Below are 60,948 nucleotides of genomic sequence, written 5' to 3'. Positions count from 1 at the left end.
ATCAACTACAGTATGCAGGAGTGACTCTGTGAGGACATTTGTGAAGAATGATGAGGTGTTTGTCTGATGTCTGCGCATTGTTTGACCAGCTGTCTTCCAGTGAAGGGAAGAGGCAGAACCAGTGCTGCAAGACAAACTTATAAGCAAACTCTCAGAATGCTAAGAACTCCTCTGTGTTTTGCCTGTAGCTGTTTTAAAAAAAAATGCTCAATGATAATTTAATGAGCTGAGACTCGTGTCGGTGCTGTGTGATTTTTTTTTTTAACGATAAACTTGAAATAAAAAACACCTGCCAGTGGGTTCTCTGGGATCTTGGTGTATGACAGAGAGAGAGAGATAGAGAGAGAGAGAGAGAGAGAGAGAGAGAGAGAGAGAGAGAGAGAAAGAGAGGATGTAGCCTGTACGTGAGAAAGACTGCCACTACACTTCTGGTTCCCTGGGAGACTGGCATGGTCAGCAGCCCCCTCCCCCTTCCTCCCTCATCCTCCCCTCATCCTCTTGCCGTTTCTCCCCTTGTTTGTGAAGGAGGCGTGTGAGCAAGGAAGAGGCAGGGCATGTTAGCTGAGGCTGGGGGAGTGGAACTCAGACAGCAGGCAAAGCATACAAGCAGACACACACATTCACATACACACACACACACACACACACACATGCTCAGTCAGCGTAAGTGACACAAGTGCTGGCTCCGTTCAGCACTGAGTTGACTGACTCACAGCTATCCATTAGCCAGCATGCCGCAGAGAAAGAGGAGTTTCACTTTTGGAGCCTATGGAGGGTAAGAATGAAAATCCTAATAATTTGTAGAACTAAACCTCCTCATAACAGACTGTTCACATATCTATGATAGGGAGTACCTGTGTTTGTTTATCTGTGTCTGTCTCCTCGTTTGATGACTGTGCAGATTTTGTGTCTGTGTTTGTGTCTGCATGTTTGTGTCATCTGCACTGGAATGCCATATTTATTAAGATCTTATTCTGCATTTTTGTTGCTTTTCATTATGCTGTAAATGATACCTGATAATGCTGATGTTGCTGCGTGATGATGAATCATTAAGGGTTACATTTTGTTATTCTGAGGTACCAAGAAGTAGAAGCTTAAACAAAATTACAGGGAGGTATTAATGGGTTAATAACATGGGACACTAGAAACATTTACATGTATGTTTTTCTCATATATATACGAAAAACACACAAAAATGCCATTTCATGGTTTGTTTAGGTGTGTGTTTGTGTGAGTGCACATGCATGTGTGTGTATGCTATGCATTGATGTGCATTCTGATTGTGATTTTAAATGCTCCCTTGTGATAAAATTCATTATTTGAACAAAAGAAAGTGCTGTGTCAGTGTGTGGGCACTCATGTCCCCAGTATATTTGTATACTTTATAGATTGACAGGAGACGTACAGTCAACAGAGTTTTAATGGTCAAAAGGTGAACAGGTGTTTTAATGCATCTGCATGCCTTTCTGCCTTTACTCTAGGATGCCGTTTTCCCTGTTTTTTCACAACTTTAAGGGAGTTTTAAGAGTTTAAGAGTAGAGGATGTTGTATTGCTGTACCATACTTCAAAACTAGCGACGACAGCTAGGCTGAACTTTGCCGCAATATTTACATAGTGCCCACATTTGGAATTGCAGGTCTAGTTATGCTATCAGACAAATAAATCATTCTGGCTTCAAACTAAACTTAAATTGTAATACGAACAACGGTAAAACTATGAAAAACTAAATATTACTGTTAACTAACATGCTCACAATGACAAGCAAACACAGTAGTCACTGAAGTTATTACTCAATCTGAGGAGACCATAAATATCTGTATCAAATTTCATGGTGTAGCAAGAGGTGTAGCAAGAGGCAAAGTCAGATGGGAACAATTCATGTTTACAAAATTCGCTGTTGAACCATGCACTGTAGATGTTGAGATATTTCACTGGTTCCGGGCCATTAAGATATCTGCATCACATTTCATGGCAATCCATCCAATAGTTGCTGTAATATTTTACTCTGCTTTTTCCATTCCTAGAACAACACAGCTACCGTTGCTAAAAGTTAACATCTCACACAATCAAAAACCAAGATTTTCATAACTTAACTATTAGGTCCAATGCATATTTAGCTATTATTTTCATGCCAATGTGTGTTGGCTGCTGACCACATGGAGTCAGAAAGACTCCAATATGGTACAAAGTGCATACAGAAGCAAGAGAACTTCATTAACTCTTTATTTCATAGGTCTGCAATTACCTGATAATTTAATTGAAAGTTTCCTGCAAAGAATATGTAACGTGGTTCTAATTACAGGGGGTTTAATTGCTACACTTATTAATACATTTCAATTAATTGCTCCTGTAACCTCGAGAGTCTCTTTGAACAGCAGGTTAGCTAAATGTGGCAAAAATGTGAAATTAAGCATATAATATTGATATATAATCACATTTATTAACATTAACATATAATTCAACATGAAGAATAAACATTCCAATAATAAATCAATTATTAACAAATACTTAAAATGTTGATTAATGTAGCTTTTCATTCAAAGAACTTCTTATTTTCCATGCACCAAAAAAAAGGAAAAAGGTAATTTAAATACAAGCCAAAACTTTCGAGCATTTCTATTAATCGTAACAAATGGGCCGCCATATTTAGATCAATCATCCATCGCTTTTTTTATCCATTTATTGGAGCCATTGAACAACTGAGAGTTGAAGACTTTTGGGGGAAGCAGATCAGCTCTATATACAACTTCTGTTTACTATTTAGCAGCACCCTTGAATGCCATTGCACATTTCGATAGGTCACTCTAATTGCTCACATCAGTGGGTGATCTCTAATACACTCTGCCCCCCGCATCCCATTGGCATTCACTGAAGGGAACGCAGCCCCTCTGTTCTCTGCAGACTGGTCTTTGACGCAGCATGCTCTATAATTTTGACATCAACTAATAGTGGAGTGTTAGGTTTTTGTTTTACATTCGATAGATTGTGGCCCTTCCTTTTTCTTATAACAATGGCAGACTACTTTTGCTTTTACTGGATACTATAATTTGGTAGCAGAATTGTTCCCATGCTTAGTTTGAGGTCCAACATGATGTTGCAACTCTTAGCTTTCATATCCTCTTATTGTCAAGTCTCCAAGTATTCCTTCTATTGGTAAGTTTTATATTTCTTTCTGATCTTAGGCGCCTGTTGTTTGTTACATGAGACTGCAACTACTACAGTACATGTGCTGTATCTCCGTTTGTCTGTTTTCCTCATAAACTCTTATGAAATAAACATAGAGCTATAACCTTGGTTCTAAATGAACTGTACAATCTCCCAGTTGCCTCTGGGACACGGCCTTCAGGCAACATGAACAATGATGCTGTATGTTGTAATGTCTGGACGAAAGAGTGGGAGAATGTTCAAAAACAACCAAGAAGAAAGGCCCATATTGTTTGGAAATCTGAGTAAGCCAGAATTGTAGTTGGTATTCTCTGGTCAGCTGATCTGAAAATGTCATTTCAATGAGTCTTTTTGGAAAAGGTGTTTCGTAGTGTTAAACGGAGTACCTGGTTTATAATAACATGTCAACATGTTTAAGCTCTCAACTTTACAAAGAATCACCAGTAAATTATTTTCACATTGTTTGTTTAGTTCCTGGCTCCAAATAAAAGGCATATGAGCTGTGAATTTTTAAGATTTAAAGGTGTACTTTGATGAAAACCTTTGTTTATTTTTACACCTAGCACTGTTTGGAAAAAGAAAGGTTTCTGTCTCAGTTAAATTTTTGATGAGCTAGTGTCAGAGACTTATTGTACTGAATATTGTATCACAGACAACAAGAAGACAGCACAGAGAGGGTCTTTTTGTTTGACAGAAGCAAATGTTTGCATGACAAAAGATGATTAGCCTGCAAGACAGGCTTACTTGTGAACAGGAAGCCATTCAAGTACCTTTCCAAGGGCAGTGGCAAAACAAACAGGAGATGTAGGGCAACTAGAGGGCTCTTCATTGCCTACTCAGTCAGTCCACCTTGCATATTTACTTTGACATTCACATTCATATTCACAAGCCATCCGTGGAAGAGAATGGGGAGGGGCAGGCGCTGTGTGAGCTGCAGTAATTATCTAATGCTCACCAGGTTATTTATTTGTGCTCTGATAAGAATTTAAACATGAAGGACTTTTTGTTATGGTTTCGTTGTTTCTCTGTGCCCCCATTAGACCAGATTGGCCCGTTTCAAACAGGTGTGCTGCAGTCATTGAAACAGTAACAATAATAAATAACTGAATGCAAAACAAAACCAAAAATAGAGCGATAGATGCTGTTGCACAATAAAGATGTTTATCGGTATACGCACCTACAGAGCAATGGTGGAAGAAGTTCCCAGGTGGTTTACTCATGATTAAAAGCACCAATGCAACAATGCAAACATATTATATTACAATTAAAAGTCCTGCAGTCAAAATCCCACTTACATCATCAAAAAATATACATAATTCAAGCACACAAAATAGTCATTATTCAATAAAACTGTTAAGACGTGCATCTCCTGCGGGCTGTGTGGACTCTGATGTGTTAAGATGGGTGCCAAAAGGTTCCGCGATGCACACACACTGCTGACGCTTCCTGTGTGACCAGGGGCTTAAGGTGGACATCTCAAAAACCAAGAGTCTGATATTCGGCTCCAACCATGCTCTAAGGACAGGACCTGTGTGTCTCTTTGCAAGGGTTAGCTGTGGAGCAGGTTAAAGTGTCCAACTTGTTTTGAGTCACATTTGGGGGAATACTTTGATGGTCAATTCACATTATTAATGAATAATGGCATTTCCATCACCAGAAGGTGCGAATACTTTTTTTAACAGAGATAACAATTGAACAAGTAACACAATCTTTAGTCTTATCCCACCTCAGTTACTGCCCAGCAATCTGGTCTAGTGCTTCAAAACAAGAGCTTAATGAGCTCCATCCAGTTCTCTCAAAACAGAGCTGCCCGCCTTGCTCTTCACTGCTCAATGAGGGACAGTGTGGAAGGGATGTATGACAGGCTGTCATCGATGAGGGGGGAAGACCTACAGCCTGGTCGAGTATATAAGAAAACATTTATGCCTTAAGAAAAACTTCATACTTATATTCACAATGATTATGGCATTATTATGACACCAGACATGACACTTTGTTATTTTTATCTAAATCCAATGATTTTAAAGAAAACTGTAGGCCGATGTCAAAGTGGAACAAACTACCCAACACATTTAACCCAGATTACCAGTGAAATAAGATTAAAAAAGAAATTAAAAACAGCAATTATTCAGAAGGTTGTATGTGTAGGTTGATTATATTTTTTGTTGCTAACTTAGGTAATGCTTCACTGTGCACTAGTAGTATTATATATATATTAGCTTACTGACTCCATTATTTGCTCTAATCATTTTCTGAGAACTATTTCTTTTCTCTTATTCGTATTTCATTTTGTTTTGATGATATTGCCGTAATGTGTCCATAATGTGATGTTTGAATGTCTTCCTGCAGACCCTAGGAAGAATAGTTGTTACCATGGTAATAACTTGTGGGGATCCTGAATAAATAAAGTAAACTATAAAAAGTTTACTATAAAATCTAGTGAAATCTCACGAGTAACTGAAGCTGTTATATATCATGTAGAAGAATAAACAGTACAATATTTCCCTCTCAAACATAGAACAGTAGCAGTATAGAGTTTAATTGAAACCTCAAAATTTTACATAATTACAGTACTTGGGTGTGAATATTCTTAGTTACTTTCCACAGAGTCCTTACAGTGCATATTTTCAACCTGTTTCAACCTCTAAAGCATCTAATCGGTTCACCTTCTTTTCTTCCATCCCTCCATCTCTATACTAGCTATTTCCCAAAAATGTTTACATCTTCACATTAGCTGCCAGATCACAAACAAGCAGGTCGCAATGAGTCACTAAACTCACAATGTGAACAATTCCTGAATATACATTACAGACAAAGCCCTCCACAGGGTGGCTGGTGAAAATCTTTTAATGTGATGCAGCTGAACAATTTGCAGCAGATCATCTGTTGGATGAAAGTAATAACAGGAACCAGGGAATGAAACTCCAAAGACTTTCACAATTAGAAGCTACAAATCTGTTATCTGAACAAGTATTTTGAAAGTGGCGCCTCCATGGCCACACATGTTCAGTTTACCGCGATGTTCACATGAGGGCAGGCACCGTAATATCTTAAAATCAAATGAGATAGTCACACCCCACCACATGCTGCTAAACAGTGTGTGATAACATTACAGCTCAAAATGACAAAAATCTTAACAAAGTCTACACATAAACAAAGAAAAAAAAAGAAAAATGAAAAAATGAAACTATGTTAGTTATGCGCTGTCATAAGACAAAACACGAAAAACATGTCATGTGTCTCTTTTTTTTTATCGATGTGATTGACATTGAAGTGCCTACTAACACTCAGCATAACTGTGGTACCAGTGTGTGTGTGTGTGTGTGTGTGTGTTTCACATACACTGTGTGCTACTGTACTGTAGCTAAATGAGAACATTCAGCCACTTCACGCCCACATCTCAGTCAATGGGCTCATTCAGTCTGTGCCGGGGAGAGATACAGTATACAGTCTAGATTTGGTCACTTTCTGTATTGTTTGTCAATGTGTGTCTCTTTGTGTATCTATTTTTGACCGTTTCTATTCTCACACGGTGTGAATGACGAACTGCAGAGTCAAAAAAAAGAAAACGTCCGTGTGTAGGTGGTAATGTGAGAAAGGCCTAATTCAGGACAAACTGAATAGGCTCACATGTTTTCATGTCACAACTACACAACATGTCCTAACTAAAAATTTGCATGATTGAGCTTTAGCGCTTTAGTCTAAATTTAGCTTTCTCAGTCAGGCTGCTTGTCCACAAGATGAACTTTGGGAACTTAAGTGTGGCTTGATGTTATAGTATATTTTTGCTTACAACTATAGCTGAGTAAATCAAAGCTATATTCATTAATGGAAATGTTTTCAGTTTGGAGCACAGCCTGTGTGACCTTTTCACTCCTGTTTTGGGTCTGGAGTATTAAGCTTTAACCCTTACATACTGTTCAGGGTCTAATTTCACCCATTTTTTTACATAGGAGAGAAGGAAAAAAAAACATTAAAAACTTTTCTTTAAGCCAGAAATTTGGCAACGTGTCTTCATGTGACTCAGCATATACAAAAATGGAAATATTTTACAACTTTCTAAAAATTTCTTAGTGCAGTGATACACAAAATTACACACACAATTATGTATAGAGAGTAATTATGAGGGGATATTGAGAAAAGCCTGAATATGAACAGTATGTAAGGGTTAAAGTGAACTGTGACATCAGGTTTTCACCAGCGTGTTCTGAACTTCTGCTGTGTGAGCTGTAAAAAGTTACGTTACGGATTTATTGTCACTGTAGGGAAGAGGAATCAAACACATTCATATGATTGTAATGACCTTTTCCTTTTTTTGACATATATAAAACATCTTCTCCATAATGATTATTAGTGTTAGAGGGTTATTTTCCAGTGTCTTTACATTATTTCAGTGTTTTATGGATGAGAAATGATCCAGTACAAAAGTGATCGCCAGACCTCTTAAAATGATTTGGTTAGACATGTGTTTGTCTCCATGAGGATTATCCTAAATATTGAGTTCTTCTTATATTACAGATATAGAATTAGCCCTCAAGAACATGTCGCCGCAGCAGATTGGTTGCTGGACAACAAACTTGTTTGCTTTAAGCTGGATTTCCTCCGAGTTGACTCTTCAGGCTTGTCTGGTGACCTACTTGCCATAAGCAGTGTTGCTGACTTGATATATAACGCAGGCCTCAGCTAATTTTTGAGGTAAAACATTTTCAAAAGTTTAGCAGGGAAGAAGAAAATTAAGAGCTGCACTTACAGTCAGATTAAGTTGAATGAACCAATTGTCAAGTGTCACGGCTGCTGACACCATGTTGGCGCACGGTTTCTGAGACCTGCCTTGAGTTCGCTTATCCCTCGCTGATGTCTGTTTCCATGGAAACCAGCTTGTGGTTTATACCACGATGAGAGCGTGGAGGAAGCATGAAAAACAATTTGCCAGCATTTGGCTAGCACTTGCTGAGCCTGAGCTGTAATTCCTCTCTGTGCCATGTTGCATTCCCAAATGCATTGGTCTTTTTTTGTTAGTTTTTTAAAATAAAAACTAAGCAACACGCACTGCTTTCACTGTGAGATTTGAATGTGCAAATATGACTCATAGCCCACAATTGCATTAGCACAGGCAAATATTTTATAGCCTACTTTTGTCCACTCCAACCGTTGTTCTCTCGGAGAGGGACAGAATAGTCTTTGTCCTCCTATTAGGCTAAAGAGTTTCGCGTCTTGCTTGTCAGCTCTTCTGCTTCTTCGTTATCTGTTTGCTGTCCTACTCAGTCCAGGTTATCTTTTCTTTTCTCATGAAATGTATCTCTCAAGGATGAGTTTTGTACTTCTTTGATGGGGAAATTGCTATCTGATTGATTGTTAGTTGAATTTGATTAATTATTTCGATTAATTATATTTTCCGTAAAGAGAAAACAAACATCTTGATCTGATCTCTTTTTTAATATCTTCTTACATCAATTCTTTAATAAATCATCATTCTGCATTTCAAGCAAATCCCCAGCTGACACACTTCTTCACAAGATTTTCGGATACATTGGGGAATGTAAAGTGACTGACAGGAATGAAGACAAGCAGCTTTTCCTCCAGCTTCTTCTTTAGCTTATGGCATGGTGTCAGACAAGCAAAATATTTGTATGTAGGCACATGTTTTCATGAGCTTAACACAAGAAGAGAACATGTTCATTTTCATAATATAAACAAGCCTTTGACAGATTTATCCCTCCTCTGTCCCAGTATGTTGATGAGAGACCTCAGCGCTTGGGTGTCATATTCTGTTTTGTAGCTAAGGGAATTTTATTGCAAATTTCCTGTATTGGTTTTGGTATTTCAGTTTGGAGCCTTTATCCAATAATCTGGACACACCCTGGTTGATTTCATTTTATGGGAACTCCATGAAACCTGAGTATGGGTGAGCAACACAGGATGAGGTTTAGAAAATGTTATTCTTAGTGATGCAGCACATATGAAAACAGCTTTCCACTCATCACACTCCGCTTCGCAACAGCACAGCCGACAGCCCATAAGTATTTGGGCGCTCTCCCAAGGACCAGTATGCATTCCACTTAAGATGGATCACTGATTTATCAGCACACACGTGTCTGTGAGGCTCTGTGAAATCAACACTGATGGTAGATTTGAGCTAGAACAGCGCCACACCAAAAAAAACATGTCATAGTAGTGTAGTGTCATAACATGTCACATGAAGACCTGGCATTGAAAATGAGTGATCTTCTGCACTTGGAGGATTCAGACAACCTACTGTAATAACATGAGTTTGCTGATTCTTGACTCCACAGTACAGTGAGCAAACAAACTTCCCTGGGTATGTTTCCTCTCACTAACACAGTTTTCTCAGAAATAGGAAGCTTCAAGCTTTCATTTATCTTTTGAGATTTTCTAACAACAAAAGAAGAAGTGCAAACTTTTCGACTTTTGGTCTTAACGTTACCCCTATTTCTCGGAATCAATGAAACTTTTATGAATGAAAACAGCAGTTCCTCCTATAGCCTGACTCTTGAGCATGTTTGTCTTTTATACCCATGTTTCTGATTCAGATAGAGTTACTTCTCTTTCCAGAATCGTTAGTTAGATCCTTTGGGTTTTGCTGTGTCATGCAAACTAATCCAGTCCAGGAAAAGATGAGAAGAGGTCTGAACTCTGGTGGCTCTACTGGGAGACACGTGGTGGGCAGCAATTAGAGACCCAGCTGTAGCTTTAAGGATGAAGCCGATCATACAGTCATAGGGGACAGAGTCAACAGAAAGAAGAGAAACCCAACATAAAATCAACCTTACAGCTTGGGGACATTTGATTTGTGTATTTCCTTTTCTCTTGTTGGATGCTGTATCATCCTGAGAATTTCTGAGGGGTCGATAAACAGCACTGGAGGCAGCTGCGGGAGACCTGACAAACATACTAAACATTCCATTTTCCCTCTGTCACCACTACCAGCTATCACAAGAGACAGGCCTGCAGTCATGAGTAATTCACTGGGCCATAGTGCACAATGTTATCAGTAAATGGCATCCTCCTTGTTGCCAGTATTCTCACATAATGTGCTGCATCCCAAGAGAAGGTGTGTGTTTATGATTGTGATATATTCTGATTAGAAGCAGTCTGTGGAGAAAAAAAAGCTCTATGAGGATAGATATCATGATATATTGAGTTTCCGTTGATGAGTAAAGTGTGAGCCAAGTTTTTCACCTGTGAGGTTGCTGTTTCTTCTTTACTCACAGTGCCATCTATTGGCAAAGAGCGGACTTTCATCTGAGTTCTCGTCTGAGGAGTACTAAGCACTGTATCCGCTTGTTATTGTTTCCAGTTATTACTGCTCAAATCTGTTTATCCAGAGAGACTTAAAGACAGATGATAGTTTATTCTTGACTGGCAGTGAGTAATGAGCCTCGTAGTGTGGATTCAAACCAGGACAAGATTCATTTTGTCTCAGGAAACACTAGGGTAGTAATCATCCTTTCATCTTTTGGACTGCTACTTCAACAGATGGCAGGAGTTATTTCAGGGTAACCCTGCCCACGACATATCCAACCTCTTTCAGTTCAGTGGAGATTTTGCAAGTGGAAAGGACTGTCCTCTATTCATCTGCACTTTTCCCCACACTTTGACAAATTAGTCAGCTTAAATTTGCGAGATATTATTACTGAGAGTAAGATTCAGTCATATGGCACCTGATGGTCATGTATTACAATTTTTTAGGAATTTCTTGTATTATATGAATATTTATAATATGATATTGTATTTTTTGTAATCTTAGGACTTAGCTGATGTTATATCCCCTGCTTTCATAAACTTTGAAGCTGATTTTTGACAATTTTCTCCTAAATGTAGTTGTTTCTGACAGATATGAGCAATATCCAAAGACAATTGGAGTATTATAAAATTACTGTTAACTTGTAGGTATAAAAATATTAAATTAGTGCTGTTTTTAATTACTATATTGTTGTGTATTTTTTTCAGAGTGGATAAAACTTTCTCCAAGGCAAGAAGCATTTGGTGAGTTGTTCTGCTTTTATTTCTCTTTTTTTCTCATTAAAGCTGGTAAATGATGACATGACATCACTTTAAGGGAAATTAAAATGAATTATCTGATAAATTGGTCATTTTGGCAGTTTTTCCATCACATTATGTAAAGCTTGTAACTCTCTGGAGTGCTGTTCAATGCCACTGAGTCAGGCTGGCCTTGTAGGTTTTTAAATGTGTGAATCAGTCCACTGAGTAGAGCGTAAGTAAGATGAATGAAGCAGTAAAAGGTAGAGCAGATGGGCTGCAGTGGAGAAACAGATACTCGGTCTGGTCTTATTGCCTGCCTCTCTGCAGTGCTGGCAAGGTGGGAGTGCTGCTGTGTGTGTGTGGCACGTGTAGGCAGGCAGGGAGAAGAGCATACACACCTCCTGCCACTGCGGATAGACAACTCCATTTCTGAAATCCTTAGTTATGGTGGCACGCGTGTCTGGCCCTCAACACCCTCTGTCTGACTGCAGCAGGTTAAACAGTGCCTCGCCGCAGTATCATCACTCCTTCCCTCTGGAATACAAATACAGGAGGATCTCTCTTAACAGCTAGGCCTGCATTACTCAGCCTATTTGCAGAGACTGCAGTGTGGCCATTCGGTTAGCACTGCATGAGACTCACAGAGGGACTGCACCACACGGCACAGAAGAGGAGGAGAGGAACTGGAGCAAAATAAAAATGAAGAGGAGAATCAATTAACAAGACGAGACAAAAGACTTGTGGACGTGAAGAGGAGGAAGAAGGAAAAAGGAAGTGAGTGGATGAGGTGACGTGACAGGAAGAAAAAGAAGAGAACAGTAAAATGTCATGTCTGCAGCTCTTTCCACAACAACAAAGAAACATTAAGAGCTCAGCAGACTTGGTCCTGTCAGCCATATTCGTTTGGCAGAGTTATGGAGGAATTCAACAAACTCTGCTTGATACATTTGGAGGATCCTTTCCACTGTGTTAATAGGACTTGAATTATTATACATAACCATCAGTGTTCATGCCCAGCAGGACACATCCATTTCTGCACAACAAAACCTGTCGTGCAACGATGAAGTAACAGTGAAACTGGCATCAGATATTCCACAAACAGCTGCTTTTAGGGAAGATGCTGTGTAAAGCCTAAGGACAAAGGTTAGATAAAAGATAGAAAAAAACCTTGAACAAACTGGGGGAGCCAAAGTCAAAATCTTCCTCCAGGTAATGTATGTTGCACAGGATGTGACTGGAAATTAGAGCAGTGAGCTGAATCCTCTGGCAACAAAACTTTAATAGCATAACCCTGCAAAATGCCATGCTCACCTTTCCGAATTGGAAGGCCAAGAAAATTCTGGTGAGTTTCTTTTTAACCTGCCTGGAGATTGTTTTGATAATAACTGCATGACTGAATACCCAATCAACTGGTAAATAAGATTTCATCTTACCTGAGTGATGCATGTGTTCCTCTAAAGCATTTGTGCCATGTCAGTCTTCAAAAAACTAATCAGTGAAATTGACGTGTGTCTTTATGAAGTCAGTAACATACTAATAATCACCTAGATATTTCATCAGCCCGCTGTTAGATTGATATTCTCCCTTATCATATAGAGGTAATATGTTCCCAGAACATTGGGTTTGTACTCAGTAAGTGATGATGCCTAATCTGTTATGTATTTAATGTCAGGAAATGTTTGGTTTTGATCCATTTGACTCTTATAGTTGATTAAACGTTAAATGACCATCTTCCATCTGGTCATTGTGGGTCATACACAATAAACAGATGATCCTCAAGCCCCGTCTCTAGTCTCTCCGGGGGAGGCCTGTAATTGGTTGTAATCCTGTCTTGCTAAGCTCCCCTGATGGGAGGAAATGGGAGAGGAGGGTTAGTGTGGATAATGGCTATACTGAGATGTTGTATAAGAGCCTTTCTCTTTCTCTCTTACACACACACACACACACACACACATATACATACATACATCCAGACACAAAGTGCACTCTGCCTCTCTGTCCCTTGAGCATGATGGATTATTGGAGCAGGCGGTCCATTGTATAACTCCCTACCCATTCTTTAAAACAACTTGGCCACTGATCCCACTGTCTTATCCATGCCTCAGCTCACCTGACCTTCGTGCAGGACAGATCTGCACTTTTTAACCACCCATGGGGGTTACCTTTGCTAGCAAGGAAGATTTCAAGCTTGACGTTAAAGAACCTGTATTTCTGTATTTTAAATGCAGTAAAAAACAAAAACTCTGATAACCTTTTCTCTAAGATATTAGACATTTGTCGCTTTCTAAATATGCAGTGTATCCTCGAGCTGTGATGACCACTGTGTTGTCCTCTGTGTGCTGTGTTTGCTGCACCACTGGGAACACAGAGGACTTTTTAATTTGGTTATGTTGCTTTAATTCTTTTTTAAAAACTTTTATACACTTATGAAACGGCCCCGCACACATCTTCCACACTTGCACATCACACTACTGATTATACTGACATCTGCAACCCATATTATAAATATTTAGCTCATTTGGTTTAATTTGAGCCAATTAATGATCTTTTGTTACTCCTGTAACATTGTGTCTCTCCAAAGAGCTGAGTCATAACACACCAAAGACTTAAATCTGAGCAGCATAGTACAGTAATGGTATGGTTGAGTAGGTTTTAGTTGCCCTGACCTCTGCCCTCCAGTGGTAAAAAGTTGAGAACACGTATAGTGCAAATTCATTCTGCAAAAGCAACATTTATTAATACAAATAATCATAACACTAATAATAATAACAACAGTGTCCCCAAGTCGCATAACATGGCATTGTCAGAGTCTCTAGAAATGTTTCCTCAAGTGGCAGATATCTATTTTTTTTCCTCTCAGTGGGAAATGGCATCCCAAAAAACAGATTATTTTAACACTTCCGAATGACCTTGCTATTTATTCCACATTGTGTGATGTGATTCCTCATTCTATATTTTATGATACTTTATAAATTCTGGGTCTTTTTCATTGTTCTTGTCCTCTTTCCGCCCATAAACACTTAAGAGGTGTCACAGCAAACACTCCTCTGTTTGTGTTCACTGATTTCCCATGAGATGTCACTCTGCATCATCCTCCGTCTGCCTTCCTCGCACATGCGCTCACCGCAGCATCGGTGCACTGCGAAGCCAGGCCGGGTGTCAGTTTGCTTGTGCACGCTCATCTGTGTATGTCAAGCTGAGTTGTATGGAACGGCGGACATAGTGGGAGAGCGAACTGTCAAGCCCGATCAGACTAGACTGTCTTTCTGTGAGTCTCCTGCTGTCTGACCAAATATAGCACCAAAGTGACAAGCTCGCCTCTGGTTCTACCCGACTCCATAATCCAAATCCTAGCATGTCATCCACCACCCAGCACCAGCACAAGATGTCTTAAGAAAAAAAAAAAAAAACACACACACACACACACACACACACACACACACACACACACACACACACACACACACACACACACACACACACACACACACACACACACACACACACACACACACATAAAGCTCAGATGACAACAAGCTGTTGAAGGTTAAGACGGGCACCAGGAAGCTTAGACAGGACATTTCCCTTTCACTTTATTTGATCCTTGGGGGCTTTTCAGTGGCAAACTTGTTCTATCAGCTTTTTTAGAGTTCAGGTCTTTTCAGTTCAACTGTGGTGTCTTCTGTTTTAGAAGACAAGGATTCAGGTGTTGGAGTCTTTCTATCACGTGTTTGTAGATGGGGTTTATCCCTGAGTGTATATGAAGAGGTGGTATTATCCTCCGTGCTGCCTGTTTATTGACAATTCTCATGCAGAGGGTGCTGTAGTAAGCCAGCGGAAATAAGAGGCCCACTCCAGGACTTTCTATTTCCCTGCTTTCCTCTTGTTTTTTCTCTCTCACAGGGGAGAAAATTCATGCAAGATCAAAATATTTGCACAAATCAGCTGAGATCTTTTTGCTGTGGTTGTTCTTGTTTTGATTGACAGGAAGCATGTGCACTTGCTACATCAATCTGAGTGAGGTATAATACAACTGAATACAGTAGTAGCTCTTATATCATACACAAAAGAGCACAAAATGATACCGAGATGACCTTCTGCTGTTGAAAAGGCACATCTGCATGACCGTGATTCCCCCTGAGGGGTGTGTTTCCAAGGAAATCTGGACAGTGACATTGTGAGAGATAAGCAAGCTGTAAATCAGTACCTATTGGTAGAATGAACATGCTTTATTCAAAAACACCTGCTGTACCTGGCCTTTGAATGCATACTGAATGTGACCAGCTGTTGGGGGAGGTGTGGGCTCAAGACAATCCATCAAGGTGTCTCCTCACACATCAGATCCCACCGAGATTTTATTATTTATAATTTCTAGCATGTAGCAATAAATCATACACCATTTTGTTCAACTATTTTTCTATTCTTGCCATGAATACAGTAGTATAGCATTAAAAATGTGTTTCTGTTCTACTTTCTTGATAAGAACCAAACAGGATTTCGATATCTGACTGTTTGTATAAAAGGTCTTTCAGAAGTACAGTTCCCAGGGGAACAAACTAATTCTCAGGCTTATTGAATTTGGTCCAATATTTGCTTTAGTCAGATTGCTGCAGATATAACTCTTACAGTTAGAGGACAAGTGGACCTCTGGAGATTGTGCATTTTCCAAAACAGAGTTGGGGAAAGTCACGAAGTATGTCTTTGTTACTTCCTTCTTTTATGTAAAGCTGACTTTGAAGCTGAATATCATGTAAAATTAGATTACAAATTACACATATTTATATTGCTGGACTCCCACCACAATTAAACTTTTTTTTATTATCATCGTATCTGGAAAGATTGCCTCTTAGGTTCAAAGTGCAGCCAAATACACAGAAGACACAAGTAACAGCTCAGAGAAATGGTTTCACACAAGGGACAATCATCTTCCCATTTGTTTGAGTGCTTGTCTGAGTGCTTCAGTCAGTGTGAGCGGGTTGGGAAGGATGGCCTTGAAAACAGGGCAATTCCAGGGTCTATTTGTGTGGTAATTCATAGCACGTGTTCCTTATACCCCTGGCTGTTGGAGGACTGATGGTGGGCAAGGCAGCAGGTGTTGCTATTTCATGATGAATTTGGAAAAATCTACAAGGGTGGCCGGCTCCTAATATCAGAGCACTTCAGTGTCATCATCGTAATATATGATGACACGGGGGAAACAAGATCACTGGGCAGCACAGCTGAATGTGTTGGTGTCTGAATACTACTGATTTTGGTGATATCCTCAGTGTTCCTGATTGACTTGTGCCACAAATGTAACATTATTTTGGCTTTTAGTGAGCTGGTTCAATACAACCATTAGATGGATTGTCATGAAATCATTTTTCCCTGCAGGATGAACTAATGACCTCAGTCATCTACTGACTTTTAATCCTCAATACCTGCAAAATAATGACATTACAGCCTCAGCTGTACTTTGTTTTTAGAGCTAATAACCAAATATTAGCATGCTCACCTGCTAAAGTAAGATGATGACCATCACACCTGCTAAACAGAATGAGGTTAGTATTTACGTCAAAGCACCACCATGCCTTAACACAACATCACAGAGCTGCTAAGATGGCTGCAGACTCAGTAAATTATGTCTACTATGCTAGTTATCACAGGCCTGAATCTTTGACTCTTGCAGGCATGGTAGTGGCTTTGTGCACAAAGCCCAGTAAAGATCAGGGCAGGAAAAGGAAATGAAACATGAACATGCTTACCTTACATATCTGTTTTAAGGTACTGCGAGCCATTACCCAGTTCAGAACCAGGCATTTAAAAAAATTCAGCATGATTATTGAACCAGTCACAATCACTGTCACAGTGGGGTTCAGGTGTACCGCAGAGAAATCCTGGTGGGGATGTAAAGTTTCTTCAAAATTTGGGAAGCAGTTGGCGCTCCTACTTTGCCTTGCAAACAAACCAGGGCCTTGATTAAACACAGCTGATTTGTTTAGAGTGACTGGAGGTGGGTTTTAGCAAATCTAAAACCAGCATGAGAACGTGCAGACCTCCTACATCTACAATTTTGCTGCAGGAAGAGTAAGATTGACTTGTGTCTTTCTTCACAGATTATAACACAAGGTAGTTACTATCAAGATATTTCTATTACTCTATCCATAAATGCAAATACAGCAAAATGCTAAGTGAAAACAACGAGAAAGGCACAGTTTGTGATATTTGGGGAAAACTTCTGTATTTGTAAGAAGTGACAGAGGAAGTACCTCAGATAACCTTGGATTAATATAATATTTCTACAATTATGACTTCTTTCTTGTAGCAAAATTTGCTGCAATAATGCATTTGTGTTCCGTCATTAGATATATTATGATTTCAATGCTGCTTTGTAGCCGACTTTTGCGGCTCAGTGCTGTTTTCACTTCCCCACCCCCCATCCCGTTCTCCCCCTTGAGGTCGACCAACGCTAATTAAATCTCAACCTGTGAGAGACACTCAATGGTTATGCATAAATAACCATTCATTCATATTTCAGAGCAGCAGCCACACTGCCTTCTATAGACGTCTGACGTGTTGCTGGTGTATAATGTGTCTGTGACGAGGAGACCTAAACCTTTAACTGTCTTTGTAGGTCACTGGCTGTGACCAGCCAGCTACACACACATTATACAGATTACATAGCTTGTCTCTTGTCAAGCATAGCAATATGAGTTTGAATCAAACGTATTAATGAACCTTTACAAACATACAGACATAGTTGCTGATTCTTGATTGGGCTCTACCCTTTTTGGGGGGAATTATAGGATCAAGCAAGCTTCAGCCATTATTTGAGCTGGTGTCTCAAAGGATATTGTGATCCAATTCACTTGACTTGGCTGAGAAATTGCTAAAAAGAAGAGAGTGGGGAAAAACTGAAAGTGAGAGAGGCTGAGAGAGGGTGGGAGGAGATTTCAGGACACAATTCCCTGAGGATCAGGGAAGGGGGCAGGGGAGGGGAGTGACCACAGGCCATTTCACCAGGCTAATGGGATGGGAATCCCTGGCAGTGGGGCCAGTCGGAAGGGATTTAGTGTGTGATTTTGCAGAGGACCTTGGAGCTGGGTGGATACTATCAATTTAAAACCGAATATCTTCCTCTGTATCAGATAAAAATACATTTCTGTGTGGCTCAGGATTTTCTTTTTTGTTGTGCGATTATTATTTTGCCATACAAGAGTATTGAGTTCTCAGTGAGGCCCCATGCTGTCATTCTAAATGCATTCGGCTTTGATAGGTTCCAGCTGCAATGATCCGTGTTAAAACGCCACTCGGTGCTAATCAGATTTTAAGCATGACATTTAAGCAAAATCTGCCTGCTTTTTTTTATCTGGTAATGTGTTTTTATCTATAAGCACCACTGACAAAGTCCTTACAGACAACGTTTTCAATTTTTAACCGAAAACCTCATTTCTGGATGCTGAAGTTTTCCAAAAGTAAAAAATATTATATAAAATCTGCTCAGGTGTTTATGAAAGAGAAATAGAGATTATCATCCCACAACAGCAGGACATCTCAACAAATTACTGCTAATCTGGACATTGTTAAAATGTTGCTCAATGATATAATGCAGTTTTTTTTTTTTTTACTAGTAAGCTTTGGGCAGTGAGAGGATTATTTCTTTTGTTTATAACAATACACAGCTGTTAAGTATGAGGACTGTGCTGTAATCCCTTGTTATCTCTTCAAGTGTAACACTTTCAGCACACATAAAACACTATTCACACACACATACACGGATACTCACCTATACTTTGCTCTTAGGGTCCATACTTGGTCATTGAGAAGTTTTCTAAAGAAAGGAATGATGACTTTAGATTTTCATTACATTAGCGTATTATTTACTGTGAACTTAGCAGGAAAAGGCACTGTTGGTGACATTAGTCACAGGTCTGCTGGGAACTGCGGATGGCAGCTTAGTGGAGGAAACACACATGTTCAGTGGGGATTGAATGAGACTCATTACAGTAATTAAAAACCTTTCCGCACATGCCATCTCATCCTGCACAATGAGCATTAAGGAGGCTGCAATGCCTGCTCACGTTTGGGAGCTTCATGTTGGACATAATCACCTTGTAGCTAAGTCATATCATTATGAACATGAATGTGTATGTGGGTGTGTTTTTTCCACATGTGGCTAATGTGGTTGCCACAGCAACAGCCCTAGCTGGCTTAGGAGGCACTGTGGGTACCCCCTTTACCCTAATAGGGGGAAGGGGGGGCGTGAACTACTTCACCCCTCACATCATTATTACTTCTTTCCAGACCAAAGGTTTTAATTTCAAATAAATTAAGAAACCTAAAGTAAGATTTATATGTTCACAAACATCTTTATTATTATAACAATAAAAAAAAGTGGTTCATATCAATAGCCTATGTCATGCATGCTCATATCAATCTTGAAACCTTTATACAATCTTTTAATAAAAAGTTCTAAATCAAAGGTAATTAGGCCTACTTGAACTAGACACCAATTCTGAGTGAATGCTGACTATTCCATATAGGCCTAGTCATATGTCTCAGAAATAAATTGCGTTTAGAACATGAGGCCAAACGAAAATAGAAAAATTGGCACATGCAGTCAGCTTAGCTGGTGCATGAAACCCTCAGCATATGTTGTATTAAACTTTATTAACGTGGGTCAACAGATTTTCTTGCTATGTTGCTAAGGAGCCCTTCTTGGCTCAAGATGATGCAAACTGCACATGCCTGACTATGTGTTTACATGAGGTGCTTTTGAGCAGGAGACATGCAGGCGTATCATTTCTGACAGGCTACATTCTTTTTAGGAAATATAAAAGACTGAAATGAAAGTCAGACCAATTTAAGCACAAAATCTTTATTTTAAAAACAAGTCTCTGAGGGCTTTGAGGGGGATAAAGAAGGTGGTGGTGGTTTAGAGTTGTACCAGATTATGCGAGTGCGCTGGAGAGCAGACAAAGGGGTGGAGATGGAGGAAGTGACAACTGAAGTGTGTGTGAGTGAGTGGGAGGAGAGAGAGAGAGAGAGGGAGGAGAATCAGCGGCAGAGAGCAGAGAGGATGCTCGGTCTGCCGGGGGTGTGCGACAGTCTTTAAGGGGTGAGAGTGAGTTGAGGCCGGCAGGTGAACAACTGATGTAAATCAGCAAGTGAGCTGAGTGGAGCTGGAGAGAGAGAGACGAGTCAACAAAGAGAGAGAGAGAGAGAGAGAGAGAGAGAGAGAGAGAGAGAGAGAGAGAGAGAGAGAGAGAGAGAGAGAGAGATAGAGAGAGAGAGAGAGAGAGAGAGAGAGAGAGAGAGAGAGAGAGAGAGAGAGAGAGAAAACTGTGTGTGTAGAGAGGGAGAGAGGGGGAGTGAGAGTGAGACGCTTAACTGGAGGAGAAGCATAGACAGTGAGTCATCTGCCCGGGTGCTGGTCGCTGTCAGGACTTCCCAGGGAGCGCCCAGCTTACAGCTGCCACCGTGTGAGTAAGTTTGCTCCGCTCTGCGCAGGACATCAGGTCGTCCTGATGACATACTGTGACTTCTTCACACGGCTGATTTCTCCGGTGCACCGCACCAGCTGGGCTTTGTTATGTAATTTGTTGTGGTGTTGGGATGAAGCGTGGCTTAGTGCTGCAAACTGATCTGCAGGAGGACTTACGTTGTAACGCTACACAGAGTGGGGCAGGTGTGTGTGAACGGCTTTGTAATGCGTGCGGAACAACATACTTGTTTTTTATGGAGGTGTTCGTAATACACTGGACGGAGCGTTTTGTCTGTAACTTGTACCCTTATGTGTATTTTCATTGATACTTATGCTAGTGTAAACTATAAATGGGTTGTCTTGTCACCAATGAATGACAAGCATGTATTGGCACATATTTAGACGTTAGAAGTTGTGGTCAGGTCAACATATGAGTGTTAACCCTTATCTGAAAAAAAAAAGATATATATAGTATCTAACTTTCACACCCACTGTTAGATATGAAACCAAATGTGTGAAGAAATGTGTGTGTGTGTGTGTGTGTGTGTGTGTGTGTGTGTGTGTGTGTGTGTGTGTGTGTGTGTGTGTGTGTGTGTGTGTGTGTGTGTGTGTGTGTGTGTGTGTGTGTGTGCCCGCCCTGCATCTATATCTATTGTGCATCAATTCTAATTAAGAGTTCAGGACAGCTGATGCCATAACATATCCTGCTCTCTCATGGCAGAGCTGCTGGAGCTGCTCGACTCACCTCGTTCATGTTTATTGAGCTCAGTCTCGCTAAGAAAAAAAGCTCCTGCTCAGTTTTGTTCTCATATTCATTTGAATGATTCAGGACTTTCCTTGATTGTCGATTCACTCGTTGTGTAATAGCAGGAGATGCTGTATGTTAATCATTCATGTTGTCTTTTCTTCACATAGATTTGAATCGCAGTATGCTTTGTGAATGTGAAATAAGATTTCCAGCTTGGTCACTGTTCCTCTTGAGGAGCTGTTCGTCTTATCTAGATCCTCCGTGCCAGATCCACAGAGCTCCATAGATTCTCTAATTTAACTAAATACTGTCAGCTCACCCTGCTGCACTATCTACTTGAAAAATGATACGTTTTTGAGTTGTCCATTTTATCTTATGAGGTATTGAATGCATTGAATATGTCTCTGCATGTGGAGCTTTTAGAGTAGACAGCACCTTGTAGATACAAATAAATGATATACTGCATATTTCATTGTGGCTCACAGACACCAACATACATTTTTCACCCTGCAGTATCACAGCCTCGTGACCATTTTCAAGTCCACTTTCAAACCGATCGACCACTTTGTGTGTTTGAAATAGATTGAATTAATCAAACAAATTGAAAGCTTACTGTGCAAACCAACCAGCTGTCCGTGTCAATAGGGCACCATATTCAGCAGGGGTATTGATCAGTGTTCCTGTGGGAATAAAGCCGTCATGGTAGAGATATTGAGTTTAAGGGATGCGTGACAGTAGTATTGCTCACTTTTGCATTAGCAATGTGTTACTCTCCTGGGTTAGAGAAGAGAGATGCTCTGTTTGACTCAATGTGAAACTATGAGTATTGTGTCCCTCGATCCCTGAAGTGTTTGAGAATAGCAGCTTATGCACTAAAAGAAGCGAAGGAACTGCACAGGGGAATGTGATTTGATATCTTTGGGGAATGATGGTTGTTTTTAGTTGTAACAGTAAACAAAATCATGCATGAACTTATTACAAAATGTCAGACACATTTAGTTTGCTCCATCTAAAGGGGAATCCTGCATCTAGACTTAACATTAATAAATGCAGGGATTAGGAAACAGGTTAGAGAAAACAGATTGTTCTCAGTGAGAGAGGATCACTACAGTTCTTGAATTGATTCATAGAGGCCTTAATCTAAAATGCAATTCATATTCTCTTCTTTTTACATTGTGATTGGATATCTTACTTTTTCTTGTAACGCATGTCAGATTTAATGAAAACATTCTGCCTTCACAACATGAATAATAGAAATGTTACCGTTTAAAAAAGCTTACTGTATGCGTCACATTAGAGACACATAAACAACAAAGGCTGGATCTATAACACAGAAGATAAGTGAAAAAAATCATTTTAATAACAAGAAAACCTCCCTCTCTGTGCTTTAAGCCAGTGCACTGGCCACCAGACCACCAATCCATAAAAAAGCTTTCTGTTGTTAAATAAGACCAAAACATTTCCCGAGGCAACCTTACCTTTTGTTGTCCTCTTGCTCGATCTCAGACTGAGTGACCTTTTCTGACTAAGTGTTCTCTTACATTTGTCTGACTGTAGGAAACAAGATGGGAGTGACCCCCGAATTTCTTCCACACTAGAGCCCCAGCTGTTCCAGCCTACGCTCCCATACAGCACCTCGCCATTCCACAAGGTAGGAGGAGAATGGGACCCCCTGACCTTATCTGATAGACCTCTGTGTGACCTTTCCTTCTGTGATCTTTGTTAGGTGTCTCATCTCTCTACACCTGCTTCTATCTGAACACACTTGCTCGGTGCTCTGTCTATATTTAATCTCCCATGACAGAATTTGTTACTTTGATTTTCTTGTCTCTTTTTGTTTAACTTGTGTAATTAGAGTGCACAGAACTTGGTGTCATGGGATCATTATGTTTGCCTGATTCAATTATGAGACATCTATTTTCAGCGGGAAATTGTCAGTTTGTCAAACCAAACCAAGCCTAACAAGTCTGATTTCATAGTCTGATTTCAAAGCAGATAAAACACAGCCTGTCTGAGCAATTGTTATTTTCAAAACAAAAGTTGAACTTCTTTTCTTTTTTATAGAGTTGTTTTTATACTGTACTAAGTTACAAGCCAATTTTACTTCAGCATTAGTTAAAAGTGGTCAACAATGTTTGCAGGCTTTGAATTTTGGTAAGCTAAAATTATTTCAGCTCTCCCAAAAGCCTTGGTGTCTGAAAAAAAGCTGCTCTTCCAGTATGTGTGTAGTTTACTGCATGACCAGAGAGAATGAGTTATATTTGACCTTAGACTTGCACTGAAGACAAAGAGGTGACACATCAGGAAAGAAGCTCTGTAACTTTTTCTCGGAATAACAGGGTCTGTGTACTAAATCAATTCTTAATGACTACAAGACTTTCAACATTTATGAATTCACTTGAAGCTTCATCTATTATTCTTTGTTTCAGAGAAAATGAAATGAAGAAAGACTGCTGTGCAGAATATAAATTGCTGAGAGTGAAAATTATTTAGGAGGAAATCATTTCAATACATCTATTTAGACAGTCACAGTACCTTTCAGATTCATCCCATGATTGCTGTCAGATTCTTCATGCCTACCTCTTGGCACGTCTTTTCATTATAAATGAGTGATTGATGTAAAAAACCTGCCAGGGATATTTTGGGAACTTAGAAAGTGAACGTAGCTGAGCTGTGCAGTGATTAAAAGTGGATACAATCAAGCTCATGTCGCATTGGTTTCATAAGGTCCCTCACACTTTGGATGGGGCTTACACTTGCAGCAATCTGACTTGATCTGAGAAGAGCGGAGGGAAGGGGAAGAGAAAGGGATTAAAGGAGATTTTGGATTGGGTTGTTAAACAGTCATTCCTGATCCCTACTGCACACACCATCTGTAGGTGCCTGAGACTCACTGCTTACAAGTAATCAGACATAGAAAAGGGATTTTTAGAGAAGTTCTGTGTCTCCACAGATTTGCAAGCCAAACAAAAAGGCACTGTTGAAGGTATATTTCACTTGACTTAAATAATAGTGCATTATGGGTTTGTCATCGGACATCCTCCACTCAGCACTTAAAATAGTCATATTTAAACTGTAACACCCTTTTATGCAACTTCCTTGGTAATGTGGTGATATGGTAATGTGATGTACTGTATCACTTTAATCAGAGTCCCGTGAAAGCCAGGTCAATCTGCAATTAACCCCACCAGGTCTTATGGTCACTGCTTAATTCATACTGCACTGTTTGCTGCATAGTTCCTCATTAAAAACGAATTAAAAACAAAGCATCTATATCTATTTCTAAGATGCTATAGTCCTACACTTAACCAAATAGGTTTAATAACACACTCTAAGCAACCACTTTACAGTCATGGAAAGCTGGGATATGGTCCAGGGTTTGTAGACAGTGTAGTGTTGCCTCACTAATAGATTTTAATGGATGTCAACATGTTTTTTTATGTCTTGTTTGCTATCAGACCTGTAGATGAACTACAACCTGCTTTTCTCAGAATTATTACCAATGAGGCTGAATTCCTTTAATCCTCAAAAAATTTGGATGACAGTTGAGACCCTAAAACAACCTTAAATTAGCTGGAACCAAAATGCAGAACCAAGAACCAGGCGTACATCAAAGAAAAAGACAAAATAAGTCCCTGGATCCAGCTGATATTCTTCAGTCTTGTGGAGCTGGCACAAGTTTTAATGAGCTCTGCGAGGATGGCAGAGTTGCACCTGACAAGCCTGGAGGAGAGAGGAAGTCTTGTGCATTTAATTTGCTTCTTGTCATAATGACAATCCTATTAGCTCTCATAATGAAAGGTCCCAGCTCTAACACCTGCACTCTATGCTAGCCTGACTCCCTGCAGATCCCACCATTTCTTCCTCTCTGGTCTGCAAAGGGTTTTTTCTGCTAAAATTAGATTTTTTTTTCCTTTAAAGGTTTCTGTTCATTTCTGTTTCCACTGCGGTTTGCATGTTTATCTAGAGTCCTTTTTTAGTATGTCTCTTATATTCTATCCATCTCCTTATTTCTCATTCAATTTCTCATCCTGTATTTTGGGACTGCCCATGCAGCTTTGTGAGCAGGAGATTGTTGAAAGACTTTTTTATGAGAGTATAAAAGTTAGCCTCCACCTGTCATCTGAAGTAAAGATAGCGTGTTGGTGATAAAGACAGAAGTTGATGATAGATGGTTTGGATTTTTTTTCTGCAATGCTACAGAGAGAGAGTGATAAAGAAAGATCAGCAGACGACTAGACACCTGTAGCTTGAGTCAGATGATTACTACTGCGTTTGAATGCAACCTGAGATGTAGTCTTGCCGATAATCTTCTATGCTTTGAGCACACACACTGGGAGAGCCTACGGATCTCCAACATTGTCTGATGCAACACATTGTCACTCGTGGTGGCTGTTAACAGGGATGCAGCTTTACCTCGGGTGTCACAGTGGGACAGTCATCTTTCTGCCATTTGACAAAAGTCACAGCAGGTGCAAAGTGAGTTTAATCCAAACCTGTTGAAGTCAGTAAAGTTGAAACCTCTTGTGAAGCTGCTGGACACCGGTTTTGAGGAAAGTTAAAAATGGCAGTCATGGCAACCACTGCAGTGCTTCAAGGGTGACAAAGACACACTGGAAGAAATCAGCCATGTCAGTGGCTTTACTTAAGGAACATACTGAATACACAGCATCACTGGTTGGCAAACTACAGTGAATTTGGCAGCATTTTCAGCAGAGACTTTGATACCTGCCGATCCAAATCAAGATTAGAGTTGTTATTCTGAAACACGGCAGTTCATATTGCTCATTTATTGAATTGATGAGCTCAATAAAATTTTAGATGCTCTATTATCAGGTGTTTATTTTGGTGTAATGAAATGTAACAGTATAAGATATAGTCAGACCTACCCATGCACTGTACACATGTCATGACATACAGATTTATGGCTTTTGTGGTTTTTGTTTAAGTCTACAGATAATGTGTAGCTCAACACTGCAGCTGTTCTGGTTCTAATCTCTGGTTAATGTTGTAGAAGCAGGGGTTATTTACTTTCAGGGTTTGCTTCAGACTATTGTTTGCACATGGTGGAGGACTTTACTCGTACTAGCACCGACAGCTAAAACACAATTGCTCTGTACACAAACTGTTTGACAATGTCAGGCTATACCTGCTGAGCCTACCAACCTTCACTTGACTTCTTCAGTGTGACACTTCCATGGACTAATTTAGCCTTTTCTGCAGAAGTTGGGAGAGTCGTCATGGTCAACTGAACTACTGAATAACAAACTGTGTTTTATATGTGAAAATTTGAAGGACAATACTCCAGCAGCTGTGGCTGGACTCTTAAGAATTCAGTCAGTGCAACAAGGAGAAGCCTGTTAGTCACAAATAACGTTAGTAATGTTATTAGTGTGACAAACCGCAAGAGAGAGGCATGAGAGCATACCCTACAATCAGGTAAAAGGTTGATGAAGATAAATATTTGTCTGAACTTTGGCAGTGTGTCTCGTCGTAGGACAGAACATTTAAGCTTTACCAACTTTACATCTTTACACCTGCTGTATAGCACTGAGTAATGACATAGCAGTTTTCCTGAATGCAAATGTTCAATATTTGAGAAAACCTTTTAAAGTAATCCTTGATCACATGTTTCTGAAGTTTGCTACATTAAAAGTCACGTTACTTTGGTTTGGGGCAGGAGAGACCCAAGCTGTAATTCTCTAAAACAATTTCTGTCGTTGGAGTTTAACTACAGTTGTTTTTAAGAGGTTAGATGACATATGTCACTCTGCAGGATAACATACTGTACATTTCTCTGTAAGTCAATGGCTTTTTGGCAAAAAAAAGAAATATATATTTATTCATGCATAGACCATATAACACATGAAACATTAATCATTTCTTTATTTGTTGTACTAACAACACACTATAGACATTTCTGTGTTTTTTCATCCTGTGCAAGCCTGTTTTGTAGCAAAGAGGAAGTGTTACCTCCCCAGTACTTATTGGGTTTCCACGAGATCAGAACATAAGAGAGCAATTATTCAAAAAGGAAGTAAAACCGTAATGTCAACAAAACTCAAGGGTTAAATATCTGTGTTTTCCGGTTACTGGATGAAGTGTGAAGGTTCCTCTCTACACCATAAGTGCTGAACAGGGTGGAACTGTAGCAATCGGACTCAGTGCTGTAGAAATAAATTAACCTCAAGATCAATGAACTCAAAACATTTTCATCTCACTCTCCTCTCTCCAGACCACAGATTTATTTGAAATGATTGAAAAGATGCAGGTAAGGTGATACATTTTATTTTTGTCTCAGCTTTTCTAAGCTCTACTCACCAAGCAACTAACCAGTCGGTGTGTCTCTCTTCCTAATCCTGCAGCTGTTTGGCCCTCTCCTCGGCTACAATACTTATCTTTCTGTACATGAGAAGGATATTGAATTGGATGGTTTCAGAGGAGAGTTGTCAGAGTGTTATATGTGCCTCTCAGCGTCTCTGTTAACATTCTGGTTGTAACACTGACTGACAGCACTGTGAGCTTATTATCTCACCTCAAAAACTGTCTCCTGGTTTCTGAAGGCTTCAGAGGGATGTTTGTTTTAATCATGCAATCCGACACACATGATGACCTAAGAAGTTCATGATAAACTTAGACAAATTATATGTTATATGTTTTTTTGGCATATGTGCAAGCAATTAGTGCATTAGTAATCAAGTACACAGTGGTGATTTTTTTTTGTTTCACTGTAGTTCAGAAATATTAAATTAATTACTCTCATAGCTTTCAATGGCCATAATATATTTTATGTCTGGCAGTATTTGTTAGCATAACTGAATATTTTGAAAAGAAATATGCCTCTTTAGCTGGAGGTGTATTTTTTTCCCGGTCGGACAGTATATTGATAGGATGTATCATCTTTCTCAACGCCAGGTACCATCACCAAGCCCTGATTTAGTATCACTGCATCAGTTTCTCTCTTGCTCACTCTCTTTCACACGCACACACTCACATATTCACACAGAGCTCGGATCCAAAGGGTATTTCAGTGTAGGACTGTCACTTAGCTTTGCATCTTTTTAATCCCTGGGGTCTTATTACCATACTTCTACTGTGTGATAACAGACTTTTCAGTCACTCCCCAATGCCTACTCTTTAGCATACTTTAATTGTCTCTTGGTGTCCGCTCTCTGACTACGTAATGTGTCTCCTTTTGTACTTTTCCATCTGTCCCTCTTTGACTTTGCTGTGTTGCCTGCTCTGTACCTCCTGGGAAAACTGTGTCATTATGTAATGAGGTTGATAAATTTCTCCCAGTTTGGTTGTTGCTGTTCATTTAAAACACAAGTATTACACTGCTATATGTCGCTTTTTTGTATTTTCTAATCAATAACAAGTGTTTGAATTTACGCATTTGTACTGACTCAGGTTTTTTGAAAGCAAGACCATCTGCTGTGTTGATAACTGAGCAAATGCCTTCTCTCTCTCTCTCTCTCTCTCTCTCTCTCTCTGGTTTTCTTATCGCACACTCTCCTCTCGAAGGGCAACAGGATGGATGAGCAGAGATGCACCTTTCCTCCCCCACTCAAGGTATGACTCCATGTGGATATCCAGTATTATTCACGTGATGTGGTCATTCTCTCATGACTGCACCACCATATCTTGCTCTCCCAGAAAGGCTGATTGCTTCAGCACACAGGAGCACAGTATTATTCATAACGCAGTAAAATGCTCTCAAGTCGTGCCATTGTTTTTACACCAGCAGCGTTAGTTAGGATTCAAAATCATATACCCGCTGATTGTGTGCCCTGCAGACTGAAAGGCTGAAATCTAACAAAGAATGATGACAATATCAGTAATGCAACATCTCAGAAGACTTTTAATGTATGATGCATCGACAATTTATTCTTGTGTAATTGAAAAGGTGATTGTCATTGCATAACAGTTATGTAATTACTCTGAAACAGTAACCCTTGGGATTATAGAGTTGGACTGTGTGGTTATTTTTATTCTTTGATGAGGAAAGAAAGCATTTTTTTATCCTTTTTTTCCAGACTGAGGAGGACTATATTCCCTACCCAAGTGTCCATGAGGTAGGATGATGTCTATATTTGCTGCAGTAGCACTTTTCATTATTAGTGCTTGTTAATTGCTAAGAAATAAGTTTAATTTCATTATTGTCCATGTGGGAAACAGCAGATTTCCATGTATTTATTTCTGTACCTTATTCTCTGGTATACTTCTGAAACAACTTTTTTAAAATTTCCATTCTGTTTATTTTGGAACAGGTGTTAGGGAGAAAAAGCCCCTTTCCTCTCATTCTCCTGCCACAGTTTGGAGGCTACTGGATTGAGGGAACCAATCATGAGCTGAGTGACACAGTGGACGCAGAGCAGCTGCAGCCTTTGTCCCCAAACACACGCACCAAGCTGGAATGTAACACAACAGCTACACTCTTCCGAAAACACTTCCTGGGCAAGGTGAGCCACTTTGAGCACCACAGAAAGAGATCACGTTTGCCATCATTTGCATTTTTTCTATATTAAATACTTTTTATTGTCTCCTTGAAAAAAAATAATGAATAAACTAAAAACTATATATATTTGTGACAGCAAGCTCCATAATGACCTTTCAATAAAAAAACAAAAAGATGCCAGACGCCTGACAATAACAGAGGAAAACAAAAAGAGACAAGTGCGGGTTCATCCAAGTAGGAATTTAATAATTAAAAAATAAAACGTATTATATATATACAGCATATTTAAAAGTAAGGTGATATCATACTTGCACTGAATTTCTATGTTTCAGTGTTAATGTTCAGTTTTTTTCAGAACGTTTTGGACATTGGACAAAACCAAAAACTATAATTAAATAAAGCGTGGTTTCCACCATATCCTGTTTATCATTAAGATGTCACTGATAAATGTTGTCTAGCTTGTTGAATTAGTGTGATCAAGTTAGTATTTTTCATGCGTATTTTCTCCAGAAACTGGGTGCAGTAGTTGTATGTGTTGATCTCCTCCCAATCCTGATTTAGTTAAGCTTATTCTTAAATCTTCCCATCTTATCTTAGATGGTGCATCTTCATCTTTATCTCAGCTGTAATCTAATACACTGTATGCTTTCAATTAGATTTTCAGCAATAGTTAGTTAGTTAGTTAGTTAGTTAGTTAGTTAGTTAGTTAGTTAGTTAGTTCATAGATTACCCATGTACAATTTTTATGGCTGTAATCATGCAATTAAATGCATTAATAGGAACGTCAAATTATGATGTTTATTTAGCAATTAAGTCAGTTCTACAAATTCTTAAAAGTGATATGACCAAAGTCATATTCATGAATGCCTCCTTGTAACAGCTTCCTTCCTCCTAAAATGAGCCTTGTTACTCTCCTAAAATATTTCACAATCATTTTCACGTCTTGCTCATTATAGTTATGAAATGAATAAGCAATCAGTGAATCCCTGAGGAGTAAACACGCTAACAGCGACCCACCTCTCTGTCTGACACTTAGTACTTAGGGTACTCAGGTTGGAAAGATTGTGACTGGAGAGCATGCACATGTGTGTGTGTGTGTGTGTGTGTGTGTCTGTGTGTATGTGTGTGTGTGTGTGTGTGTGTGTGTGTGTGTGTGTGTGTGTGTGTGTGTGTGTGTGTGTGTGTGTGTGTGTGTGTGTGTGTATGACAAATACTAATGGTTGCATCCTTGCACTGTGCCCTCAGGAACACTTTAATTACTATTCAGTAGACAGTGCCCTTGGACATCTGGTGTTCTCTTTAAAGTACGATGTGATTGGTGACCAGGAACATCTCCGACTAATGCTCAGGTAACTCTCATTATGCATACATGATTCAGTACAATGTGGCTTAATTTACAGAGAAAATTTAATCTTTACATCTATGTTGTGCACATCGGCATCTGAATGCGTAAGATTAAGCAAAACACGACCTCTTTCATGATCAACAGGAAATAAATGCAGAATAATCCACTTTTTTGTTCCTGAGATACCCAGTATAGACTGGATAAATACATCCTCCGGGCACTGGTGTTATCGTAAGAGTCATAAAGCTTGAGAGAGTGTCAACAGCTCTGTCATTTCCACAGCGGAGTAACAGATGGACTATTTAGGCCAACGAGTGGGTGGGGATGGATGGAGGGAGGGAGAGAAGGCAAAGAGAGGCGAGGGTGGGGAAGTTTGATAATGGTCCGTACCACATCATCTCTTTCCCATCTGAGAACTGTTCTATCACATTATATGGTTTTAAGACCACACTGATTGTTTTATGACTTCGCCAGGACCAAACTGAAAACCTACCATGATGTAATCCCCATCTCCTGTCTGACAGAGTTTCCCAATGTGGTCCAAATGGCCAAGGTGAGAGGGGTTGTATTTAATGATGATGCACAACTGATCATGTGTAAAATGTGCAATATACAATGTACATATGCGGAAGATTTGTCTGTTGTGACAGTGTCAAATTTCATTCTGACATTTTCTTCCTCTTTTTAAAAAAAATCCAAGCTTGTCTGTGAAGAGGTCAACGTGGACCGCTTCTTTCCTGTCCTTTATCCAAAAGTAAGATTTCCTTTTGTTTGTACAGCTGCAGCTCCTGTATACTCTATGTCCTTGTCAGTCTTTAGTATCTCTTCTTATATCTGTATTTTTTTACAGGCTTCAAGACTTATTGTCACCTTTGATGAACAAGTAATAAGCAACAATTTCAAGTTTGGAGTCATTTATCAAAAGTTTGGACAGGTGAGCTATAAAGTCTCAATGTAAGTTAAAAATACACTGTATTCAGCCTGGAACAATGAGCATGTACTATACATTGTAATTTCTGATTTCCTCAAGGAAGCCGACTATGCTGAGTCCTCCTCAGTCTTAATTATGGCTTTCAATCCAGCCCAGTCAGTGTGGCTGTCTTCAATGCTCCCTTTCATTTTCTGCTGCAATCACAGCCCTTTTGTTCACTTTGTGGGGGGGCAGAAGAGCTATTGAATGCTTAGCTGAGGGCACTTGTACCTTCAAATGGAGACCTCAGTGTGTAGAGATCTGCACCGTTGATCTCTTAAAGCCTGCAGAAGTTTGAATACATTATTAAGTATATTGTAAATGAACCAAGGGTCTTCTCACAAAGGCAGTGAGGGTCCTCCGCTCATCCCTCAGGTCATTTTCTATCCAGGAGAGGTGCTAAGTGGAGAAAGGCTGAGGTTGAGTATTGCAAAAGGGAAACAAAATGGAAATGCTCAACAAGCATGCAAGGAGCTTCTTCTATGTGTTTGTGACCAGGCACATCACTACTTCTGTTGCTGACAATAGATAATCAACTGTTCATCGCAGCTGATCATTATTGCACAAGCATTGAAGTAACCTAGCTTTACTGTTAAACCTACTGCTATAGTCGATGAAGGTCACCTGTTTATTTTCAAATGCAAATGCAGTGTGTTTGGACAAGAGCGCCAAACACTCATCTGATACACTTATCCATCCTGCTTCCAGTTATTGACCCTACTGATCTTGTGCAGTAAAAATACACATTACATAAAATATCCATTGTGTCACTGCTTACACTCAAGTATGCAAATCTTACAGACTTCAGAGGAAGAGCTATTTGGAAACAGTGAAGAGAGTCCTGCCTTTGTAGATTTCCTGGAGTTTCTAGGAGAGAAAATTGAGCTGCACAACTTTAAAGGGTAAGGACCTAACTGATATTCAAAACATGATGCTTACCACAATTCACATTTTATCATGCTCGATACTGTAATGATGGTACTTCGGTGATGGTGGAGAATATCCTGTTAGACATGGTTCTGTGTGCTTGCAGTTTTCGTGGAGGGTTAGATGTGACTCACGGGCAGACTGGCACAGAGTCTGTCTACTGCAACTACCGCAACAAAGAGGTCATGTTCCATGTGTCCACAAAGCTGCCTTACACAGAGGGGGACACCCAGCAGGTACTGTAATACAATACCAGACTAACACACATTTCATAATTCAGTACAAGCAGTCAGACTGGTTCCGCCTGGGTATCATAGTACTTATTTTGTATATTCCATTTTATTGTGCCACACACCCGAAGCATATATTTGCAGAGAAAAAAACCCCAACCCACTTGTAGTAAACATGAATCACTCTAAATATGCTTTAGTGTCTGCATATGTGAGCAGCAGTCCTCCCTCACATTGATTTAAAGCTGAGAAGCAGCACTACATTGCTCACACAAGCGAGTCCACCCCCTACTCTGTCTCATACTCACACAAACACTGATGAATTAGCAGAAGATAGCACACCATTTGCTATTGTGGTTTGCACAAACGCAGATGAGGCAATGTCTGTATGTTCAGTCTTCCCGGTAGTAGTGGGTGTTGTAAGCTCTGGTTCCTTGGAGTCAAGCAGTGCTTGTTCAGGCTGTCATCAGGGGAAACAGCACTCCCTGCTGGTGTTTTTAAAACTCGCATGCTTCAGCTGTGAGACTGGAAAAGGGAAACATGAAGAGAAAGCACTAGATTCATATTATTGATCTTTTCTATAGCCTACATACTGAACAAATCATTATTATTTATTTATTTACCATGTCCTAGATAATACATAGATATGGCTTTTCAAATCCTGCAGATAATCAAATTACATTCATACATATCATCCAACACTTGGCATCAGCATTCTTTCATCCTGCAATAACTGTCTGTAGAGTATCAAATTTAGTTGCTTTGTGGCTCTTGTGTTGCAGTTGCAGAGAAAGAGGCACATAGGGAATGATATTGTGGCCATCGTATTCCAAGAAGAAAATACTCCCTTTGTACCGGACATGATCGCCTCCAACTTTCTCCACGCCTACATTGTGGTCCAGATGGTCAACCCCTGCTCTGGTAACATTCTCTATAAGGTGACCTGTTCCCTTCACTATGGGCTGACTTTGCTTCCTGTTATAAACTGGGATTATTAAACTTCATCTCACTGTTAATTCTTCAGGTGTCAGTGACAGCACGGGATGACGTACCTTTCTTTGGCCCGGCCCTCCCAAATCCTCCTTTCTTTAGAAAAGTGAGAGAAAGGAAAACTTGTCGACCTGACCATTGGCATATGATTATATTTTAGTGTCCAACATGATGCCTTAATTGTCTCTCCACTCCTTTTTTTCCAGGGCCCTGAATTCCATGATTTCCTTTTCACTAAGCTCATCAATGCAGAGTACGCCTGCTACAAAGCTGAGAAATTTGCCAAATTAGAGGTAAGTTTTTAAAAGATATTTAATACATTTCTTATTATTAATGCATTTCTGACCAGAACACTATCATTTGTTTTCCTTTTATATCAGTTCCCTCTTTGTGTATGTGTGTGTTTGTGTTTAAGGAACGAACACGGTCAGCCTTGTTAGAGACGCTGTATGAGGAGCTCCATATGAACAGCCAGGCCATGATGGGTGTTGGTGGAGAGGATGACAAGCTGGAAAATGGGAGTGGAGGAGGAGGGGGCTTCTTTGAGTCCTTCAAGGTAACTGGAGCGGCAGCAGCAGAGGCTGGAGCTTCAAACTAACAGCTTCACTTCCTGCAAAATTCTGCTTCAGTGGAAAAAAATAGGCAAGGAGAAGTAATACGTGTTAAAACTTGTATGCAACAAATTCCTTTGTAAAGACATTTGACTTATGCTAGCTCTAAGACAGGAACACTGTTATTTACATAGATGGCACAGCAATTTTCAGTTCAAGTTCAGACTTTTGGAAATTGCGCTTAATTGCTTTCTTACTGAGAGTTAGATGTGAAGATTGATACCCTTTTTACAAACAGAATGCCATCAATCTAACTCGGGAAGAAAGCATATTTTCCAAAATATCAAATTATTCCTTTAAGTGTCATTATAAGATTATAAAGATCAGAGTTATTGCACAGGAACAGTATAAAATTGGCATCTAGTTACATATTTTTGTAATAGTTCTCTTTTCTGTGGGTGTAAAAAAACCACTGCCTTCTCTCTGGGAGAGAATTTCAGGATTGTTTTTTTTGTTTGCTAAATGCGAGCTGCCGGCTGTAAAGGCCTTCAATCTCTCTCAATTTCTATTAACCTGAATGAAAAAAAGCTCTGATGCTTTGTCCTGCTACAACACCCCACTCTTGGCTTCACAGCATTTCTTCCACATGCTTCCTAACTGTTTTTTGCTGCTGTGCTCTCCGCATGCTTCAGTGTTCCGTCTCTGTTCACTTAGTGTGTAAGTGATTCAGTCATCTTCATATGTCATATCAAAGGGAACTGATAGATTTCTTCCACCATCAGATGCGTCTGCTTCTCCACTCTGTTGCCTGCAAAGAGGTCCGCTGGGCTTTAAACTTCTCCTGCCTGTGTTTAAACTCTGGTCAAACATCTGCAAGCCACTTGGCCCTTCTACTTTCCCTTCTCTTTTACTACCTACCTAAACATAATGACTCATCTGAACCCTCCTCCAGGCCCTAAAGCTTAGCAGTGTTCTCTGTCGCTTCCTTGTCTGTCAGGATTAGCATCAGGCCAGTGCTCTGCCTGTAGTGGTCAGAGTTCAGGGACAGCCCCGAGGCTCCTCTCGGCCTATAGCGCCGCACAGCGATGCTGAGGGGTCACAGAGGTCAGGACCATCTGAATGTATCTCCTCCTCCTCGTCTCTCTCTGTAGCGGGTGATCCGCAGCAGGAGCCAGTCTATGGATGCCATGGGTCTTACTTTCAAGAAGCCGCACACAGTCTCCACTAGCCTCAGCGGAAGCTTTAACCACAACCCAGCAGAGAGCCCCAAATTCCCAGGGATAGTAAGTACAGCCTCCTGGCCTTAAGGGAGGACAATTTCGCTCCCTCTGCCTCCCCTAGCAATTCTACTAGAGTTCATGCCTCTTCTCTCACTTGCCTGCTGCACTAACTGAAGGGCTTCACACTTGGTCGACTGGAGCATTTATGCCTGGGTCTGAAACTTGGCTCTCACATTGCAATGGTTGCACATTGTCTGCCACCACATGATGGAGTGACTTGACACTCACAGACTTGAATACTTGCAGGACACATGGTGAATTTCTCCCCTGGGTTAAAGCTGCTTCTATAATACTTAGTGTTCTTTCCTTGTATTCTCGTTAACAAAAAGCCTCTTGCATCTGCATTGTTCACAAATACTCACTTGAATTCTAATGAATGTGGGTTGAGTCCTGCGTGTGTGAGTGTGTGTGTGCGTGTGCATGCAAGCTAATGCTTGTGGACTTTGTTTGGTGATCACACAATATTTTTGATTGTGATTATGAATATTTCTATCATCAGGTGAAAACCTTGTATCTTCAAATGTCAATATTATGAAAATTACACAGTAATTGGTTCTGAAAACACTAAAATTTGAGTATCACACAATCATTTTTTAATTTGTGGAGATTTTCATCCTTCAGTTGAAAGTAAAACATTTACTCCCCAAATTTGTAGTTACAAGGTCTTCACTTAACAGTAATAATGCATATGACTGCTTTTCTGACATATACTGTATATTTAGAGGGTTGTGGGAAATTGTATTTTTACATTTTTAAATTCTGTGATTTGTATGGAAGTAAAATCATTATGAATTTTTTCTCTGTTAGGCATTGAACAGGATTGTTCAGTCTTGCATACATTTGAAACAGACATCCTAAATACCTTAATCTTGTATTTCTAGATCACAGGTTGCCTTCTAAAGTAACTAACCACAATTAACCGTAACAAACTATATTAATGAATATAACTGAAGGTTGCTTTTTGTAAATAACTCTGTCTTGATGTGAAACCTAATGTTTAACTGCTGTATGTCGTCCCCTGCTGTTTTAAAAAAATCTCTTTATCATCTTCTCTCTCACAGGCCTATAGCTCACATAACTGGTTCATCATTTCTCCCTCCCATTCAGCTGCCTGTGTTGCACCTATGGAGCCAAAATGTCCCTCTCTCTATTCTCCAATTAACATATGCTTTGTATTTTGTTTGAACAACACAACTTACTGCATGGAATCTCATATATATTTGTATATATACATGTCTCATGTTTTCTCTTCCCTGTTTACCCTTCTCTCTCCCCTTTGTCGACTGTCATCATCACATCTCTCTCTCGCTCTCTCTCTCCCTCTCCCTCCCTCCCTCTCTCCTCTTTCTGTTTGGCTCAGTCATTGCTTGTCCCAGGCAAAAGTCCCAGTAAATATGGACGCCGAGGCAGTGCCATAGGGATAGGAACAGTAGAAGAGGTTCATGTCTAATTCTAACTACTCTCTAACTACTCACTTTCTCTTCTTTGCCCCCTTTTTTGTCTGCATGTCTTCACTGCATCATGGCAAAAAACTACATTTCAGCTCTCCAACGTGTATTTAACGTAGTAAGCAATGTGTGCTATAGACATGATGTATTGTATAAAGAACGTTATCTCAATCTGTGGTAAAACAAAAAGCAGATATAGACATTTTCACATTAATAGATTGATTTGAATATTCCAATCCTTAGACACCATATAGATTATTAAGAAATAGCTGCTCTGTGATGTGAGTGTAGCACATAGACAGTTAAAATCCTAGTTGAAGGTGCCCCCATGACTCCCCACTGGCTATTATTGTAGAATTTTTTTTTTCTATTCTCACTGTCCTATCTGCTTTACTGCAGTGTGTGTTTGGCTTCTGTAGTCTTTTCTGACTACTCTGTATTTTAATTCCAGTATGCTTAATTCTCTGTTTGTTTAAAAATGATGAATATTAATGATTTAATGTCCCCCTTAAAGAGAAATTATGAAAAAAGAATCCTCCTGCTCTTTGAAGCCAGACTGTATGAAAAGGCTTTTTCAAGTTCTTATTTTGAGAGCTTTACAAGGGAGATTGAATGAACAAAGCAGTCACTGAGAAAGCATATTTAGTGGTTGGCCCTGGAGCCTTTAAGTCCATCTTTCATCTCCCGCCTTAGTATGCTCTGCTCTGGCTGAAAGACTGGCACTGGGGCTTGACATTAAGCCCCTAAGTGCATATTTTAACTTTTTTTTTCATCATAGTAACAACTTGAAGGAAGCACTGTTACTCCTCAGCCTGATAATTCAGGATGACATGTTTTTGAAAAGCATTTTTCCAAATTAATAAAATAAAAGGAATTTGAATGGTTAGGTCAAAACAACCGTTACCTCCCTTCAGTAAGAAATAAACAGCTCCTTAACATTACTCAAGGATCTTGACACTGTTTTGCCTCTCTCCCTTCAGTCTTTGATAATCCCGGGGAAAAGCCCGACCAGGAAGAAGTCTGGTCCTTTCAGCTCCAGGCGAAGCAGTGCCATCGGTATTGAAAACATTCAAGAAGTCCAGGAGAAGAGGTGAGGGACTATTATTGCACAAGACTGCTGTATTTATTTTTATGTGTACCCATATACCTTTTGTTTGTTCTACCTCTTATATTTTGTGTAGCTAAAGCTTTGTAACTAAAGTTCATAATGTACAGCCCCTGTTAGAAATATCAGTTGCTTTAGTTTATGTTACACCCGATTTGCTGATATTTTCTGCCATATTTCTTGTGTAATAGCAAAGAAAACTCCCCAAGCACTCAGAAGACCCCTGACAGCGGTCACGTCTCTCAAGACCCCAAATCTGACAACTCGTCCAATCAGAGCTCTCCTGAGGTTCTCACAACCACCAAGAACAGGTGTGTATAATAGACAGTTTACAGCCCTATCACATGAATATTGATTATTTCATATTTGATGTTGCCATACCTGTGTTTGTGTAAGCCGGGTTATCCTCTGCTGCCGCAGCAGCATGTTGAATGACTTTGCTCTATGCATAAGATAAAATCAGGTGTGGCTGTGCTGGAAAGTGGTTAACCCAGGGTGTAGTTCTTGTCTCGGTGGCAGGGCCGCATCCATCCCCGAGGGTCATGACCTCTCCCGCTCCTCCTCCAACGCTAGCAGCTTCGCCAGTGTGGTGGAGGAGAATGAGACAGAGGCCACAGAGGACTATGATACAGGCATGGTGAGCGACACATTGAATATGTGAGAAAAGTGCATTTAAGATATTTCTTTTTCTTTTAGGCTTAATATGCATGTGTGTTATTGCCGTGTCTCTCTCCTCCTGTGCACTCCCCAGGAGAGTCTGTCATCTGCCGGGACGCCACACAAGCGAGACTCCTTCACCTACAGCACTTGGCTCGAGGACAGCGTTAGCAGCACCAGTGCCACCAGTCGCAGTAGCTCCCCAGGTGAGAGAGGTGGGGTGCTTGAAGAAGCAAGTTGTAACAAATAATGTGGTTACAGGATATTAGTCAAGTTTTTAAAGACAGCAGGATTCAGAGTTAAGAAGATGACAGTTGTTTACATAGATGGAAATATTTCTGGTTTCATGAGTCAATATCTTACCTGATGCTAGATTTAATCTTGTGATGAAGAAATGAACAGGCTACATACGGCATACAGTTTATGACTTGCTAAACACACCGATCCTTCAGGGCCTGGTAAACCTGAACGAGGGAAGGGGACAGACATCCGTATCAAACTGGAACGACCACACGATCATCAGTCCTCATCGGTGAGTCAACCCCATCTTGGACTAAACTGCCAGCTAGCAGTAACTCTTGATGTACAGGGCACACTGGCATTGAAACATTTTATACCCTCCTGTGCACTAAATAGGTTCTTCACTGGAGCTGTAGTGTGTGACCTCTGCTTTACTGCTCTTTGTCGCTTCATTGCTTCTCTTGTGTTGTTGCTGATCCTGTGCTCTGTTTGTTATTTTATTGCTGTTTGTGCATTTCTGTGTGCAGAACTGTTAGCTCCACCCACCTGGTTGTATCCTGGATCTCCATCTTCAGGTTAGACTTTCCTCAGTAATCTCTCAATCCATGGATTTAAGCTATGGACAGATGCAGCAGATATCCTGTGCATACATTGAAACGGAACCAAATGCTGCTTATATACTGAGGATTAAACCAAACCAAGACATATAGATATTTTGGCAGTGTACGAAACTGCAAAGTACACATTTTTAATGTTTTAATAAAAGTATTGTATTCTAACACTTTCATCTGTGTAGCGGGTTTTAACCAGACGTCTCTCTCATTCCCAAAGCATTCCCATAAGTCACAGTCCTTCTGGGAGATGAGACAAGTGCGGGCGTTCGCCACGACCAATGTGGAGGAGGAGGACGATGAGCGAGAGCAGAAAAAGCAGGGAGAGTCTGGTCTGTCTGCTGCTCAGTGAAAGTCAGAGTGCGACGTATCCAGAGACCTGGAGGACACTGGAGAAGATGACGCACAAAGAGAGTCCAGCTTTTGCACAGTGTTGTTTCCTTCCACTCTTTTCTTTGCCTGTTTACACATCTGTTGCCTAGTTGCTGTTGTTTTGTTTTTTTCTTCACCTGACCTTTGTTTCAAAAGCACACATTTTAACTACAAATTGAATCTTTTTTATTAGTAAAATATATTACTTTGGTTTAGTTTGTGTTGTTGAAGCCTGGATGTGCTGGCTAAACAGGGTAAAGACAGTGCCATTGATCTCTTTGTGAGAGGGATTTTTGCTGTAGCATAGAGAAGATAATTGCCTGGATGGTTTTACCAAATCAATAAAGGTTTTGGCTCTATAAAGATCTCTAATACACAATACCAAATAATAGTTTTCTAACAGAATGTCCAATGTAATATATATAGAATATAGCATTGTTCTGTTTAATGTGATTATTTTATGGGTAACGTCCAAATAGAAGTAGTGAAGCTGCAGCAAATTATTTTCTGACAGTGGCTGCACTATTTCCTCTACTGTCCAAAATTTACATAATAGCAGATTTCAAACCTGAAACTACAGGTCACCATGAAGATACAAATGTATAAATAAATCAAATGAAATGGCCTTAAAATGTAAACATGCAATTTTTTTGTCCTTCAGATCATTTTACACCACTTCTTTTCCTTACATGTTCTGCATTCAATTATGGGACGGTAATATTAGATCAGTTGTAAAACAGTGTTGGTCAGAATCATTTTTAAGCACCCCTGTTTCTGAAGAAGCTATGGTGCAATGCAGTTATGCGTCAATACTGTCTATATAGTCTATTAATGTATGGATATATCCACCATTGACTGATTTAACTGTTAATTCTGTCTTGTCTGTTGATGCAATGACCAGTCTCTATGTTGTTATGAGTTGCTTTTTTCTGTCTAATATATATGTCTTTATTTATTGATTTGGTTCCAGTCGGAGTGGCATTTATGGCGTGCATCTGATATACTGTACCTCTGTGATGACTACATTCAGCATCTTGTCATATGCTTGGACTGTACATGTTGCTTTGGAGTAAATTATAATGTTGTCATCTGTAAAGCTCTGTCTTTTTCAGGGGTTGAATCTCTTTGAGTGCAGTAAATTTGCAATGCAATTATGATAAAACAGTGAATATTTATTTGCTTTTAAGATGAGAAAATTACTCCAAATACAACTACTGATTTTGTAAATAGATATTTAGTTGGAGTACATAGTGTATAATATGTAGGCCATTGATATAAAATGTGATCGACCAACACCTTGAAGAACTGCCAAGTTAACAGTTTATCAATGTTTTATTATCTACTACCCTTACCTTTAAATATTATTTTGAGAGAATTTTGTAGAAAGAAATTATTTTAAAAGCTATTCAGACTGTTCTGTAAAAGGGAAAATCATATACAGTTCATCCTGCTGATCATTTCAGTTGCCTTATCATCACACACGGATGGTAGATAGTGAAGGAGATAGTTAACAGCCAGCAGGATTAACAATGAAATGAATGTTTTGTTGTTGTTGTTTTTATTGTAAATAAATGCCCTGAGAACTTTACAGTGTATTGTACATCACATCTTGTTTTTTGCAGACAAATGCAATATTCTAAGTGTCACATGGTTAGCATCCCTGCTGTGAGATGCCTTCATACAGTATATGTTCCATTTCCCACAGTCGTAATGAAAGCTAAGAGAGAAAGCCCCATGAATAAATGATTTGATGTGGCTGCCCACAAGTATGTTAAACTAGAGCAATCTAAAAGTGGAGGCTTCCCTGGTTATACAACTATGCCACATGGATGAAAGAAACATGTTCTGTTCAAATGAGTCAAAAAGAAATAAAACTGAACCATGACTGAAATGGGCTCTTCAGATGTATCCACACACACAACAATTATGTGCTGACAGTAACATTTTCACAACACTTCACAAATAGGTTTGGAAATATGCTATTTTACTTTGGAAAGAATAACACAGATGGCATGTAATAATAAATCAAACTAAATTTAGTCAATGTTCTGCTCTATTCTAAATACTCTTGCGGCTATCCTGTTACATAAGCTAATAAGTGCCTGAATTTATGTGCAAAAATATTCATACTGTAAGTAATGTTTAAAAGAAGGTCAGCCCTGTAAGTATAGTGAAGGTCAGTCTTCATGTATAAACAGCAGTAGCACTAAAACCCCTGGGTCATGCTGGGATTTTGTTAGGCTACCAGTGGATGTTTGAAATACAGTCAAAAACAGCACATCACATGCATGTTAAAATATTTGCTGGTAATACCAAAACTGTCAAAAAAACATGATTTTGCTAAAATATAAATAAGGTCTTTAAAAAAGGCTTGTGCTATGAGCCCTTTTCTTATTTACAGCTGGAATTATTTATCCTGGTGTTAGTGTAAACTGTATGGTAAAAATTACATGTTGTGCCCTTTGACAGTCAGATTAAAAATGTCAAATATTAAGATGGACTAAAATAATATACTTTAGCCCTACAGTGTATAACATAAAGGGGCACAGTAAGTCAGTTGCAAATAATCACAGTCATGTTTACCTATCTATATTCACTGTGTACTTAAACATGGAGTTGCATTTCCATGTTGCACAGTTTGTGTTCTTTCAAGAATTTACTCCACATATTAAATATTCCCGGAACTCTATTCAGGCAAACTGGCAGATTGAGGGCTCAAATCTCAGCTGAATTAAACTGATGGCCCATAATAAGGACAGAGTTGGTTCATTTACTCACATACCATTGCTTGTAAGAATATTAGTGCCCTCCAGTGGAGCCATTAAAGCCCTCCCCTTACATGGATCATCATAATCAAAAACTAGATAGAACTAAGTTTTATTTATTTTTATTAATAGGTTTAGCATGATAGTATAACATATTTTCTAAAAGCGCCGCACACATCCAGACAAAACACAGAACTGTATTATTCTTCAACTGGGCTGTTGGAGGAAATGTGGAGAGGTCATGGCTGATCATGCCCATATATTTTGGTCCTGCCCCTCCATTCAAATTTTCTGGAGGGAAGTGGCAAAGATCATTTAAAAGGTTCTGTGTTTCAATATCTGTACATCATTCATAACCCTTTATCTTGGAAATATCCCGGAAGGGCACTCATCTACTAAAGATCTTACTTGCAGCTAAAAGGCCATCACAAATAAAATATATATATATACTGGCTCCAGAAAAACTGCCCACTATAGGCATTTTTGTTAATAATGTTAAACATTTACATGTTTTAGAACAAATGATTTATTCCATATGACTCCAAAAAGATTTGGGAGAAAAATGGTGGCAAAAATGACGTGCTTATTTAACCAATGAGACAGATAATTTATAATTATTGTATGTATCATGTGTGGTATTTTGTTTTGAATTAGGTAAACTTGCCTTGGCTTACATATCATCCATGGATCTCATTTGTTTGCTTTTTGCTGTGTTTGGTATTTGGTTGTTTTTTTTTGTTTTTTGTTTTTTGCTCTTCTTGGTTTCTGTATTTAAAATGTGAATAATGTTTATAAATAAAACGTAAAAAACAAAACAAAACTATGTTATTCTTAATGTGTCGGTTTTTTTTTATCATGGTCATCATCATAAAAATAAAAAATAAAAATAAAATCAATCATTCAATAAGGAAATCAAGTGGTATCAATAGCTCATTCTCAGAGGTCTATTTATTTGTTCCGGCGGAACCTTTGTTCGCTCTGAGGAACAGGAGGACGTACGTGTGTGTTTCACACCAACCGGAAGCGGTGTTCTCTTCGTGGAGTCACATTGAAGACGAAAATCCCGGTTACTATAACATCAGGTAACGTTAATCTGCTCCTAAAATAAGGGAAATGATTGTAGTCAGATAGTTCATGGCCTTAACAGTAATTGCTGGCGTCTGTTTGAATGAAAATGTCACATTTTGTATCGTCCTCGGCCGAGCTTCACTGCTAGTTAGCATTAGCAACAACCTCATAACCGGGGGTCAACCTGCAGCCAGATATATGACAGGTTTTATTCATATTTATCGTGTTTATTCTCTCAATAATGTCACTAAATTAAAGTTTCTGACTACAGTTACTGTACAATTTAGGCTGACCTAAATTGGTCTGCAACTAACCTCATGATGATTGTCATTATGGATTCATTTGATGATCATTGTCTCGCTTTCTTTATAAAATATCAGAAAGTAGTGAAATATTTTAATAGTTATAACTTCCTACAACTCATGATTAAGTCTTCATATGTCTTGTTTTGTCCAATAAAGTTTGTTGTACTTTATTACACTCTTGTACATGTTACTATTATTTTACTATATATTTTACCACTGTTGTTTTTATTGCTTATTATTCTTTATTGATGCTTCTCTTTTTAAAATATTTTATTATATTTTATTCATTTTTGTTTTTGCAATACAGTACATTTCCCCATCGTGGGACTAATAAAGGAATATAATATCTTATCTTACACAACACAACTAATAATGCTCACAATTTTGACTCTGGAAGCAGCAATTATTTGGCTTTGTACTTTGGCAATCAATCTACTGCAACTATTAAATTGTAGGAGATTCAATATTTGTTTGTCAAAATATAATTTTAAGTTAAATATTGTGCTGCAGATATAATCTGGCCTACACATCATATTCTACACAATAAAGAAAACTTCTTTGTTTGGTACAGATCTCCACAAATATCACACCATAATTATATTTATTATGTTTTTCAATGAAAATGGGAATAAGGATGTAAATTCTCACATATGAGAAGCTGAAGCACCTAGTTTGAAAACTCCACAAAAGAGCTTCGACCAACTATACTTTGCTCTGTCCCACAGGACCGGTGACCAGTCAGCCCTCTCCTGATGCCTTTATCTGGATGATCCCTAACAATGTTTACTTCAAAGGTCGTCCCTCGACTCAGTCTATTACGTAGAGCAACTTGTAAGTATGAACAACTATATATCTATGTCATCTCATCTAAATGTTTTCCAGTGTAAGTAATGTCATTCAAGATGGCCTGATCAACTTTTTCTTGATGTCTAGGTGCACTTCAACCTCACGGAGAAACTTTGAATGGATGTGTGCAACCAGTCATTCCCGCTTCCTGCTCTTCAATAAAACAGAAACTCAGAAACTATTCGACAGCAGCGGACAACAGATCTCCACCTCGATGGGTCCAACTCGAGCCAGAGTTGGAAGACGCTCTCGTGCCGCGTAAACTGTCAGTAAGTCCTCTGGAGAGCTGGCTCTCCCTGCGCTACTCGCTTCCACCCCTGCTGGAGGCTCCTCAGCCCCAGGAGGAAGTGGATCTTCTTGAGGAGAAGGTGCTGCCACCACTTTCTGTCCCCGTATTTGAGGATGGCGAGAATTCAGTAACGCCTCTTAGCTGTAAGAATGTTCTTGAGATCCGGCGAAGGAAGATGAACCGGCACAAATACAAGAAGCTGCAAAAACGGACTAAATTCCTGAGGAAGAGAGTGATGGAGGGCAGGGGTAAGAAGAAGCAGGTAAGAGTTTCCTTTTTTTTTTGGTGGGGAAATTGATTTTATGGTCATATAACAACTGTTTAAATCAGCATAATTCATTATGACATGCAGTATATTCTCACCTACATCAGTCTTTACAAATGTGTGTTTGTCCTGTGCAGAAGCGATTTGAGAAAGACCTGCAGAGGATTTGGAGACGAGCCGGCCTGAAGAAAGCTCCAGAAGGATGGAATACACCTAAAATCTTCGTTAAACATTATGGAGGCAGAAAGGACTGAGAAACACTTGAGAGTGTGTGTGTGTGTGTGTGTGTGTGTGTGTGTGTGTGTGTGTGTGTGTGTGTCACATCTTTTCACACTGGACGGCTCTGCACACCACTCATGACACACTGCAGTTAAAGCCCAACAGTACACTTTGCAGCCTAAAGCTTAATTAAAGTATGTTGCAATTATGACATATTCCCTTTGTGTGTACAATTATTTTTAACAACGTGTACATAAATCTAATAAAGATCTGTCTCTGTCAAGCCCGAGGCATGGTGTGTTGTAATTTTCTGGAGGTCATATTTTAGGCTGATAATGACACGATATGTTGTTGCTCCTGATATTTGTCCTGGTCATACTCTGGATGGCAGTATTGTGCTGAATCTGAAAAAGATTACATTTAGCTATAATTACCACTGTCATTTAGTCTAGTCATTTTTCATGGCATAACTAAAACAGAAATAAGACCCCCCCCCCCCTAATTATCAGTTGAATGTGTGGCTAAAATCTAATTAGCTTTTTTAATAACCTCCTTTAGCAGGCTAGAAGTAGAATAGCATTATTTGACCCAGAAACCAGCGTTAGAAGATCAGGAAAGGGAGAAAAGAAGAATGACCTACTTCCATGGGTGTAACTTTTCCCAGGGGTTCTTTTTTTTAAATTGTTTACAACTGTTTTACATAAATCACTGGTGTTTTCACATGTATTATTGAAGAATTTGACTTAATGGAGGGGGGGGAAAGCATTTGTTAACTGATAAGGAATGAAAATATAAGCCTGCATTTAGAAATATTACTCATGTAGTGAACGCAGATCATCTTTCATTTAGTAGTGTCAAGTTTTAGTGCATTATAAAACTGTTTCGGAGGGACAGAAAGCTGCAATCCTGTGTTTGTATTTTGGTTGTGGGTGAGGATATCCTTTTTCCATTTGGAGGAATTTGCCTTTGGTGCATATTTTCTTTTTTCATGCTTAATTACAATAATCAGAGAAAGGTAAACACTCTTTATCTCGATTGGCAGGTGACCTCACTGTAAACAAGCCTTAAAGGAAACTAAAATCCGATTTCAGCATCAAAACTGCAGGAGCAGCTCCTCTCCTTTGCTTCTCCTTTATCTTTACAGTTTTCAGATTTAAACAGAGGGGACTCTCTGATGTACCAGCTCCAGGTAACAAGTATTTTTGATTGACAGAAAGCTAAAATACTGTTATTATATTTTGGAGGAATGCGCATTTGGTGCATTTTTTTCATATTTGTGGGGTATATTGGTAAAGAAACGTTTTCTGCTAAGTGTTTGGCGATATATATATGCGACATGTTTTTCGAGACAAACTAAAGTTGAAGCTGTTCTGGATTTTCTCGGCCGGCGGAGGCGGAGCGTGCTGTGAATCCAGCTGTGCGGCTGCAGCTGGAGCTCGGTGTCTGGTGTTTTTAACAATTGACGCGCACATCTCCTCTGTCAGACTTTACTCACCTCGGCTGCCACCACTGTGAAAAAGATGCATCTCGGTGTGACTTTGCTTCCAAGTAAGTTCCTCAGTTGTGTTGCTTTTATAAAAGGAGAAAAACAAACCTGGCGAAACTTTCTTTGTCCCATAATTGGAACCAGGTTAGAGTTACCTCTCAGGGACAGAAAAGGTTCCCTTGTCTGTAAACATCGTTTTAAACAAGTATATTATACGCAGGAAGTCTTCGCATTATGAGCTATAATGTTAACTCAACTGCACCAGGCATTATTCATTTTTTTAACCGATTTTGGTGAAGTGACTTTTTTTTTAACCATGACTTTTGTTCATTATGTGTTTGCATATATTATGGGTTGATTTTCTTATTCTAACATCAATCCGTAATCCTAGTGAAGTTAAACACATTTAAAACTCAGAAATCTGCTCATTTTGCTTTGTTGTTTATGTATGTAGACTATTGTTGACTTATCAATTAGGCTATAAAGTTTTTACTGATGATAGGCTACTTTTTTCTTTTCTTTTTTTTCTTTTTTGTTAAACCTCAAAGCCTTTATTTTCGGTCACTTTGTGTATTCATTTATCTCACAGTCTTTTAATTTTATTTTCTGCAACTTTAGTCTGTGCATTGTTTATCTCTCTTTCTATCTTCATCTGCCTATCTGTAAACAATGTGGATCAATGGAGCAAGCTGAACTTGAAAGCGAAACGGATCATTGCATACACTGCATGGCTTTGTCTTACCTCGGCCTGTTGATGTTGTGTGTATGTGGGATTTTTTTTATGGCCTGAGCCCAATGTGTTTCTAGTTAACTGCGGTCTGAGTAGAGGAGTCAGCACAATTCAGCAACCAGTCATTTTATGTGTCAGTAATGAGTGTTTCACCATGAGTGGGCTGCTTAGAGTCCGGACGACGTGGAGGAGGGGGATTACCACTCCATGTTTATGATGGGTCCTGTCTTAATTAACGGGCACATACAAAAAACATTTCAATTGCTGTTTTAGAAAGCCTTTAAACATGAATTCATTCAAGGCAGGAAAATTACAAGGTAGAAATGAGGTAACATGTTTGTTTTCTGTGCAGCCCAATCACTTTTTCCTCAATAGAAATGTATTCTGGTTAAAAAAAAAAAGAAAAAGAAAAAAAAACAGTTCCCATATATTGAAATGACGCTCCCAGTGACCTTTTCTTGGGTTCATTTTTTCCCAAGTATGTCTTGAACAACAGTCAGGTGCCTCAATGAAAATTGAACCACGGTTTGCTTGCTGTAATCATCCCTCCTGTTCATACAGACCATTACAGAATCCCCTCACACTGCACTTACAGTGTAAATGAAAATCCATAGTACTCATTTTGAGCAAAAATATATTCAAAAGTTTATCTGAAGATAAAATGAGGGCCCAACTGTCTGAGTTTTTAGTCAAATAAAGTGGATATTTTCCACAGTTAGTCTTTTTTAGTATTAAGTTCCCTCTTTGTGATGGGCAGTGTTTTACTGTTGCAGTGGAAGAATGTAACAAAAAGAGGGAATTTGGCACTAAAATTACTTTGTAAGATAATGACTTGATTTGACTAACTTGGATGGCTGAAGCCTCATATTAGGCTCAAATAAACTTTTAAATACATTCTTGCACAGAGGGAGGGAAGGCTGTGGAGTTTGTCTGCCATCACTTTTCTTTTTAAAGTGCATTATGAAGAGTTCTCTTAATGGCCAGTAACAGCATGCAGGAATAATTATAGTGAGACATTTTTGCCCCGTCAGGTATACATAACACATGACTAAGAAGGCGTGGTAGGCACTCCTGATTCTGCACATCTGTAGTTCTAGTGGAAAATGAAAATCTTTTAAAATGAATTTCAAATATAAAAATATTATCAATGCTATAATAAACATCAAATACTTATGAATCTATAGAAAAGAGAACACACAAACATATCATTTTCAACATCTCACAAAGCAGCATTGTATAATGTTTCAGTATATGATTATGATGGTAGTTTCATCATTAAGAGTATGAATTTGCAATGAAGCTTCAAAAGTACTTTGTCTCTATGCATGGATGACTAAAAATACCTGAGAAGTCTTGGCTGCATTTAAATGCACACAGGAAGAGTCAACAGGCTCCTCTGAATGTGTCTTTGTATATTTAGCTGAATCTGCAACTGGACAGATTTATTTGATTTATTCTCAACCTGTGAAGGGGCTGTGAGTAAACTTCGCACACCCACAACATCCATGAATCACAGAAATTATGCTGAGTAAATACATGCTTTATGTTTGACTAGTACATACTGTTCAGCATCAGCCATTTTTATTTCACCTCAGGGGTGACGTTCTACTAAGTGATACAAATGACAACAGTGATCGTGGAGGTCATTTGGTAAATGTGTGTTATTATCCCCGGTAATTCAATAGCACATTGTTAAGTCTTTAGTGTTAAACCAGCCCTGTGATTCACCAGCCTGTGTGTGTCTGGAGGAGAGATGAGAGCAAATTACAGGGGCTGGGACACTTTGTTTTACCTTCTGCAGGAAAGTTTATACCCCTCAATAGAGAACCCACCAAAGTTTTCCAGCATGAGGTCTCCTCTCCGATGGCACTGTGTGTGCTGCAATTAATTCGCTCAGCTTGAAGTATGAAACCACTGCATGTGAAACCGCTGGATTAGAAGCACAGCAGCAGCCGTCTACTGAAGTATTGTTTGGATATGATGAAATCAAAACTCTTTTCTCATGTTGGTCGTCTGTGTTCACATGACGTGCAGCCATGATGAGTAAAGCACCTGGATGGAGAAGGCCAACAAAAATGTAACTCCTAAAAGGCAGCCAGTTTTGTTATGTTAACAGTTAGTTTAAAAAAAGTTAGTGTCAGTGTGCTCAAGACAAACAAAAGACAAAGCATAAGTTCACTGTAGACAGCACATCGCCTTCACAAGGTAACCAACTCTCTTTAGGTGCATCTGTAGTTTGTAGTTTTGCAACTGATAAACACATACAGTGTTAACCATTGTGAGACCATCAGTGCAGATAAGGAAAATGGACTTGACTGAGCTGCAACTAACAATTGTAGTCATTATTGAGTGAATTTGTTGATTATTTGATTTATTTAATGAATTAAACATTTAACATTTTTAAAAAGAATGAAAAACATTCTGAGAGCCGATGATGTCTTCAAACACAGTCCAAAACTTGAAAATATTCTGTTAACAATAATAATAAAAAACAGCAAATTGTCACATTGTAGAAGCTAGAAGCAGAGGATGATTGGCATTTTTCTCTTATTAGAAGTAGAGTAATAACACGCACATCACGTACTTGCAAGGCTGTTAGAAAGCAGTATCAATGAAAAAAGGTAACACTGCATTCTTATTCTAAGCCACGAAGATCCGAGTAGAATTGAAACATTGTCTGGATTAAATTTTGTGGCTTGGAGTTAGTGTGCAGACATTACCGTCTTTCATTTTTGTCTGATTAAACAGTTTAAATGATTCATCAATAATCAAAATCGTTCCAGATAAATTTCCTGTGAATCAGCTAGTTGATAAATGGTTTCAGCCGTAGACTGCTGGACTAGTTGTTTTTTTTTTTTTTTACAGCAGATGTCACTGATTATTTGCAAGTTTAATCTGGTGTAAAGTTTTATTGCAAAATATTCAGTAAATTGTCAGTTTAAAAATATTTCATCATTGTTTTTTTCCCCCAGTGTTTAGGTATTTCATTCTTTTTCTTTCCTAACTTTATTTTCTTGTGTGGAAAAACATTCTCAGCTCCAATATGAGGTCAGAAACAAATAAATAGAGATACTAGAGTTGCAGAGAATTTAAACAGAAAAGTGAAGGGGAAAAAATGGGTAAGAGTGAGGAGTAGGATCTATGGATGTGGGAAGAGTATTGCTTTTTCACATCTGCAACATCTGTGCCTTAAAGTTTTGTTTTCTTTTAATGTGTAGTACTGAATGCCTGGATACATTAATAACTATCATCCCACTGAAGGCTCTGGACCTTTATATAGTTCCCAGTACCAAATACCGTTACATTAAAGATAACCAGGTGTCATGTTTCTGACACCAGGAAGTATGACTGAAGTGAGCTGAATAGCTGTGCGGTTTTTCATCTCTTCAGGATCACGGCCTCGCAACAAGCCAGCAGCAGCTAGGATGAATAGAGCCTCTGTATGCTTTGGCTGCATGCATCTCTGCTGGCCCTTCAGTAAACACACGACAAAATAGCACTGTGGGAAAAAATGCATTAGAAATAGCAAATGTACAGTAGGAAAATGTCTCCAGAGAGAGATAAAACATTAATGAAATGTATTTTCAGAGAATATTGTTGACATCTGGTGTATTTTTCTCCAGTTGTTTTCCCGTGTGGAACGTTTCTGTTTTAAAATCCTGACACATTGCTGAGCTTTTGTTTCTCCAATCTTCTTCTCCAATCCTAAAACAGTCCTCTTAATGAACTCACATCTGCTCCAAGTCTGAAATCTGGGTCATTTCGGGTCAAACTTTAACACTCAAGCCGCTTCAACCATTTCCGTTGTCTGAAATATTTCTCGAGCCTTAATTAATGTTCATCTCATCTGTTTAATACAGCAACACTAGACAGTATTAAGAAAGAGCTTTGGTAAGATACAAATAATCGTTCTTTTTGTCTCTTTCAGTTCTTGCTGTGCTCTTCCTGCCAGGAGGTAAGACATTTTTATATTTCTGTGCGCTGCCTAATTGAGTGATAAATGTATTGTACAGTAGCCCATATTTGATGTCTTTTTCTGGCATTGATTATCTGAGCCTGTGTGTGTATTTGTTTTATCAGCATGGGCTCAGAGTGGCAGCAGCAGACTTGGTGTTGTGGTGGAGGCCAAGAACATCACCCTCCCTGCAGGGTCTGAGGCTGTATTGCCCTGCCACAGCCCCCGCATGGTGTGGACCCGGGACAGACTGAAGGACCGTCAGAGGGTGGTGCACTGGGATTTGGTCCGCAGCAGCCCAGAGTATTCTGTGGAGCGTGTACTGGACATGTCCCCTGGAGCCCACCTGAGGGTCTACAATTCCTTCAACAAGGACCGTATCTCCCTCACAGACACTGCTTTTAATGATGGCAACTTCTCCCTTATCATCAACAGTGAGACTTTCTTATTTTTAGAAGCACCTTGTAGACTGCACTCCTTCATTTAGAATTGAATCATAAGTTGTTTGTATTCTTTTTTTTCTTCCAGATGTGGTCTCAACTGATAAAGGTGTTTACACGTGTAATCTACACCATCATTACTGCCAGATTCACCAGTCCATTCAAATCCAACTCAATGTCACCAAGTCACGTGAGTCTTCCTAATCATGCAGCTGTTATTTCAAGAGTTGTGAGACATGAAACACCTTAAATAGCAATTCATTTCACACTTATGTGTTTCCAGCTCGGAAAGAGAAACGTTTCTGGGATGGAGAGAAGACTGTGTTAGTGGTTCTGTTGGGCAGCTCGGTGGTATTGCCTTGTGTGAATCGGCGCCCCCTGTGGAGAGAGGGCCTCCAGGAGGACCAGCAGCAAGTGGCTCACTGGGACTTCCAGCCCCCTGGAGTGCGTCCTGATAGGGCCGACCGCTTGGTGGACCTCTATGCCTCCGGAGAGCGCCGGGATTACGGACCACTCTTTGGGCAGAAAAAGATGAGCGTGGCAGAAGATGCTTTTACATTAGGGGACTTCTCACTGTCCATTTCTGACTTGAAGCCAGTTGATAGAGGCCTGTACTCCTGCCACCTGCACCATCACTACTGCGGTCTTCACGAGAGACGCATCTTTAGGCTGACTGTGGGACCTGCGCTTCCAGCCACTCCCACCGAAGCACCCAAAACTTTCCAGAATGAGCCAGCGCCAAGTAAGCCACTCACAGTTCAAAACAAGAGAAACATCATTTGCACTTTGTTTTTCCAGACACTAGTAATGGTTAATGTTTTTTCCCATATGGTTTCCTGACTGGATTGCGCAGGGTTAGAACACCGCTCTTAGGTTTTTTGTTATATTTATAGGCATAGTTGGTCAGTTAAATCAGTTCCTCTTCTTGCCAATTTTCTCCTCAGACTTCTCTGTTTTCGTGTCTGAGCTGAAAAGGGAGGGAGGAGGTACAAAGAATGTAGAAGCTGGTTGAGTAAGAAAGAAAGAAAGAAAGATCTTTCTGGTAGTTGTTGACTGTGAGTTCAGCTTTGCAAATTGAAAAGTGGGGTTTTTTAGCATCAACTATTTGCAGTTCTGGCTTGAGCTTGAGCTGTCTACAGTAAATGGTTTTAAATTGGCTCCTACGGAAGTGGGCTCAATTTTCCCTGGGGATGTTTTTTTCATTTACAGCTTCTTCATTTACAGCTGGAGACATTTTAACTGTGCTGAGCACAGGAGTAGGCTCCAACAGCCAGTAATTGAGAGAGAAGAAGGTCATATCTTGTGTTTTTCCCCCTTTTGAACCCGTTTTTGAAAAAGTTCCTTGCACACGTCTAGACGAGTTACACTGTATCTCGAGTTTTGTTTATCCTTAATTTCTCCCAGTTTCTGCTCTGATTCTCTGCTGATGTGTATCAGCCTCTGGTAGAGGCGTGTTTACCAGCAGTTAGTGGAAGTCTGATACATCTGTTCAACATCTGGGCCAGCTGTGACATGAAAGAGCAAAGTAAGGGAAGGGAATGAAGGTATGTGTTAGAATATAGATCCCCCCCACTACCCACCACCCCTTTAAAGAAACGTTGGCCCATTTAATAACTCTGTAAAGTGTGTTGTGAAGAAATGCACACGTGGATCGATGCCATCCTGCCGGTGTCCTTTGAGTAAACCTCCACAAGGAATTCAGTTCGTCTTTAAGCCCAGCTGATCTTGTCTATGAGATTAAACCCAAGTTGTTTGTTCACACAGGCGCTAGCAATCATCTGAAATTACAAATGTCGTGAGAGCTTTTCACTTTAATGCTGTAATTATTTATGGATGGAATGAAATGAACATTATTTCTTTGTAATGATGAAAGGGGCATTTTGTGAGCTGTCAGCAATTCAGTAGAAAATCTCTATCTTTGAAAATGAAGATACTTTCTTCCAGTTCATTGACTTGCAAATGATGAATTTCCCAGAGGCAAGGGGGGAAACGCACAATGGATGACCTCTGTGCAGCGTATGTGAAATAGCCGTTAACATGTACACACTTGTCAGATCTGTCTAGAAAATGGAAATGGGAGACGGCTGTGGCTCTGGTTTCAACAATTGGGCTCAAGAGACAAAGACCTTGGACCTGTCTTTGCAGTTTCATGTATATTAGGTAAATTAACCAATGACAGGTGATAATTACCAACTAGTCTCCAGCTTAGGAGGTGGGTGATTAAGTCAGAATAAGCTTTTGATAGGATGGTCAGATACAGTACATTGCTTGTCCTCCTCATTAGTCCCTCAGTAGTCTCCAGTTTTACTAGTGTCTAACTCAGCTGCTTTAATAAGAGGCCACACAGTGACGGTATATTTAAGAGAAATATTTAAGAGAGAAATATTTGGTCTATTTCATTATCCTTTCCTGTGTTATTGTTTCTGTGATCAGACTGCTTGTGAACTTAGGGAGAAACTGAAAGAATGTAATAACGAATATTTTTACCCTTCAACAGATCTGTAAAGATGCACTGAAGGATAATTCTGCAAAAAGCAGCTGTGCTACAGCACGCTGTGTGTCATACTATTTATAATAAAAGGGGATCAGCTTGTAGTTGTTATGGTGTTGCGTCTTCCAACCCAGCTTTTATTTTCTGTGCTTGTCGTTTTTAATAATCATGATCAACTTTCTAAAAAAGGTCACGCTGTGAAACGGGGAGCTGCCTGCAGTGTTGTTGGATATGTATTTAGGCTTGTCTGTCAGACTCTAAAGTTCATTGATAGCTCTGCTAAAGTTGTCACTGATTTATTTTCCATGCATGCAGAAGTTGGAGTTCTGTGTTTGTGTGCAGACGTAGAAAAAATGGAAAACTAATACAGACACGCAGACAAACCACATAACAGTATTCGTCTCTCTCCCCTCACACTTCTCCTCCTCTTTTATGGTCAGCCTGTATTTTTCTGAGGAGGAAAAAAAATAACAGCTGCATGACATCAGGTCTGGAAGTCATTACCGCCGAACAGCGTTTTGACATTTAACTCCTGCTCTCCCTCCATCTTTCTCTGGCTTTTGAAGGCAAATGAAAAAGAAGATGCCTCGAGGGGAATGAAAGTTTTTAGTTGAAAAGCATTTCAATTTGATTCTTGTCTATTTCCATCACATTTATCCACTGTAACAATCCATAGGTTACAGTTAAGAAAATACCCATAAATCTTTACTGTGTTTAAATGTACCTTGAGCCATATACCATGTGAAATTAGTATTATAATAGTATTTATCCCATTCTATGTCTATGTATGAGAGAATGGAGTTGTTTATTCCTCTTTTTTCCCATATTCTGCCTTCAGGGACTGAAGAGGTGGAGAGTCCACGAGTGGTGAATGTCATCCTCCCTGAGCATCGAGGTTATTTCGTGCAGCATCTGGGCTACTTCCTGGCAACCTTCTTACTGCTGGCACTCATCGTTGTCGCTGTCATCGTGCTGACTCGACGACGCAAAAAGAGAGGTATTGTGTGTGTGTGTGTGTGTGTGTGTGTGTGTGTGTGTGTGTGTGTGTGTGTGTGTGTGTGTGTGCGCATGTCTCTCTGTCTTTGAGAGAACCAATTTCACTTGAAAGCCAGCGTTGTAAGGACATGCCTGTGTTGTGAGGACATTTTGGCCGGTCCTCACATTATCAAGGGCAATATGAGGGTTCAAATTTGGTTTTAAGGTTTAGGTTAGATATGGATTTAGGCTCAGTTTAGGCATTTAGTTGTGATGGTTAAGGTTAGGGTAAGGGGCTTGGGCATAAAATCAATGAGTGTCCTCATAGGGATATAAAGACAATCGTGTGTGTGTGTGTGTTTATTCCATACTCTCTCCTTGTTCTTGGCTTGTATCTGACAACTTGATTTTATTCTATAATAATAAAAATCATGTTTGTTATGATTGCTAGTGTAGGGCACACTGTAAAGGTCACTTTTTGTATTTTATATTTTCCAGGGCTGGACTATGACGTGCACAGATATGATCGGTAAGGCATAAGAACTATGCAGCAAATAATAAAAAACTTTGTATAATAAACATTTTTAAAATCATTTTGATAGTTACAAGCAAAACATGATTTATTTCGATTGCAGGAGAAACATGATGGGGGAAGGTGAAATATCATTAGACTGTGCAGAGCTGAAGGCCTGTAACCAAGAACCTCTGAATTCAGGTACAGTAAACCTCATCACATGGGCTGCTTTAATTACATAGCAACACTTTTTGCTTTCACTTAACACATATGTGTCTACTATGATCCACAGACTACAAAAACAACCTACTGAAAGAGAGGGATATGACCAAAGACTGCAATACGAGTGAGCAGACATTCTGCAGTTAAACAATTGTATTTCACTTAAAATACACTTAAAAAACACTATTTTCACATAATATATATATATATATATATATATATATATATAATATTTGTTTGATATGATGTCCCTCTGCCACCTTCTCATTTAGGCTATGATGGAAAGCCGTGGAAGTGAGTGAGATGTTTCTGAAATGCTGCTGGCAGGTCCAGAGCAAACACCAGAAGAGTGAAGAAGGTTGGAGTGGAAGTGGAGAAATAACAGGAAACCCAGGAGAGGACAGGAGGAATGCTCCCTCTGCTGTAATTTTAGCACACTAAGCTTTTTCACTAAAAGGCATCAACATTTTTTACGTGTTTTTAAAAAATATATAACTTGCAATTTTTACAGCTGTTATAACAATATGATCCTTACTTGTTGGTGGATTTATGATGAGTATTAGGCATTTTTTTCGTCCATTTTGTATTATGTTTTTTACTTAAATGCATGATGTTTAATTCAAGTATGTTTTATTTGTACTGTGCATGCTTACAGAGCTGAAAGCCCACAGCTCTTTTTTTATAGTTGTTTAAAATTTAATGTTTTCTATCTTTTTTTTGCACAAATTCTGCTGTACTGTAATTTGTAAAAGGCAATGCATCATGTTTCAACAGTTAATTTACTGTATGTAGACAGTGTTTGGAAACAAGTGCCACACATTTCTAGTTATAGGAAGTTATTCATTTTAAACTTATCATGGTACTTTCAGAGTGACTACAAATGACCTTTTTTTTTGGATTTAACATATTTCAGAAATACAGTCTCCTGCCTGACTTAAATTCTTCTCCGAATTATCATTTTATATACACTGGCCCCTTGGAAAAGTTTGGTTCATTAATAACGTATTAGGTGAAAGATAATGAAATTGAAGGACTGTGGACTAAAGGCTCAGTCTATCAAAACTCAGGAAAAAAGAAAATCTTTTAACCATTTATATGGATTTTAATGAGCTGTGTAGTACTTGTTTGCATCAAGCATGTACCATGTACCCTGGTTTAATAAAACACTGAATATTGATTACTGAATCTGCTGGTGATACAGGTACAGATCTGCTATAAACTGTGTGGCTGCAGCTCTATGAGGTTTACTGCAGGAAAGAAGTGTGTCTACAATCTCAGTAATGCTAAACCACAACTGTAATCCTAAACCCCATTTTTTAAAGTCTCGCTCTCTGTCTTGCTCTCTCATCCATTTGCACACAGTCAAATATTGCTCTCTTCTAATAAAACATTAAAAAATCCCAACATTGGCCACAGACTCTTTAAATGTGATCTAGTTGATAGAGGCTTCTCCACAGGCATTAACCCTCACAGTGGGTGTTGGAATGAACTGGGATGTAAAGATATAATGTTTCAGTCACCTCTGAAGTCTCGAGGAATATGGGTACAAGAAGCGAATATTTGAGGTAAATGATTATTTTAAAATGTAGAGTGATAGAGATACATGACATTTTACAGACAGTAACATCAGTGTTTTTTCAGTCTAATAAAGAAATTGTGTTTTGTTAAATAGCAATGGAGTAGATATTTTATGACTGCATACTGTCATGCCTGATGTGCTCAGTTAAATCCAGTCATGACAAAGCAGTTACGATAATGTCCAATTATTATTATTATTATTATTAATAGTAGTAATATCATCATCATCATTAGTATTATTATTATTATTATCATTGTTATTATTACATTGTTGTTGTTGTGATGGTACGGTGAGTATCACTGATTGTGGTGTCTGTAATCACTGAATCACAAACAGAAAATCTCAATCAGTTAATTAATTACACTTAATGTAACTACACTTACTCCACAGTGTATCAATACAACATACTGATATAATCAATCTAAAAAAGACAATTAAGTAGACTGCCAATGTATAGATCAGAGAGATAAACCACTGCGAGCAGGAGATCATTAACATATCAGTTCCACAATTAAACCAGCCTTTAATGCTGGGAATAAATGCAGGGAATAAACAATAGGACAGCAACATCTGTTAAGGTATAATTACAATTAAACTCACATGTTCAAAATATAAGAAATAGCAGTTAAATTAACCCTTTTTACACACATACTGTATTAAATATAATAATTAATTAATTAATTAATTAATTAATTAGTATTATACAATCATTTATACAGTTAGTTCATCTCCTATTTTTTCCTCTAAAGTCTCTCACAGTGCTGCTTATGTATATTTGTATTTTATATTTTAGATATATTTAAGGATTTTCATTTCATTTTAAAAATCTATATATTCTTAGCATTATTCCAACAAATAGGACATTTATTGGTTGTCACATAATTCAGGTTACATAAATAATATTATATTACATAGCCCATTATAATTATATATTATATAATGTTCCACCGTATTGTATGTGAGGGGGTTTATATTGAATTACGCTTGACAGAAATAATCACTGTATATTTACTTTATCCGTGCAGTAATGTTTAAAAGAAGAGGGGAAAAAAGGCATTCATTATTCAGACTTCATCCAGCCTCTTTGTTCATGTTGTGACTGTGCAGTTCAGTGTACAGTATGAATGTTGTATAAGCTGGGCTCGGAGGCCTGCGCACAGCCCAGACACACCACTAGATGACAGCACTGTCTAACCAATTAGCCTGTGTAAAATATAGCAATATTCCCAACTCCATATCGCAAGGATGTGGACTGTCCCTTCCTGTTTTAGTGCCGAGAGCCACCGTACCGACTCACACTGGAGCAGGAACACGGGCAGTCATAACGCGATTATGTCTGGATTTTCGCAGTGTTTGTCCAACACACGGAGTTGTATTTTCCATCGTGGGCTATACAGGTTGATTTATTAGTGGACGCTGTTATGTTATTCTATGGGTAGCTGGTAACATAGCAGGCCTGTTTATTGCGCTGCCAACCCTTGTTCCTTTCCTGTCAATGATTGTCCTCCCCTCACTCTCATGGCGGAGACTAAAATAATATATCACATAGACGAGGAGGAGACTCCTTATCTGGTCAAGCTGTCCGTTTCTCCAGAGAAAGTCACCTTAGCGGATTTTAAAAATGTCCTCAACAATCGACCGGTCAACAGCTACAAATTCTTCTTCAAATCGATGGACCAGGATTTCGGGTAAGTGGCCGTGATTATTATTATTAGCCTGTTTGGTCTGGCTGACTCGCTATTTATTGTTGCAGTCTGCTTATTACAGGCCGTGATAGGCAACATCAAACGATGCTGGCTGCAACATTGATACATGTGTGCAAACTAAGTGCCATGTCTGTTTCCATGCTCCTGGCACCTGCTCATTATTACAGGCTATCCTGTGCGCAGTGGAGGAGACACATGAGTGTTTGAAGTGATAGCAGATCTGTCTACTGTCCTAATGACGCAGCCCTGCATGTATTACACACAGCCTGCTGCCCACATTTATGTATATTCATTATAATATGTTAACCATGTGGAGTCTAAATGTCATGGCAATGTTGACAACGCGTCCACATGTTCAAGTTCTCAGGTTTCATATTGTTTGGTTTGTGCTTTATTATTGTAGCATATGTTGGTTTTTTTCAGTACCTTTTTCAAATATATATATTTTATTTTCACCCACTTATAGTAGACCTTTCTATACAGGCACACATTCAAACACACACAATGGACTGCAGGTGAATCCCAAGG

The 60,948-nt window shown here is 39.2% G+C and overlaps 4 protein-coding genes across 4 annotated transcripts in view; all 4 read left to right on the top strand.

Moving 5' to 3' along the window:
* The first annotated feature begins 678 nt into the window (after nt 1-678).
* LOC133988325 (rap1 GTPase-activating protein 1-like) lies at nt 679-42,153 on the top strand. The gene is made up of 26 exons (XM_062427950.1): nt 679-775; nt 11,138-11,173; nt 22,939-23,032; nt 27,617-27,652; nt 28,906-28,953; nt 29,418-29,456; nt 29,652-29,843; nt 31,085-31,188; nt 31,659-31,737; nt 31,885-31,938; nt 32,035-32,118; nt 32,956-33,056; nt 33,188-33,317; nt 34,094-34,249; nt 34,336-34,407; nt 34,508-34,594; nt 34,717-34,857; nt 36,004-36,135; nt 37,493-37,570; nt 38,561-38,670; nt 38,877-38,996; nt 39,187-39,322; nt 39,437-39,548; nt 39,795-39,874; nt 40,110-40,157; nt 40,414-42,153. Exons 1-25 carry the CDS (start codon nt 732-734, stop codon nt 40,116-40,118), a joined length of 2,274 nt encoding a protein of 757 aa, XP_062283934.1. The 5' UTR covers nt 679-731; the 3' UTR covers nt 40,119-40,157; nt 40,414-42,153.
* Nucleotides 42,154-44,353: 2,200 nt separating this feature from the next.
* On the top strand, nt 44,354-46,601 carry aurkaip1 (aurora kinase A interacting protein 1). Its single transcript, XM_062427537.1, has 5 exons — nt 44,354-44,412; nt 45,429-45,534; nt 45,637-46,100; nt 46,241-46,369; nt 46,408-46,601. The coding sequence occupies exons 2-4, from the start codon at nt 45,483-45,485 to the stop codon at nt 46,355-46,357; spliced, it is 633 nt and encodes a 210-aa protein (XP_062283521.1). The 5' UTR covers nt 44,354-44,412; nt 45,429-45,482; the 3' UTR covers nt 46,358-46,369; nt 46,408-46,601.
* A 1,158-nt stretch (nt 46,602-47,759) lies between these two features.
* LOC133987789 (matrix remodeling-associated protein 8-like) lies at nt 47,760-58,589 on the top strand. The gene is made up of 10 exons (XM_062427231.1): nt 47,760-47,870; nt 52,467-52,493; nt 52,619-52,927; nt 53,022-53,123; nt 53,217-53,675; nt 56,263-56,421; nt 56,898-56,928; nt 57,035-57,114; nt 57,206-57,259; nt 57,408-58,589. The coding sequence occupies exons 1-10, from the start codon at nt 47,843-47,845 to the stop codon at nt 57,431-57,433; spliced, it is 1,275 nt and encodes a 424-aa protein (XP_062283215.1). The 5' UTR covers nt 47,760-47,842; the 3' UTR covers nt 57,434-58,589.
* Nucleotides 58,590-59,993: 1,404 nt separating this feature from the next.
* Nucleotides 59,994-60,948, top strand: part of LOC133987550 (segment polarity protein dishevelled homolog DVL-1-like) — a 23,542-nt gene continuing 22,587 nt past the window's right edge. The window contains exon 1 of the mRNA XM_062426949.1: nt 59,994-60,402. Coding sequence (XP_062282933.1) covers nt 60,233-60,402 — 170 coding nt within the window. The 5' untranslated portion in view covers nt 59,994-60,232. The remainder of the gene's footprint in view (nt 60,403-60,948) is intronic.

This window comes from Scomber scombrus, chromosome 10 (genome assembly GCF_963691925.1).
Source record: "Scomber scombrus chromosome 10, fScoSco1.1, whole genome shotgun sequence".
Lineage (NCBI taxonomy): Eukaryota > Metazoa > Chordata > Actinopteri > Scombriformes > Scombridae > Scomber > Scomber scombrus.
The sequence above is the reverse complement of the archived record's forward strand: the minus strand, read 5'-3'. Positions and strand labels throughout refer to the sequence as shown.

Coding starts and splice junctions, on each gene's coding strand:
- LOC133988325 (XM_062427950.1), top strand. CDS start 732: ATGCCGCAGAGAAAGAGGAGTTTCACTTTTGGAGCCTATGGAGG. Junction 28,954..29,417: donor CCTTTCCTCCCCCACTCAAG/GTATGACTCCAT, acceptor CTTTTTTTCCAG/ACTGAGGAGGACTATATTCC. Junction 31,738..31,884: donor ATGTGGTCCAAATGGCCAAG/GTGAGAGGGGTT, acceptor AAAAAATCCAAG/CTTGTCTGTGAAGAGGTCAA.
- aurkaip1 (XM_062427537.1), top strand. CDS start 45,483: ATGTTTACTTCAAAGGTCGTCCCTCGACTCAGTCTATTACGTAGAGCA. Junction 45,535..45,636: donor TCTATTACGTAGAGCAACTT/GTAAGTATGAAC, acceptor CTTGATGTCTAG/GTGCACTTCAACCTCACGGA. Junction 46,101..46,240: donor GCAGGGGTAAGAAGAAGCAG/GTAAGAGTTTCC, acceptor TGTCCTGTGCAG/AAGCGATTTGAGAAAGACCT.
- LOC133987789 (XM_062427231.1), top strand. CDS start 47,843: ATGCATCTCGGTGTGACTTTGCTTCCAA. Junction 56,929..57,034: donor GACGTGCACAGATATGATCG/GTAAGGCATAAG, acceptor TTTCGATTGCAG/GAGAAACATGATGGGGGAAG. Junction 57,260..57,407: donor GACCAAAGACTGCAATACGA/GTGAGCAGACAT, acceptor CTTCTCATTTAG/GCTATGATGGAAAGCCGTGG.